This window comes from Diadema setosum, chromosome 1, assembly GCF_964275005.1.
Source record: "Diadema setosum chromosome 1, eeDiaSeto1, whole genome shotgun sequence".
Classification (NCBI taxonomy): Eukaryota; Metazoa; Echinodermata; class Echinoidea; order Diadematoida; family Diadematidae; genus Diadema; species Diadema setosum.
Genome location: NC_092685.1, coordinates 30,262,958 through 30,335,046, shown reverse-complemented (window position 1 = coordinate 30,335,046; position 72,089 = coordinate 30,262,958). Strand labels below are relative to the sequence as shown.

The following is a 72,089-nucleotide window of genomic DNA, read 5'->3' as shown; positions in this document are numbered from 1 at the left end:
ATTCCACTACGAGGCAGTGGTTCTCGGCTGTAGTCAAAGCTCTGGGTATTAGTAAGCCAGAGGACAACCAGTTCAAAAATAAGTCGTTCTATCTGGAAAGAAGGGACACGCAGAGTGACATAAACTTCAAATTCATTTTCCATCCCTTGTCACTGCATCCCCACGCAGTGTTTGTCAACCTCTCTGTCGTCAGGTTCGAAGCCGATGTTCTTCTAGGCCTTCCCCGAGATTCCTGCAACCACGTGGTGGTATTCAGCCCGTGGGCTCACTTCCCGAATTACCCCTGGAGGTCCTACTTGGAGTGGCTGGTAGGTGTGCGGGACGCTCTCCTGGTTGCGCGAAAGAGGTGTCCAGATCTGAAGTTTGTGGTGAAGACCCCACATCCAGTCAACATGCAGCAAGAGATGAAGGCGCGGGACTGGATGTTTTACCAGATGAGAGCGGCGATGTGGGATGCCTTTTCTGGTGTTGGTGCCCTCTTTGTCGATACATGGGACATGAACCTTTCCTACCCGTCAGCACCCAGCAACATGCATATGCCAGACAAAGTGATATCGGAAGAGATCAGCCTGTTCTTGTCCCATCTCTGTTCGAGATGATGAATGACTGTGCAATTGATTTTCGCAATCTTGTTTACTTGTTTATGCGTGTGTGTGTGTATGTGTGTGTGTGTGTGTGTACATGTGTGCATGTATCCGTGCATGCATGTGTGTATATGAACTACCATGGTGCAATAGTGTGACCATAAGACTGTACAATCAAACACATTTTGTCCATTCATGGCAATACTGGGTGCATATCAAAATTATGCCTTCCCTTCTCTTAAATGAAGTTGTTCAACTACAGTTTATCCAGTAATGTCTTCAGTAGTTGTGGATATGTACAATGCATGTGAGGGCAGTGACAGTAAAATAATGATATAGGAGTGATGACTGTGTAGTTCATGTAGAGCTATTGTTGGTAGTACCAGTGGTCATGCTAAGGAGGAGACAAGGAACATTTCAACTAAGATGCAGTCAGGAGAAGTTGAGAAATAAAGCTCAGAGTAGTCAACATTGCAATATTCTTCTCTCTTCATGGAGATGAAATGATGTCGACATTGTTGATATTGAAGATATTATCAATCTAAAGTGATAAAGATAATGATACTCATGAATTATTAGTGGTGCTTTTGCTATGCATAATGTGTTTTTTGTTCCCTTGCCAGTTCTTGCATATAATTGATTTAGTGTGTGTGTGTGTGTGGGTGTGTGTGTGTGTGTGTGTGTGTGTGTGTTTACATGATTACTTGAGTACAGATTATTGCTCTGTATGAAATAGAGTAGGCCCCTATAATCAAATCAAGTGGTAGGAAGTTTCATCAAAATCAGACATAGGATTAGGCTTAAGACAAAGCTGGCATGTTTTCACGCATAAAATTAGCATTAGCCGTAATATGTAGTGTAAGTGCAAGGTGGATGAAGTGATGATTTAATGGCCTCACCAGTTTCCCCACTGACCAGCGCACAGATCTCCTCAATATTTACCCTTTTTGATGTTAAATGAAAAAAGGAAAGTTGTTGTAAACATATCAATGTGTGTTGTTATGACTGAGCAGCAAAGATTTTGACGGAAGTTATGAAATTGAGAAGTTTTGCCGATGTTCACCAAACAGTCTTCAGCACCCGATACGAATATGCAAATGAGTTGATGGTATCATAGCCTCACAACTTGACATATAGTTTGAACATAAAATATTGAAATTTTCGTGGTTTTTTTTTTATATAGTCTTGTTCAAATGCAATCATGCCCAAGTCTCAAATTCTAATGTAAGTCTGTAGCTGATCATTAAATCAAAGTTCATCCTTTGTGAATACCATTGTTTTATGCCCTTACAGAAGAAGAATTGAAATTTTTGTCAGTTTTTTTTTTTTTTTTTTTTTTGTCCATGCATGATCAATGGAAAATTGTGATTATGATATCATCAGCTCACTCATTTGCACATCCATATCAACCATTTGGGGGATCGTTTTGCAGAAATTAGCTAATTTGTAAAATTTCATAATTTCTTTGTTTGTTTTTTTTAAAATCCAATTTTGATTCAAACTTCATTGCTGTGCTCGTACAGTTATTTTGATTTGCTGTGCCTTTTAGAAAGGTTGAGAGCACATGACAAGAACTCAGTGTCGCAGATAACTGAAATCGTTCAGCTTGAATGTTAAACTCCGCCTCTTAATGTCTCACTGGTAATAGGTAGGTCATGGTATTGTGGAAAAAGTTTTCATTCTTTAAATTGTTTGTGCAATAAATCATGAACGTGCACACAGTTTGTATTCGATACTTGCATAAAAATGTAACGAACCCTATTTCATTTTCGGATAAACGAGCCTTCGGAACAGCGAACCCTAATTCATTTTCGAATTAACGAACCTTCGGAATATAGAACCTTCGGAATAATGCCACAAATGTTCGGATTAACGAACCCTTTTTCATTTTCGGATTAACGAACATCTAGGTATATAGGGAATTTGTGTGTTTCGGATTAACGAACCTTCGGAATAACGAACCTTCGGAATAACGAACAGCACCCGCAATGGTGGCCACAGGCAGATAAATATGTTCATAATGGTCACTTGTGCAATGAAGTTCTTGCCCTTGGTATTATACTGTACATAATGTTCATTGTACTGTGTTGTGTGAAAGATTATTATTTTGAAATCTGTAATATATGTACCTCCATAAAGTAGATTTTGCTTATTTTTTTTTAGCAAGTTTCTTATGTGCGGGTATTATCATGCAAGAATATTTTTGTTATCTGAAGTAACTTTACTCTGAAATACAGGTGTACATGCATCAGAAAACATGTAAATGCTGTTTATTAAAACATTAAAAAGAAATCACTCGACACTTTGTAATTCATGTTCATTTTAATGCAAATTAATTCTGATTCAAAAAAATGATAGATGTTGGTATAATGTCCTATACACACACTTAAGGAAAACAAATCGTCATTTCTGTGATCAATTAGTACTGAGCTCCAAAGAGTGGTGTAACAACAGTGTTATCAAACACTACATCCCCCCCCCCCCAAGATTTGTATCACAATCTGGCCACAGAAAAGGTGCTGGTAGTAGTGTTTTGCAATCAGATCAGTGGAAAAAGAAAAAATGTTTCATAAAAAGTGTACAATGTGCTGCTCTTCATGGTTTACATGAAACCTTGCCCCTCCGACGTGATACAAATCTGGGGGGGGGGGGGGGGGGAGGGGTCCTGTAATGTCACAATCTGACCACAGAAAAGGTGCTGGTAGTATAGTGTTTTGCAATCAGATCAGTGGAAAAAGAAAAAAAAATGTTTCATAAAAAGTGTACAATGTGCTGCTCTTCATGGTTTAAATGAAACCTTGCCCCTCCGGCGTGAAACAAATAGAACGTTCATGTGATGAAATAAACTTTTTTTTTTTTTTGGCCATTCCGTCATTGTCAGCGACGTCCACATGAAGGTGCCGGAACGGGAACAAGGGAATATTTGAGAGGTTGACTGACAGACAAAAGCACATCGTAGATCACTTCTTCGTGGCCCTTTTGAAGTATCGTTTGGTCGAGACGCTTCCTTTAGTCAGCGTGAGGACCAGGAACTCGCCGTCCAGTTCTCTCCTCTCCGTAGGATCATTATCATCGCTCACCGGCAGCGTCAACAGAGCCGTTCCCTCCCATCTGGCGTTGGAAGAAAAACAAAACAAAACAAAACAAATCAATACAGCTACAACCGGAAATAAGGACAGGATGATTATAACTATGACACAGGGTTTAAGTTCAGGCATCAAATGGGATTAGAAGGAAAAATAAAGTCCATGATAATGAGTCTACATCGTTGTTCAAGGAAAATTCCATAACTATATCCAATGCAACTGACTGACAAATTGCCCTACATCGACGTAAATAAGCACCAAATTAATTGATCAGTGTTTTAGTAGTAGCTATGATAAAATATCCAAGTTGAGGAGAAATTGTGCTTAATTGGAACATTGACATTTCATTGGCCAACAGGAAAAACAGGTGTTCAGCCATTTTATTTTCTCAGCTTTAAAAGTTCCAATCAAGATTCAGTAACATTGGTAACTACAGTCACCTATCATAGCGCGTGTAGATACAGGAATAAGGAAATAATTCTATTGTTTATCGTCTTTCGAATCTTCTTTTGTATACGCTTGTGTACACATAGACATATTTGCCGCAATAAACGTATGTTGATACGAATGAATTATGTACAAAAAGGTGGCAATGACTAATGAGGTGAAATTATCATGTTATGCAACACATCTTATACTTGTATGCTGGAAATACAGCATTCGAAATGTCGCATACTGCTTCAATACTTAATTTACTCATCCGATCCTGGCTAAAACTTCTGCGGGTAATGTTGCTTCGATATTACAGTTTAGACTTTTTTCATGTTTCTCCAGCAATAACAAAACCAACAGCAACAATCAGTTAAATAACAACAGCAACAGGTATAAAAACAAATAAACACCGTTTAGTTCATGAACATAATCATACGGGTGAGCTTCTTTCCCTTGCTTAGCTGCCAACAGTATTCATAGTCCATTTTCTAACTTCAAGTGACACCATGCATGATCGCAAGAACGACCGGATGAAGTGAACAACTCGCTCCTTACTTGGCAATACGTCGAATGGTCATCTTCCGAAAAGAGTGGTAAAACTCGAACTCCTCGCCCACTGTAAAGGCCAGTTCCTGGGTCGCAACAGGCATTCTGTCGAGAGTCAGCAGCCACACCGATCAGAAAAAGATTTAAGAGGCATTAAAAAAAAAGAAATTATATCGAGACTGCGATAAACACAGCAAGGTGATTCGAATTGGTATAAGATACTGGGATCATACCAGGGAGGCGTTCCCTGGATACTCTCACGGAGCTACGTGATACTACAGGTTTTCCCGGCCAATTTCGCACTTTTGTAAGTCTATTTGATAAAAGGTTCATTCAATTTAGCGAAAATCCTCGTCACTGCACATTCTGTCATTCAAAATTGCAACTTGTTCATTCAATTTAGCATTTCGATCAATGAAATTCGCACATGTGCCTTTCGAATTCGTAAAACGGGCATTCAAATTGGCACGTGATCTCCAGTCATTCAAATTCGCCAGCACTGGCGGAAAATGGTATTTCAGTCATTCAATTTCGCGTATGGGCAGTCAAATTCCAAATATGTTCATTCAAATTGGCGTAATGTTAATTCTATTTTGAAAAGGTGAGAACCGTGGTTTATACGTATTTAAAGGTGAATTTTTGTTTCATCCACACACTGTTAAGTATATAGCAAAGGTATCTTTGACCCTAAATAATTCAAGTTTGTTGTTCTGTAACGCCCCTCTTCTTTTATACATGTTATCAGAAATATATATGCACCAGTACCATAGATCACTTCACTTTCGTATGTCCAGTCATGGCAGTACGAGTAAGATACAGGCGTATTTCTCAAGAAGAAAGGGAAACAATCATAGAAGCATTTGAGGGTAACAACCTTGACAAATTGATGGCTAGAGCCGATCCAAGAACTTTATTCTTAATGATGATTAACGCAATATAGCACCCACCAGATGAAAATAATGAAACATGCGGATGAAAGAAATAATCAAGATGTAAGAAACCTTCTCCCAATTAATGTCAAAACAAAACAAGATTAATGTATCTGTGAATGAAATAATGCTATCCAACATTTTAAACGCATACACATATTTTGAAAGTACTGTTGCAAAGGTGACATTAGAATAAAGAATAAATACGAAAAATGAAATGTTAAGATGCTTGCAAACACTACCTATGATGAATGAAAATGGAAAAAAAAGGAATAAATGCTTAACGTGTCTGCTAAATTGACTGCAGTAAATGCGAAATTGGATGCCCGAGAATGAATTCGAATGAACGAGCGCAGCGTATACGTGATCACGTGACTATATCATGCTAAATTGAATGAACGATTTGCGAATTGGTGCTTGTCTTACGAATTTGAACTGAAAAAGTACTGATTCGAATGATGTTAAATGTAATTTGAATGCTCCAAAATGAATTTGAATGAAAAGATTATAAAATTGAAATACCGAACATGCCATCTAGGCTAAATTCTGCTAAATTGAATGCACAAATTAGGAATTGGACTGAAAAAAGTGCGAAATTGGCCGGGAAAACCTATATATATCTAACCAAACATTGCATATATACAGGGGGCGTGGAATGTCTTTGGTCAACTGGTCAATGACACCCCTTTCCTTCCATCGGAAGAATCTCCGGAAGGAACCCTCGAGACATCATAAATTTTATGATGATTTCCTGTTACCATTATCATTATCAATTCGTTGTTGTTGTTGTTGTTGTTTTTGGAGAAGCCAAAAGTGTGTGCGTATGTGCGTGTGTGTGTTTGTGTGTGTGTGTGTGGGGGGGGGGGGAGACTTCTGGTGACCCTGGAGTACATAACAAAATGAGCAATACTTGCAGAGAGGGAGACTTTATGCTTATACAATAGTCATAATAATTGTGTTTGTTTAGGCACGACTGAGAGTGATCATGACGTTATAAATTATGTCGAGTAGAGCTTTCTGTGGCGGGAACGACAAACGGAAAATTGGGTCTGCGCAATACTTTCTCATTCTGCCGGCCCCATTGTGATTATGTGTCCTATTTCCTGCATGGATCCCTCCATATTTTCTCTACTTGTGTATACATATTCGCCTGACTAACAAGTTATGAAATTGTTACCTTCTCCACACTAATTGTGCCTTTTCAATGGAGAGATTTAAGCTTGTCAAAGAGCTTTGAATTTGCAATGGATATAAGCCCACTGAAAAAAAATGAAGTAAATTGGCTAACTTAATTTCTCCAGTGCAAGTACACTGTAGTGATGAACTTTTCATGGTATAATGTCCCAAATTCATGTCGCCATCAATTTCATAATCATTATTGTGTTTTGTTTTTCTCTTATGACATACAAAGATGCATACAAAGGTGCCCCCCCCCCCCCAAAAAAAAAAAATGGCATGCAAAGTTACGTATAGGCCTATAAATAGGCCTATACTAAATCAAATGTGGGTTATTAAACCGGTTTTTTTTTTCCATTGGTATATTCTTTTCAAAGTAACCTCTTCCCCCTCTTATATCGACATATCTGTTTGCATGAGCCATATCATATTGATTATGCCCGTACTTTGCTCTTAGTTCAACTTTATTCATTTTTCTTCATGACAGAAGTAAAGCCAGAAGCAATAGCTAAATCAAAACCTTTATCTTCCAATTAAATACACAGTAACAAAAGGGCACTCTATGCATACATGCACACTCAGCTATAAAATAAACAAAACTCACGAACGTCCTCCAACTAATAGGTGTAACCACAACACACAAACTATATCGATGTATGTCGTATTATGTGCATAATACATGCATAATATGTTCATGTAAGCATATTGTGTGAAGAGTTTGCTTGCACAACGAGCTAACTCCATTCTTTTTGATTTGAGATATTTGCAATTAAAGTGGTAAAAAACAAAGAAAATAATGTGAAAATATATGATATCTTTAATCATGTCTACAAGAACATTCCTTGATTGTTGTAATGTTACAAGTGATATATCACTGGGAAGGTTCTATCTTGCTCTGGACTTCCTGGTACTTCACGATGTAATAAAATTGCGCTTAACCCGTTATAAAACTCAAATATATGATAATAAAATAAGTAACAATCACGAAAGAGTGTCATTCTTACGTTTGACTACTGGTAAATAGAAATGGCAGATAAATTATGAACCTTACATGACTTTAAGCTTGAAGTTGTTGCCGTCTTGTTCAATGTCCTGATACATGGAGGCATTCTTGATCACTTTTCTCATGACAAAGTTGACCCCGACCTCCTGTAGGTATTTATCGAAATTTTCGTCATTCCGCTCCAATTTCCAGTAGCCGGTAAAGTTGGGTACCTGCGCCTCGCCTTCAGCGGCCATGACGGCACCGCCAGTGAAGATTGTACGAAAGAACTATGGGGAGTACAACCAGAAATGCCTACACAGTGAGCTGCAATCAGTACGCGAAAGGAGAGAAAGACGTTTACTCCGTGTTATGCATATTGATAATAGAGGGTGCGTTACTTGAGGTGCTTACGTCATGTCGGTCTAAATTTGTGTTAACACATTTTGAGCTCGCTTTTCCCATGATAGTGCGTATTCAATTTTGGTACGCTAGATAGTAAACATAAGAGGTTCATCAAGGGTTATTTCCAATGATTCAAACTCGACGGTCGAAAGATTTCCAGACCAGACGTTCGATTTCCTGTACCTCCCATTCACTGCAAAACTTGCAGGTTGGATTTCCATGTGTGCAGTTTTGTTGGTACGGACAAAATCATTGTAATTCGTGGAGTAACTAACAAACTGTATACACAGTTTCTGAGATTTGTTCGTGGGTGTCTGAAGGTCGCACAGCCCTTTTGTGTCCTCAAGCGTGGAAAGCATTGTCATTGGATTCGTTAAGGCAGCGCCACAAAGTAGCCTAGATTATGCTATCAGCAGTGGTGACGAATGTTGTGCATTAGATACGTATTAATTCTTATCAGATATGTTAAGACCTAGTAAGATTTTTAAGTTCCCTGATCTTTGCGGGCGGATCATGGTGCTGATGCAGCGACAAGTTTGCTATATGAAACGCGGTATACATGTTTAAGTGATTGGCGTCATTGCTGATTTCTTCTTCCCCTTCCCTCTACAAGCCCTTCTCACAATTTTTTATACTTTCATAAACTATTATTGAACTACATGTATTTCAAAATCAGTCTGGTTCCTAATGGACTATCAAAGCATAACTTGCGGACTCGCCTGTCTTCAACCACTACCTTATTATCATAATCATAATTTTATTTATTTTAAAGTTATTATATTATCATATCATAATTTCTCCGGGAGCTGATGTCTGCACGGCGCCATCTACGGTATACAGTGTCCACGATTAAAATACTACGATTCCGCGATGCTCCATTGAGATTGCCACCAGAATGCGGGACAGAACGACAATTACCTCAACGCATGTAATTTTAGTTGCCTCCTGTTTGTTCTCGATATGCGGGCAAATAATTACATATATATCTAAGGTAGATATTTCCCGTATTTCATGCGAACAAGCAGGGGGTAACGATTTTGTCTTTAAGGGAAATATCCAGGGTGCATTAAGGGCATACACACACCACCAACAACGCAAAACATAATAACAACAACAAAAGTAACACTGACACAAACAAACAGGCAAAACTATAAGAGACTACACAAGACTTGGTTTGCAACAAAGCGAGGATCACATATTGTCGAGGACAAAGCGACGCCGTCTCTCTCTCTCTTTCTCTCTTTGCATTCACTGTTTATATCTTTTTCTCTGCAGATCCTCTTCATAATGTTTTCTCGTACCTGGATGGCCTTTTTTGACCTTCTACAACAAAGTAAGCTTGTTTTGTTTCTTCCTATACCACTATTTCTATGCCGAAGGTCAGATAGACTAAAGATCCAACAGACCAATTATTACAAAAGATCCGACAGACAGAAGATTTCATAAAATTACTATAATAGAATATTTAACTTAATTTGTGACAAATACACACGAAGACACACACACACACACACACTCATCACACATACACACACACATAGTAGGCCTATGTGGGTTAAAAAAAAAGACATTTAGTGTATGTCTTCCATAACGAATATATAAGAATTATGCAAGTAAATTGTAGTTCGCCAAATTGCACTATTTCTAATTCCAATACCAATACCCCCAAGTAAATTAAGCAGATAGGCACAGCTTTAATGTCGAAGAGACGTGATATAAGGTTAGCTCTATTACTAACAGACGGACTGAAGCTATGCCTATTAATCCCAAAGTACGTGTTTGCTTGTTTTGTTTTTGCTTTGTATTTTTTTTTTCAGTACAGAGAAGGCAGTTCGGTATAATTGTACACAGGACTTCACGTTTGACGTGAAAAACCATTACGATATTGTTGATTTTCTACCACCATAGAGCACAAATCATAAATGATACTCCAGCACTGCGCTAATATATACAATGTACCAGAAAAGAAAACGATGATCATACCAGGCTTAATGGCTGGCATTCTCTTCAGTAGAAATTGAAGGTATGTGTAAAGCAAGTCTCGGTATGATGTCTGCTTTTCTCCTTTTACGGGCGCCAAAGTTTCTTGACACTCTGGTGAGCGTTTTACACATGGCTCATAATTAATCATCGTCGCATTTGCCACATAGGAGCCCGAGGCAACAGCCAACATACGAGTTATCTGTTACCAGGCACCCGGTTGTGTTCCTACAACAAAAGTTCATGGTGCCTTTGAGTTGGAAATAAATATTTCACGTGAGCAGCACAATAATTCTTGGCAATGACTGCATGTACTTTACGTTTACCTGTTTACAAGGCCAGTGAACTCCTTTTCAACCGTGATAATGTGTAGTCCTACCTATATCCTGTAAAATTAATGTTTCACTGAAATTGAAACTGTGTGAATTTGGAATAATTCCTTTCTCTTCGCATCAAAACATTTCTGGAGGATCCTCAAAGAAGTTCCAATTTAAAAAAAAAAAAGTTTTCAAAGATTGATGAAAACCGTAAAACGGGGTGACTAGGGACAAATTTAAAGTTATTATGATTGTATTTTTTTCATGCAGCCCAGAGACTCAATCTTATGTGGGGATTTTATGTCCACCTAAAATACCTTTAATTTGGTATTGTGAAAAAGAATAAATATTTGGGGGAAAATTATGTTTTTTTATAAAATGATGCTGTCCCTATTGACCCCAAATTTGGGGTCAACAGGGACAACACTATTTTTGATCCAAAAAGAGCTGTTTGGAGGCATTTTTTTTTCAATCCATCCTATGAATTGGATTAAGGGAACAACTACAGAGTTTAAAAATGATATACAAACATTTAAGAGCAATCTATTCCATTGATAAATCAATCTTTAACAAAAATTGCCACAGCCCAACAATATGAGCTGATATAAAAAAAAATGTGACCCATCAGGTCAAAGGTTAAGATTGAAAAGTAGGTCAAAACTTTACTAATCCATTGAATTGCACTCAAATATTAACCCACTTCTTCTTGTAGTGGCAAATCATGATGTACAATCTTATCCATACACTCTAAATTCAGTGTAACTTGACTCTTATGATGTCGGGGATATTTTGGGAGTTCTTACAGCAATTATAAGCTGGCACCTAAAGTATGGGTCTGACCCAAACAGACGTGTTATTGGCATTAAAACATGCAGAAGACAGAGAAAAGGGTCATGAAATACAAGTGGAAAAGTCCTAGCCTGTCTTAGGCAGTGAAAAAAATTCCCAAGAGGGTGGGTGGGGCCGGGGTTCCCAGACCCTTCCTCCCCAAGTTAGGGTTACGACAGCAAAGTTCACTCTCATCTATGTATACAAAAGTGAAGCCACATATCCAAAGATCTTATTGCTCTCTTGTCAAGAGATTTAGAATAGAAATTCACACTTTTGGAAATAGCTGGACATAACAAACATTTCAGAGCAATTTATGACATTGTAATAGTTAATCACACAGAAAATCTAAAGGGCCAATCAAACGACACCATGGTGTCCCTATTCACCCCAGTCTAACTGATTTTTTGCCCAAGAGAAGAAAAAATGTGCTGTCACAAATTCCTGTAGGAATAATTATTTCATATTTAAAGGTGTGTTGTAGGACCTAATAGGCTAGATTCATGAACATTTTCAGCGAATTTCATTAATCAATGACCACAGGAGCAGAAAAGTTTTGACCGCCCTGATTTTTTTGTGATTTTTTGAAAAATTTTATTTGGACCTCCTGTACCCTTTAAAAATTTTTTTCACATCAGGTGGACCACTTACTGGACACTGTTGGATGGTCCTTCCATCCTGTGATAAAAGTAAGAAAAAAAGTTCAAGCAAATATGAAACATGCACATTCAAAAAACTTTTCTCGGTTTTGTCCCTATTCACCTCGCCGTCCCTATTCACCCCGTTTTACGGAACATGCAACCACTTTAGACGGTAGGATATACATGATTCTTGATTTTGATATAGCCCATTCTTTCCGTTTCATCGATTACCTTCGATATTTGGGAAGATATTTTGAAATCGATTAAAAGTATTGTTATGCTAATATGATATTACTGATTTACTGATTATTTGTAGAAAGATATTGGTCATGGGGCGATTTATAAAGGTCAAGTGAAAATGCTCAAATTCCTTTTGCTCTCTGTGTCATGTTAAATGAAATTTGGTCGAGGAATATGTGAACATTAACATAATGGGGGTTGTGCAATCAAACTTCCAAATAGTAATTATGTCAGTTTATTTTTTTTTTCTTTCATTGATCATGTGACACTGTCGTCTTTGATGTTTTGTGGTTTTATTTATTAGAAGAATAATGGCGGAGGCATATCTATTGCAACATCATTTTTGTTCTGTTTGTTTCTAAAGGTGCGCAATATATATACTGTATTTGTATAATCATGTAATTTCTCTCAGTCATACGTGTATATGCCCAATAGTAATTTTGTAACCGTATGAATGATGAAAGTCTGAATTTGTTCAAAAAAAAATAACGTATACAGAATTAACTTAATATGATTTTCATTTCGTTATTTCATGATATATTCATAATTGATTACTTTGTATTCATTTACTTTTTGTTACTGCATAGACCTCAGATCTCGTGCTCGATTATTTGTTGGTTAGTTTGCACTTCATATGTTACTGTGAGATTTAAAATATTGACGTATTTATAAAGTTATATGCAATTTAGCCCCTGGGCTACGATGTTTAACATGAAAAAAAAAACACCTCTCAATAATATAATATATTATTTTTCGTTTAAAGAAAATGGTCGGGACAGTTTAACAAGGAAAATTCTACAGCTTGGTTTATAAAGTGTTATAGGATGGAAAGGCTACCAGACTACACATATTAGTCTTAACCCCCCCCCCCCCCGCAAAAACAACAACAAGAAAAAACAAACAAACAAGATTTTGTTCGGAACAAAGACGAAAAACAGCGGACACTCCAGTATACGTGATTGCCGGAATATTTCAGTTGTCTGGGATTACAATCATTAATTTGTTGTAAATTCCTACATGTATATCTGTATCTTTTTGTAACAGAGACGTATAACGTATTTTATTGCCAGCCCAATGACATACACACACATCTTTCCAAATTCTGTTTCTATTCTCCTGTTCATTGTCTTTGTCACTGTGTTTTTGTAAGTTTGTTTTGTTTTTGTTTTGTCTTGCTTTTTTTTTCGTTTTATTCCGCCATGGCAACCTACGGACCAAGTACGAGAAACTATGAATTTTGCCGCGTTTCTGACGTAACGACATGCTTCTCAATATCAACGTGCAACGTGGACTAACACATGCGACTTCGGTGAGAGTTGTATATCAGCTACGCATATTTTCAGTTTGGTGTTTGTTTTTTTTAATGCTAAGTGTCTATTTCAACAATATATATATATATATATATATATATATATATATATATATATATATATATATAATTATGATGATAATAATGATGATGATGATGATTATCATTATTATTATTATCATTATTATCATCATTATTATTATCATTAAGTCGTTGGCGTTCCATGCCAAAGACCCAGGTTCGATTCCCGGCGGGGACCAACTGTGCAACTCTCGCACTTTTACCGAAAAGGAGGAACAGTAAGAGGAATAATGATGTCAAATCTACGCACCATTTTCTCCTTCCTTTCTCATATCTCATTATGTATATATATATATATATATATATATATATATATATATATATATATATTATATAAATTACATTCCTGGGCCCTGTTTTATGAAGAGTTAAAGTTGGTTATAAAGTTGATTTCAACTGTAAGTCTGTGGCAGCCTGTGTGGTAAGGAAAGTTAAAATCGATTTTATCTTTTGATAAAACGGGGCCCGAAATGAACTCTGTGCAAACAGTATAAAGAAATGTAGATTCGAGTGTTGTCTTCTCACGACACGAAAAACTTTGTTACACCTATTCATAAATCGTTGCGCTTTGTTATTTTTATCTTAAAACTGATAATTTGCACATAATTCTTCCCAAACAAAAAAAAAGAAGAAAGAATAAGGTAGGTCAGTATTCACATTTCACATTTATGGTTTAATGACATAATAAATCAGAGTTTTACAACAAGACGTTTAATAAAAAAAAAACAACTAAATAAGAACCATAATCTACATACATTGCAATAAATCATTATAGTCTACATGGGTCACGTCCAATGTCTGACAATGCCATTACGTTCGCATGTGTAAGCAGGATCAGACTGATATGCTGGAATACTGAAACAGTGCCTCTTATACGTGTAAATCTCAACTTTAATTGCACTTAATTTCTGGGCACTCTGAATTGAGACATCTACTATGTAATTTCCAACATCTCTAAAAAAAAAAGTCTATATTACATGTTGTTTGTATACAATGACATCGTGTGCATCTCGCTCGAGCTGATCAAAAATCATAATACGTGTTTCATTTTCCTATCCATGGCGCCAACTAAAGAGCCACACAAACGAGCAGTTCCAATTCAAGGAGATGGCAGGCTTTAATGGTAGAGGGCGCTTGGGTTGATTCCTCACCAGAGCCTTTAATAGAAGGCTCTGTTCCTCACGCTTTGATGAAGTGTCGCTTAGCAACGGTGTCTCCCTTCTGCTGAGTGATAGTCATGTGATCAGCATCTACGAGCTCCCTGGTGGCCAATACTCCATCCGGGTCAGTCATGTTCCTGATGCCAAAAAACAATCATTGAGATATCATAAGAAGAATCCATACATTACGTCAGAATTCAATTCAATTACACTGTATTTCCATCCATCGAAAGGTACTAAAATAATCATTCAAGGTATACAAAGTATATCATACATAATACAAAGTATGAATACAAAGGAGAAGTCGATCGTGGCGAGAAAGAGTTTAGTCCTTTTTCAGCAGGGAAGGGCATTGATATTGAATAAATTAGATGCCTTAGTGAAATCGAAGGTTAAAGAAATAGAATCAACAATGCTGCAAACATTATGTTAATGTGTGAGACTGTGTGCTCAAATTTATAAATATTTGCCACCTATATCGTGATGGAATGCCTCTGATGTGTCACTTTTTGAAAAGAAATGGATCTGTCTCAGAGCAAATCAATGTGCTATTCTTGTAACCCATACGACTCAGTCCGGGTTGTACATCCATTCCATTATCTGGTTCGTATCCTGGTTGTCGCAAGTGAAAAAGCCATCCCGAATACATGTTCCTAGTGTATACAATCACATCTTGTTAAAGACGGTGTTTCGCATAACAATACACTCATCAGATTCAATATTGGAGGACACACACCGCATTGATTCGCAACGCATGCCTTCAGAGACTGAGTATAGCATGCTCTACCTCTGGTAGAGCAGTGGCAACACTGTAGAGACAACCCTGGATAAAGAAGATGGTATGATAATGGGCCTACTAATTATCATTAGCATTGGTTCTTATACATAATTATGCTTGCGTCGTCATTAGGCCTACCCAACCGTTAATTTCCGCTGCAGCAGCACAAGGCGTGGGTTTAGAATGATGTTTGATAGGTAATAATCTCCTAATGTACGTGAAATGCGAAGGATATGACCTTTTCATTGTGATTTCATTTGAACACAGAATGTGTGTGTGTGTATTGTGTGTGCATGTGTGTGTATACGTCAATGGGAGACGAGTGATGTGGCGACAGCATCACCTCATCCTATCTGCATACATTGTGATCGATATCACTGGCACAAGATAAAAGGTGAAAACCCCTACATTATGTATGCAATTTCTTGGTAACTGATTAAGTTGATAAAGTGATAGAGAAGCCTCAGTTGTAGTGTTTTTTTGTTATGTTTGTTTGTTTGGGGGTTTTTTTTGAGGAAATTTGAAAGAAAGAGTGAACAATTGGAGATTGCACATGGTCACTGAAATGCCCATGGGCAAGCTGTCATGAAAATGATAGCTCGAAAGTTTCACATAGTGTATAGGCAATGAGGAAAGATTGTCTTGTTAATTACGCAACCTCTGATATGCCAGAGCACCACGAGATTGAGAGTTAGCAGCAAGTGTTCCATTTAAGAGACTCGTTTTTATTTAAAAAAAAAAATCATCTTGAAATTTTGAAAAGACACCACAAGCAGTAATATGGCGGTTGTGGTCAATTTATAAAATTAAGCACGTGTTGGCCAAATAGATCCGCCGCTTACCAGCAAGTATCTAAATGGCTAATTTAGCTACTCGGCTCATTCAAGCGTTAGCTTACTGCAGCACCTTTCAATGTTCCCCTTTCGTGGAGTCCTGTAACATCGTACGGCAATATGGTACGTCATTAACACAAGTAAAACTTCCACTTTGTATCCCAGATGAGAAAATACATACGAATGTTTGAAGACCGCCCATGGACAATACTGTGCTGTTGTCGTAGGCAAACACTTGACAGTGTGTCTACACAGAGGGTCTTCACAGAAAGAAATGCACCCCAGAAAGTGGGGATGGTGGGGAGTTTTATAATGCCAAGCATGTATCAGTGGTGACTGGTGGTGGTAGAGAACTGTCAGATGCTGCATAGAAGTAGGTGGTGGTTCAACCCCTAAACAGGAGATTTTAGGTTTGAACATAATTATTATGCTTGGTAAGATGTTGTACTCCCTACACGTATACCCGGTCACCTATACACGTAGGTGTACGAAGGGGGTATTGTCTGTACATCCATTCATAATTATAACAGTGTATAGGGCCCTCCGCAGTGCTAATACACCACATGTATGCTATACCAGTTAATTAGTAGCCCGCATGTCATCGTATTTTTCAGCAAATACCTTTCATGTTTGCACCTGTTTTCTCAAAACGTTTATCACCAATCCGAAACAAAAATAGCTATTTTGTTTTCCTCGTAAATTCAAGGTTCACTTACTTGATGACGAGTTTCTGGCCCTCCCAGACCGCCCGCATGGTTTCCTCCTTGCCCGAAATAACGTTGGTAAACTGGAAGTCCTGGCCCACCGTGAACTTGAGCGTTGTGGTCTTCAACGTGGTCTTGTTGGTGACGACAAACTCGTCGCCGTTCTGGGTGATCTCCTGCTGAGGGGACATCGATGTGATGGCTTTTCGCTTTAAGACACCCAGTCCTAGTTTCTGCAGCAGGGTATCGAACCCTTCATCCTTGCTGTGTTTCCACTTCCCGCTGAAATTTACCGTCGCCATCTTTCCCTAATGATCTACAGCGAAGGTATAATTATTTTTGGAGGCGAGGGGGAGGGGCTGATGATATGACAAGTGACCGATCAATACGTGGACGTAGATCTGCAGTAAGTTGTTCCTTTTTTAACCATATACGCCTACTGTAGAGGATCGCTTTATAATACACGGTATAACAGCGGAGTATTATAGCTGGTGAGGACAGATGAAGCAGCAAGCCTGGGGAATGCGAGACGTCAAAATAGGCCTGTTTATTATAATTTTCGACTTTTAAATTATGTCGCTAGCGGTATTGTCTCTCGGCAACATGAATCGATGGTCCAAAAAGCTCGGCTATTGAGTTGACGTTCACTCGAGACGCACAATGCTTGCTCCTATAGGTGCTTTCACAATTGCCATCGAATATTATACTCAAGGACTGTAAAATACCGAAGCATTTTATATTGACAGCATGCACAGCGTAGGGCGCTCTTATGTGGAGTGTACACAATGCACGCTTCTTTGACAAAAAGCAGCCAAGCGCGTAACACATTACATGTCTATTTGTCCTTGTCAAATACCCTTTTGTGTTTACCAGGGAACTCTTACGCAAGCTACAAGCTCGTCATGGTATAAAAGTATTGGTTGTTGAGTACAGTACAGTACAGTAGGACTATATCATCGACGCACAAGCCGACTAAAAAAAAAAAAAAAACAAAAAAAAAAAACGACTGCAAAACAGTCGATGCATCCGCTTCTCATGCAGTCCTTATGTTCCATTAAAATTCACTTATTTTGACCCCTGACCAAGGGTCCACCTGTGGCCCTCTCTGCACAAAGGAAATGTTTTCCAGTCTATTTCTCTCCATTACACAATGGCATTATAACTCGACTTACCATGCGGAATTATTGGCCAAAATGACATCTGGGCCCTGTTTCATAAAGAGTTAGGATTGATCTTACGCTCTATCTTTATGAAACAGGCCCCTGTTACTATGATGTTTGCGTTTGAAAAACATTTAACTTTGACTTTCATCCCCTTATTTCAGGTAACGAATTTCATATCCATTTTTCCAAGCCTGTATCAAGACCGTTCATCAGCTCGTTTTCAATGCGTAAAGGAATGGAGGGATACTGATCCTACCTCCCCAACTCCCATTCTTTTTTTCTGCCTCTGTCTCTTGGGGACGAGTTTGAAATAAATTTTCTTCATGATATGCCCAATATGACGTCATTACGTGCTGGTAAGTAAATCAGAGAAATGATATAAAAGGTTCCACTGAAACTTAGTACATGTACATTGAATGAATATGGTAGAAATGAATGAATATGGTAGAAATGATACCAGGTGGTATATAAATCAATACCTTCTATCCCTGCAGTATAAGATGAATAAAACAAAACGATTATATAAATATAACAAATAATCACAAAAGACATTAGTTTTTTTTAAGTGAAAAAGTTATGAAAATTTCAATTTTTATGGTCTTAAATCAAAAATTCTTCAGTTTCTGAAATATCTATACAAAGTAAGCAAATCATATTTTCAGGCTGATAATCGAGAGCAGTTAAACACATTGTAACACCCCCCCCCCCCTTGTAATAGTCATCCAATGCAATTGAAGCTATCAGTGTATTTTGTATTTGTTTACCACTAGCTTGGTTATATCAAAATGGGAAGACAGTCAAAATTTGTGGCTGGGTCAATGGGGAGAGACATCATTCATCTCATATGATTGCGAGTAACGTTATACTATCATAATTATATAGTATAAACATCTGGAAATTTTCCATAACTTTTAATTTGCCATTAGACTACAATTGAACTTCTACCATATTTATTCAAATATACTTTATATATATTCTTATCACTAAAGTCAAGCTGAGAAGTGAGTAGAATTGTCCTTTGATGATTGTGGTTATGTCGTGGATGGCTCGATAACTTGTGGTATTCTTCCTCTGAGCGTCGTATTTTGTGGCCCATGTGAACACAGTCACAAGTTAGTGTCAGTTTATGATTTAATTGCACTTTGAGACACTTCTCCTTATCTCACGAGGGAGGAGCGACATTGGTTAATGTGTCAATTTTTGCAGTTTTATAGGCCAAAAGCTCTCTGTGCTCTACAAAATGACGGTACTCTGCACAGATGGCTTTCAAAATCCGTAATTAATTACGACATCGTGACATTTTGTCAACAAAGCCCACAAAATCTCCGTAAAAGTTAGAAAAAAAAATACCCCGCAGTAACGTCCACTGTAATGTGCGGTACTTTAAAGAAAGTCTTCAATAAATACCAATACATAAAAGTAGTTTGTATCAAATCATAGCGAAGTAATTTAGTCTTGTACAGAGTAACATATCGAGCGATGGGTAAGGAGATTACAGTAAGCTAAATCATTGACTCAAAACACTTTGTTATTTCAATTCTTTGCACAAAATCATAGGGACTGATATCATTGCCTTTCCCAATTTTCTCGTACGTTGTATATTCCATGAAGGTATATGCGAAACTTAGAAATTCTATAAATTCTATTTCCGAGTTTGATGCAACATCTATCATACTGTTCATCCGAATATTCCTTATCTATTGAGAATGTGACTCACATTCAGCTTGTGATATATGAATATAATATATCCAATATTTCGCATATGTCCTACTACAATGTACATGTACTGAGTTTTATTTGATCTGGTCTGAACTCTTTTATCTGCTTTCCGTGTATGTGTGTGTGTGTGTGTGTGTGTGTGTGTGTGTGTGTGTGTGTGTGTGTGTGTGTGTGTGTTTTGTTATTTACAACCACTGATTATTCGGGGCTAGCATCCATACAAGTTTGATTTTTTTATATTATTTCATTGTAACCCGAAATGAGAAGTATGAAGTAAATTGAATGGAATTAGAATTGAGCATGGTGTAGAATTACATCTTAAAGAAGAAATCCACCCAAAGAAATAAATAAACTTCAAAAGAAAGAGAAATATATTCCCTACAGAATGATACAAAAATAGAAAAAAAAGACGGATGAGAAAGGAAGATATGGCATTTTGAAATTTCACATTTTTTAGGAAAATATTTCTTGACCAGTCCTTATGAGTATTCAAATGAGTGAGTTGATGATGTCATGCCCTCACAATTTTTCATGTATGTTATATGAAATTCATTAAAATTGTTATCTTTAGCTAATACAAGTAAAAGCATGTCATACCAATATATACCACAGTTAACATTTTGTTCTTCTTTATTTTGGGTGGTTTTAAGACAAGTTTTATATATATACAGCTAAAATATGAGATTTTTGTCATTTCTGTGTATGAAAGAAATAAGAAATTGTGAGAGCATGACATCGTCAACTTGCTGCTTTGAATATTCATAGGACTGGTCACGAAATGCTTCCGAAAATGTAAAATTTCAAAATTTATATCTTCCTTATTTCGTATCCGATATTTATCATTTTTGTATCGTTCTGTTGGGAATACAATGTATTTGTCTATTTTTTGAAGCTTATTTATTTTTGGGGCTGATTTCCTCTTTAAGATTGATTAGCAAAGCGTTCACATTGACACTTCATAGTGTATTAGTTGTGCTCTCTCCAGTCTCAGCACTCTAATAAAAAAAAGAAGGAAAACAAAAGAAAAACATCAATTTAAAAAGGGATCATTTCTAATAAGGACTTACGAGATATCTACTGAAAATCTGCTTAAATTTTAAGTAGATTCTATTCAAATATGATCAGAATCTAGTCAAATACTGTATAAACAAGAATCCATTCAAAATTTTAACAGATCAGGGAGGTGAATGGAAGCCTTGTCAGTTCCCATCTGAAATGATTCCTATTCAAAATTGATTTTTTTTTTTTTTTTTTTTTGGGGGGGGGGGGGTTAAGAGTGCTCCATCATTCAAGTTCGACACATTGAAATTAACTCATTGCAAACATTATTACTACGCTGTTTTATATGAAGACATCTGAGCATGCGGCCGAGAGGCGTGTAGGGACATTTGAGAGTGAAAATGGAAGATTGGGATACAGCTTGCGTCATCACTCTCACTCATCACCACATAATCATCGCAACCTTGAAGTTGATTTTGCCGAAAAAAATCAAAATGATGATAATAATCGACTCGTGGACGGGTATATTTTGAGGGAATGCTTTATTTTGGAAGCGTGGTGGTCGTTTAAGGACACGAACGTCGCAATATTTTGTGTGAGATGCATGCGGGAACATAATCAATAACTGTGTAACATATAATGACGATCATGAACATTTCAATATAATAACATATCCAGCGATAGCGCATCGTTTTACAGAGCCAGTGTGTACTGCATGCATAGCATTGATAAATAGCCACTGCCTTTACTCCAACTGTCCATATGCATCAGTATTTCACAATTTCATTTACATTTTTTTTTCATGCGTTAGCAGTAAGAGAGAGAAAGGGGAGGGGGATATTGTGCCTTAGAGGGAACTTTAGTGCCCTCAGTCTCGTAGTTGCTTAAAATGCCTTGATATACTTACAAGCATTTTACTTTCTCACGGTCATGATAATCTCGAAGTCCGAATCGTCTCATTCATTACACATTATCCTCACAATTCTCATTCTCTCCTAAACTATACATGAAGTAGTTGGCTTAGATACTACTTGCTTATCGTAGATGGCGGTCGGTTGCTATGGCTACGACATAATCATTAACATGCCAATCAGTTGTCTACTCCAAAGAGCCATTCAAACAAAACTCGACTGAAAGCGATCGAGCCATAATGACTTTCTCACATTTCTTGCTATTCATAGAAAGGTTTCCAAACTCCAGTGGCAGCATGTCACAGTGATAAGGATTAATCTGTTCAATCGGCATACACAAATTGCATAAACCGTTATCAAAAGTAGACTGCCTCTAAAGATTCTTGTCCAAGTCTCTTCACATTCACATCTTATCCCCCATTCCGCATATGTTCTGTGTTTGGTATCTATCAACGCATTTTACGACACGACGAGCATACAAAATTCGCTTGAAGCCTCGTACTTCGTCACTTTTGAATCTACCCTGGAAAAAGACAGCTGGGGCATCATGCAAAACAAATGTGATATCTGTGAGATCGCAAGGTAAAAAAAAATAATAATAAATCCGTGCAATGATGTCTAACTCTTTGTGATCAATAGTACGTAACTGCAGAAGCAGTGGAGTAGCATTGTTATCAATCGATCCATGAAAGGCATGCGCGCCAAAATCATAATACTCTTTATCACATTTCTTTGCAAATTCTAATCACTTCCATCATATTTCGAAGTTATTTTGCAAGCCCTACGCCAGCTTAATGCTAAGACTTGTTCTACATTTTCTATAAACACGAATTCGATATACATTGTACACAGAGATTTAACATTACTTTTGAACGCCTACACTACATATCGCTGACGTAAATACTTGTACATAGAGGCGTTCGCCGCGACGTTGCCATACGATATTCTGGCATGTACGTGCATCTGAAAAGAGACTCTCATACGCGTTTCTCCCGTTATCCTCCCACACCCCGTATCTTCCTGGATGCTGCGTTATCTGCATCAGTTTCCAGGTGAACGACACAAGTAAAGAATGATGACGCCCAACGAAAATATTTGTGGAGATGTCATAGCGTTTGATGCAGGCGGAGGAGATGGGTCACCTTAGCCTCCTGACGCCTTCTGGGAAGGCACAAGGTCACGGAGGTGGTGTTGTCAAGTATTTAGCAAATACTTTAGCGGGGAGATAACGAGAACACCATTAGACAGGTAATCTCGAAGAATTTATGACTCGACGTCACTTGAGGTTGGAGGCGGAAGAAGGCCATGGGCTGGTCTCCCTTCCCTCGACACACTGACATACCTACTTGTCTCTTTTTTGTGCTGTCACCACAGATATTTTTGGAAGAAAAAATATTCAGGCACAGGACGTTTATCGCCTCGGCTATCTCTCACCTCTGAGTTTGCAGCTGCAGCATGTAATATATAATTGGATCGGATGACATGAATCATGCATGATTTATACAGATTCCATAAATGTAAAACTAAAGTCATATCAAATTAATTTTCCCAAAATAGTTTTTAGCACTCACATCCAGCATCAAATTATCCTTACGATGCTGTTAGAATCACAATGTAATATGTGATAAAGAAAGTGACGAAAAAAGAAGCTCGAATGCTGGATATAATGATCTCGGGACAACAGGCCTATGCGGACGATGTGTCGATATGGACGCGAATCCAGATTTCGAAAATCTTACATTTCTCTCTTCTTAAAGAAGAAGAAATGTTTACGGAGACTTCAATACGCGTGACTCGGCGGAAACCACTGCCATCGTACGCGAAGTAAATAATTGTGGACATGCATTTGGGGGAGGGGCATTTAATGAAACGTTTTGTCAGATTTTTTTTTTTTTCATCTGACAACCTGTTAGGAGCTAATAAAATCTTTGCATCTGATTGACTGAGAGCAAATTTGTCAGAAAAAAAAAATCCGATCAAAACGTTTCATGAAATCATGCTCCCCAGGGTTGATGATCGACCGACCTAACATTGACAACCGCCCTCCTACGACGCATATCAGTTACTCTCGAATCTGGAGACTATAGCTAGAATAAGGCTAGAATAATCTACTTTGCGATTATGGAAGGGGGGGGGGGGGTCCTCACAATTACAACAGCACAGTTTCGAGTAGTAGTATAGTGGTCAACAGATAAATGTCAACCACATAGATTATATAATCAGTAACACACTTCAAAAGTTTCAAAGTCCAAATAATCACAGCTGACGATTGCAATGCTATCGCATGACATTCCCAACACCTAACAATGACGACATTTAACGAATGATGGCTAGATTTCTATCGCTCTGTCTCATTTCCTGTCACATTTCCACAAAAATGATGATTTAACAATTTACTGAGAGGTTTGCTCGTGAAAGCAGCCTTCGCTCACTTACAGCCTCGACATAAGTTGTAGAATGACCATGTTCCGAAAAAAAAAACAACAACCAACCGTTCACTATACAATAATGTAGTTGCATACAAAAATGTGATTACTTTTTTTTAAATGATTTCCTGATACCTCTGTCAGGGCACCAATTCTTCATACAATACAACATTGTTTGCATTCAAAACACATCATTTACATTATTTATATTCAATTTGAAAATCGCATAACTGCACAGCTATATCGGATATTTCGCCTTCAGATTGAGCGTTCACGTATAGCAATAAATGACGGGAGCAGATTCATCGCTAAATGTCTAAAAGAATGATGCAGAAGTCTTTAAAATCAACGGTATTATACGTTCAGGTGTGAAAAACAACATTAACCTTTGGTGAACTATAAATAGCGACACGGTTTTCAAAAAGCAAGTACAACGTCGAGATGAGTTGAGATGAGTTGAGTCGAATTATTTCCTAGGTCGAACAGGACAGTATGTACTTGGTGCATTTGATGTGTCGCTACCTAAACATTAATCCGGTATGTGTGATAATCCGGTAAATAATGTACACTAGATGCATTCATAATCATCCACGAACTTAACTCTACTTACGAACGTTACATCACATGCCACATGAGCAAGTTTAGGCAATTGCTGATCGCAACACCTTTTGCGATCAATAATGATCAGCTGACGGTTGAGAAAATACTAAACTGCATCAATGAAAATACAATACTGTACAATGATGTATACGGGCACGCACGTACCACTGCGTAACATGCAATCTTGATCGAGAATAATTATTCTCCCGATTCTTATTTTCGGGTGCCAGTGCAAGATGATAGAGAGCGCGCCCTCAACGAGCTGGTCAACGGCACCATCTTTTGAGAACATAATGTCCTCACTATTAACTAACAAACAGAATTATCAATTAAACATAATAACTTGAAATGAAATCCTGCCGTCCATCCCTCTAAAAGACTGAAGTACTATACAAAACATGGAAAGACGACAGATCATAACTGTTCTGAATCTGTGGTTGTCTTGTCCGGGGAAGAGGCCGATAAAAGCCTCTATTCATGCATTCAACTTCATGATTTTTTTTTTTTAATGCACCTGGTCTTATTAGCAAATTAGATACTTTTAAGTACATGCAATGTGGAGTCCAGGATGCATGTATTAGTTGTTGCTATGTTTCGCAAACGTCGGGAAAGTTTTCTGGTCAGGAGAAAAATGGCAGTAACCCGGCCTATGTGGACTAACACAGAGGCGTCATCTATATACGCGATTCTGAATTTCACCACATCAGAGTTTGTACTGAACTTATTATGTTCCCGTAGGCGATTGTATAACACTTAATGCCACTGTTTACTTTTGGTAGCAGTGATTTTAAAATGTGCAAGTTATCACATTTGATGCAAAAGTATTGTTCAGTTGTATTACAAAACATCCTGCCATATAAAAATTTCGCAATAAAGCCACAAATACGAGGAGATATCACCAATTTTCTCAGTAAACCATATTGTAGATGGTTTATTCTAGAAACGATTTAATAAAACTACTGTTCAAATTTTATACACTGAACAATACTTAACATTGAAGATTTTACTCTCTTTTTTTTTTACATTGGTTGTTCCTGTCCCTTACTCATATTCTAGAGCTAATTTGAAGCAGTAAAGGTGTGTTTTGTTTTGTTTTGTTTTGTTTGTTTTTTTCATCTGCAAAATAACGGAAAATGGTGGCTTTAAGCGGTTATCTCATTGGCTTGAAGACTACTTGGTGACATCTCCGCGACGCCTCCATGACGTCTCCTGCCAGGGGAGACTGGTCGGGTGTACGGGAGAATCGAACAAATTTGATTTTTTGTTTAGGAGACTTTTTCCAGTCTCCAGCTGCGCTCGGGACGTCTCCGCGACGTCTCCTTAGTTGCGGTCTGACTGGTTTTGTCTGCGACGTCTCCGAGACGTCTCTGCGACCTTGCGGAGACCCATGGCGACAGTGTGGAGACGTTGCGGAGACGTCTCCGCAACTGAAAAGACTTCTTGAAGAAGACAGTCAACAAGGCATTCCGCATAAGTAGGGAATGAGGCATACATTTTCATGAAGGTTCACTGGGTGATCTAACGCGCTTGTATCGCATCTCGTTAGATAGTTGTACACGTCATTGATATGGACACCTATTCAGTAATCAGTTTTGCGTCAGTTGTCTGCTGTTTTCTTTTCTTTTCTTTTGTCTCGGGCATTAATGTAGTTCTCTTTCTGTATTGCAGACTTTTGCTTCTCAGAAGGACCCTACTTTAAAAATTATAACTCGTATTTTATTCCGCCAAGACAAGACAAGGTTGCAACCAACAAGATCAAAAATGCAAGTCAACGCGTCGCCCTATAATTGCACATTCTAAAAGTAAAGTCCGCTTTTGCATAGAATTATTATTCTAGGATTGGCATTAGGATTATTTGATTTAAAGGGGCAAAGCTTTCTCGCAAAGACAGTCCCTTCGAATTTCTCTACAGAAGTCTACGGTCTACATGTCAGAATTCATCTCTACAAAACTACTAGTAATGATAGTAGATTTCTCAGTGATAAAATAGTAATCGTTGGTGATAACGATCTAACTTTTTTCTGCTAGAATCTATGGTAAGAAAAATAGCGAGTAAGTGATCTACAATTCAAACGTCTTTACCTAGGAAATTAGAAAGAATCATGGTAAAAAAAAAAAAAACCAAAACATGTGCAGCGTCATTTCAATCAAATTACTATAACAAAGTAACAGGAAGATCCACGAGAACAAAGAATGCACATTTTACAAGCACTATCATTAGAAATCAGATACATAAATACCACGAAACATACATGCACTGCTTAACAAATTAGCGGCTTCTAACGCCATCTTTTAGTTAGAATAATTATGATAAATGCCGCCTGAAAATATGTTGCAACAATGTTTTCGCGTTTAAAGCTACGCTAAAGAGAGAGGGAGAGGGAGATTAAACTCTCCACTTCACACCGATTTCTTCACACGGCTCCATCATGCGCCTGTCGTCCCATCATCAGAGGTCAGTCTTTCTTTTCCGTGTTGTAGAAGGTCCTCGTGGCTGTCACGTCCCCCTTGGTCTGAGTCATCACGAGCTTTTCGCCAACCAGTGACCTGGTGGTCACCACGCCATCTTCTTGAGACAGCACCCTGATGGTGGACAGAAGAGAGACAGTGGGATATCATGTGTACTAAGACGTGAGACGATCCAAGCTTTTGCCATCTTTTAAGAACACATCACCAAAATAGTATCAATAGGACACCTTTCAAAATAATCAAATATATTATCATCACAATGGAGTGGCTGTAGATTTAGATTTAAATTGTCACACTGACTGCCATATTTGCACAAAAGTTTGGAGAGTTTGCACTAAGACTTCATACCGTTTGAATGAGTAGGCCTTTTGACACCATAATGCATTCACAAGTTGTGCTAGACTGCTGAAAAGTTACTGCATAGTGTCAATTTGACATGCTTTCGCTATTCCTCCAGGGATTTAGCCACTCGAAATAAGGAAAAAGTGACATTGATATGACTCAGAACTGCAAGCCAGTACAATGGTATATTAGCACAAGTTTATGAGATAATATTTTGACTTTTCTCCCATTTGTTGCCATGATAAATCATTTAACTTGAACTTGAACTTGAACTTGGTAGATGTGTCATGGAATCAAACGGTGCCAAAGTGCTTTCGATGACATTTTCTTTGACGAGTTGAAAATAATAACAGTATCAATAATAAAATCTGAGAACAGCATCACACATGAAGTTCAAAGAAAACTCTCTTTCAGCTCATTACCCATTTCTATATGAATTATCATATCGCTGGGGTGTAGATAACAACTGGCATTGCCTATATTTTGTTCCCTTGAAATCTGAATGACACCCCGGGGAGCCATTGTGTTCCATTAAAAAACAGAAAATTAGGCCATGATCAAACTCTGCGCCAGGAAGCCTCAACGACAAGGAAAGTTTTATTGCCCAATGAGGAATTACCCAACTTTTTTTTTTTCGTTTCTATGCGAGACCAAAGGGGAAAAAAAAGGGTCAAAAGAACACAACACAGCTGCCTAACTTCAAGCCCGAGACGGAAAAGTATAAAGGAAACTAGCGACACCTCACTGCTCTCCTAAAGGGCAAAGGTCAAGGGGACCTACAAGCACTTCCGCTGGAGGCATATTAATTTTTCTACGAACAGTCTTTTCAGTCATTTTTTTTTTGTCGCCTGCGATGCTTCGTCAGTGAGTTGTGTGTGTGTGTGTGCGTGTGTGTGTGTGTGTGTGTGTGTGTGGGTGGGTGGGTGGGTAGGTGGGTGTGAGTGTGTATGACCCTATTTCATTGAAACGATGCAGGTAGTATGCCACAATCTGTCACTCTGCTTACTTTTGCCTATTTGGACCAATGCCTTGCAAAATTACAATATCACAGGTACCTAATAAAGATTTTTCCCTGATAATTTTGTGGATCATCAATGCAGCACTAGTAAGACACATCAGTGAATTTTGAGAATATCGGATAATGTAATTCATTCAAAAGCGGTGAATTATTGTTATATCAAAATTTTGGCAGTTCGAAGACTACATCAGTTCGAGTAGTACTGTGTAGAGAATTCATTACTTTCATTTTTAAGCATAATGAAAGGGCGCTTAACTCACCCATTTTAGAAGGTAGGGTAACATAATGTAAGTAATAAGTTGAGGGAATATGTATACTTCTTTAAAAATTATCGTTATAGCATTGTTTACACTGTCCCGCTATACTGTGACAAAAAGGTTGCTGTAGCCTTTTTACAATATCATCAGAGATGTGAGCACGTAAAGTATATAAAACTGTAAAAAAAAATAAAATAAAAAAGAATCTTTACTTTGGAAAGGACTGTCTGATTTTCTCTTAAAACTATCTTTGCATTCACCGAATCCACAAATCATAATCATGCGGTGTGGGTGGACTGCTACAAACCTTTCTTAGCATTTGTTCGTAATAGGAAAGAGATGATACCTTAATCAATAATTCTAATTCTTGTAAAGATAGTCAAACTTGAACAAATTAACTAGAAAAGACAAAAAAAAAATGTTAGCAATACAATTCATTGCCGTTTGAAATTAAATAATAGAGCTTTCTTTGCTTCACTATACTCCTTTCTTTTAAATGAGTCGAGGTGATCGAGCTATGTGTCTATTGGGTATGCAGAAATATGTGTAGGCCCTAAATGTGCGTCCGTAGAAATTAAATAGAATTGTAGACATGTCGTGCATGCATACAAGATTATTTTACTATTTTACTTTTATACAGTGTTGTAGGCCTATAAACGTGTTATAATGAAAAGTAAAAGGAGCGAAATGTAATAGTATGTAATAATCAAATTGTGATAATCATGGAAATTAATGTAAGAATGCTGTATCTTATTTTGTAAAATTTTGTATCATTGAGGAAGAAGAAAACATTCTTTAGAACAAAAACAAAAACTAAACCTAAAAATGAATGAAAAGTTTTATCACAAGACGAGCTATAATTGAGATATGCGACTAATGATGCAAAATAAGAAAAGAATAAGAACATGCGGGATATTTTTAATCACAACTTCAAGAGTACTCCCTGATAATCATGATACAAATATGAGGTGACACTGGAAAGGTTTTATTTTCCTCTTTCTTTCAAATGTTTAAGAATAGCGCTTAGCCCATTTTGCGACCAAACTATTCAATTATAGACCAAGCGGAAACGCATGGTAAACTCATGGGGCAAAATAACGCATGGTTAGTCCATAAGGAAAATCTAATCGAAACAACGCGCGACGAAGGAAAACACTCACACATAGCTGGTGGTGTGCTGACATGCAAGTGACAGTCACAAACTGCCTGCCGTCGAGCGGGAAAGAAAACGACCTTGTCACTCAACTGACCTACTTTCTAAAAGGTTGCTAAAGAGCTAGGCTACTGTCATCACAGGGGCCAGTGTTACTGCAGGGATCACCGCGCCTTTATCCCTCCCATTAATGTGGAATTCATGTCAGCATAATATTGTCATAAGCTACGGGTCAGGAACATGTCAACTGTAGTGGGCTAGCCTGCAAGAAAACACTTTGCCGCGACGATTTCTGTCGGTTTGCTTTCCCTGGTTTATACTTTGTGGCTTTTGCCGAGAAAATGCATACATTGATATGTTATGTACAGGTAATTTTGTGTACAGATACCAAAGAGTCTCGCACAAAATAATCTTTCTGTATTCGTCAAATTAAAGGTATGTGTCCATGGAATGTGCCTATATAGAGCAGGTGCCTAGAGAATCAAGACTTCACCATATATTTGACTGACTGCACATTATCATTATCCAAGGGCTTTTCCCCCTATAATGTGTGTGTGTGTTTTGTGTTTTCATTTAATTCATATTCACTTTTTTTTATTACTTTCTTGATAAACGACGAATTTACATTCCTTGATATAAAAATGATCCGACATTATTGAATAAGGTTTGCTATTCCGAAGATTCGAAAGTCCGAACGTGAAACGAGGTTCGGCTGTTTAATGAACCTCATTTCACTTTCGAATTAACGAACCTTCGAAATAGCGAACCTTATTTCGTTTTCGGATAAACGACCCTTCGGGGAAATAATAATAATAACAAAAAAAAAAAAAAAAACAGCAATCCGAACCTATGCACACGTTCGGAATAAATGAACATAGGCCTACAGAATAACGAACCATATGTCACTTGCGGACTACTGAACCTTCGGAAGAATGAACCTTCCGAATGACGAACCTTCGGACTCGGGCATCGGAGGTGACGTCATCACCTGACGAGTCTCCCACAGCGCCATCCACAAATCTTTTTACAATATTCCATTCCCTTTTCTTATACATGAAATCAATACGAATGAGTATATCCTGATCAAATTATCACAGTCTTGCACTATAACCTAGCTTTGATGACGTTTATGAGGTAAGAAGTTCCTGATCAAATTATAACAGCCTCGTAGGCCTACTAATCTAGAGCAGATTACTTCATTGTGAGGATATAGGAACTGCAGTTGCCAACTTATTTTAAATCTTATGTTTATTGTTAATAATATATATATTTTTTTTTTTTTGGGGGGGGGGGCGTGCACAATGTCCTGTGAGAATTATGAGGTCATTCATATCCCTTGTTTACATTTGCACGTATTCGGGGGATTGTAAAATTCCATAACATTCTTATCTTAAATACGAGTATTAATTTTGATTAAAAATTGAAGGTTTTTTTTTTCATAATATAACATCAACATATAACATTATTTTCTTTTCTTCTTTTTTTATTTCACTCTATATTATTATCAAAACCAGTGTGATAACTGGGTGGTAGTTCATCTTTAAATTTCATACATGAATTTCAAGTCTGAATTTGGATACACACGACGCTACAATTTATTTGGTTTAGTAAGCTAATCATGGATGCAGCTTGAAGCATGGTCTTTTTTTTTTGGGGGGGGGGGACATTGTTCTTATTCAGTGTCTAAGTTTGATGAACACTACATAACTTCGTTTGGGATTGTTTATTGTACTCAATTGATATCACAGAGACGACTGAAAGTGGAGCGGCATTTTACTTCAAATTCCATCATTGTTCCATGAAACTTCTATACCGTTATTTGAACTTGTTCCACTCAACCGTATTTCACTCAAAGAATCCATAAACTTATCTTTAGTGGCTGTAAATAGATATTCTATAAACTGTCTGGATGATTATACACTATATATCTAAAGTCAATCTTTAGGTCGGCGGTATTTCATAAATTTTCAGATGCCTATATAGGATGGATTAATTTGTTTTTGAATATTTTACTTAATAAAGGAGCAATATACTTTCTCTATACATTCTTGCATAATTTTTTTATATTTCTGAGTAAGGGATAAAGCTCAATACCTTATCTACATTAATTCCAAGGAGCGACATTGTAACATATGAGCGATACTGCGTATAATTTTGTATGGGTATGATGACTCCAAGTAGATTTCCCATTTCCGGGAAAAGGGAAATCTACTTTCTTTGTCAGTGCCGTATGCACATAAACAGGCATAGTACACAGAAGTTGATCATAATAACAATTCTAGTCTAGTATCATATACCTTCAAGTTGATATAAACAGTGTAGTTTGGCCAAGAGGGAAAAGGGTTAAAAATGAAGAAAGTAAAGAAAAATAATAATGATAATAATGATAATAATGATAATAATCATGATCATAATAACAATAACGACAATAATGATAATAATAATAATAATAATAATAATAATAATATAGGTTTTCCCGGCCAATTTCGCACTTTTTTCAGTCCAATTCCTAATTGCTGCATTCAATTTAGCAAAATTTAGCCTAGATGGCATGTTCGGTATTTCAATTTTATAATCTTTTCATTCAAATTCATTTTGGAGCATTCAAATTACCTTTAACATCATTCGAATCAGCACTTTTTCAGTTCAAATTCGTAAGACAAGCACCATTTCGCAAATCGTTCATTCAATTTAGCATGATATCGTCACGTGATCACGTATACGCTGCGCTCGTTCATTCGAATTCATTCTTGGGCATCCAATTTCGCATTTACTGCAGTCAATTTAGCAGACACGTTTATGCTTTGATTCCTTTTTCTTCATTTTCATTCATCATAGGTATTGTTTGCAAGCATCTTGACATTTCATATTTTCGGATTAATTCTTTATTCTGATATCATCTTTGCAATAGTACTTTCAAAATATGTGTATGTGTTTATAATGTTCGATAACATTATTTCATCCACAGATGCATTAATCTTAAGTTTGTTTTGACATTGATTAGGAGAAGGAGGTTTCAATTTACATCGTGATCATTTCCTTCATCTGCATGTTTCATTATTTTCATTTTCTTGGGTGCTATATTGCATTAATCATCACTAGAAATAAAGTTCTTGGATCAGCTCTAGAGATCAATTTGTCAATGCGTATATGATTCTTTCCCTGTCTTCTCGAGAGATACGCCTGTATCTAATTTGTGCTGCCATGACTGGACATAAAAAAGTGAAGCGAAGCTATGGTACTGGTGCATGTATAACATGTATGAAAGAAGAGGGGCGTTACAGAACAATAAACTTGAGTTATTAAGGATCAAAGATACCTTTACTATATACTTAACAGTGTGTGGATGAAACAAAAATTCACACTTAAATACGTATAAATCACGGTTCTCACCTTTTCAAAACAGAAATAACACTACGCCAATTTGAATGAACATGTTTGGAATTTGACTGCCCATACGCGAAATTGAATGACTGAAATACCATTTGCCGCCAGTGCTGGCGAATTTGAATGACTGAAGAGCACGTGCCAATTTGAATGCCCGTTTTACGAATTCGAAAGGCACATGTGCGAATTTCATTGATCAAAATGCTAAATTGAACGAACAAGTTGCAATTTTGAATGACAGAATGTGCAGCGACGAGGATTTTCGCTAAATTGAATGAACCTTTTATCAAATGGACTGACAAAAGTGCGAAATTGGCCGGGAAAACCTATAATAATAATAATAATAATAATAATAATAATAATAATCGGAAGTTCAGTTCTTAAGATGAACGTTTAGGCATTTAGGTACCTGACTGCAACAAAAAAAAAAAAAAAAAGAAAAATAACCCAACCAACCAACCAAAAAAAAAAAAAAAAAAAAAAAAAAAACGCTGGGAAAAGGAACCTGCCTTTATATGGACTGGAATAAAAAACAAACAAACAAAAAACTACCGAATTGTATAGTAAACCGTTCCATAGGGATTGCTTGCATTGTTATGACTCCTCCCCGACGAGAATGAATAATTCACCTTTAATACAAATGATAATATTATTTCTCATTGCCTGTTTGTTGTGCTACTACAAAGTATTTAATTTGGACAAAAAAACAACAACTAACGACATGCACACAATCGTTAATTACATTTCATTGTATCAGTCATTAATATAATGAATTAATATTGCTCACTTCTTAAACACATTATAGTCTTGAATAATAAAATGATAATGTTGATCCTATAAAGGAGAGGACAATAAGGTTTCTACATCATCGACGAAAACCATTTCCTTTTGTTTTCTTTGTTCATTATAACTTTTTATATGTAAAATAGTGGAGGGAAATGTGAGGCAATTACGCCATATTTGTGAATAGTTTATTATCGTAAATTTCTCGTCCTTGGCTTTCAATATCACTCCTTGTTCGATATGACTTTCATAACTTGCGTAAAATCAAGCAAAAACTGTGAACGTTTGGTTACGAAGAATGTTTGTGAATCCTGAAAGTGTCACGTGTGTTTCCAAATGGGTTAACTGAAACTGAGCGGATAAAAAAACAAGAGACCCGCGGGTCTAGCGCTCACCTGAGTATCGCAAGTTCACCTTTCACGCAGTCACTAATCTAAATTATTCACAGCTCTACCAAAATTTGACCAGGCATTCTCAAGTAGAAGATGAAAATGTACAATAAGGGCCCAAATTTTTTAAGATTCCTTAATTTGGGGGGAGTGGGGCCCCTGGGGCCCTCTGGGTGGGGCATGGTGCTCATTTTGATAAATTGAGATCCTGACCCCCTAGGGATGCTACTTGCCAAGTTTGAAGAAAATCCATCATGAGGTTTTCAGGAAGAAGATGAAAATATACATTTCAGGCCCCCCTTTGGACCTTCCCAACCACCCCCTACCCCTGCCCCCAAGAGGGGCACCCCTGGATCTCCTATGAACAAACTTGAAACTACAGTCATTAATGTACTCACTCATAGTATTATCTTAGCTCTATAACTTCTGATTCTAGAGAAGACTTTTAAAGATTCCTTCATTTTGGGGGTGTGGGCCCCCCTGGGGGCCCCTGGGTGGGGCATGGTGCCCATTTTGTCAAATTGAGATCCTAACCCCTTAGGGATGCTACCTGCCAAGTTTGGTGAAAATGGGTCATGGGGTTCTCAAGAAGAAGATAAAAATGTACAATTTAGGCCCCATTAGGACCCCTCCTCACCCCCCCCCCCTCCCCTGGGTCCCAAGAGGGGCACCCCTGATTCTGCCATGAACAAACTTGAAACTACAGTCATTTATGTACTAACTCATAGTATTAACTTAGCTCTATCACTTCTGGTTCTAGAGAAGAAGATTTTTACAGATTCCTTAATTTTGGGGGGTTTGGGCCCCCTGGGGGCCCCCTGGGTGGGGCATGGTGCCCATTTTAACAAATTGAGTTCCTAACCCCCTAGGGATGCTACCTGCCAAGTTTGGTGAAAATGGGTCATGGGGTTCTTAAGAAGAAGATGAAAATGTACAATTTAGGCCCCATTAGAACCCCTCCCCACCCCCTCCCCTGGGTCCCAAGGGGGGCACCCCTGATTCTGCCATGAACAAACTTGAAACTGCAGTCATCAATGTACTAACTCATAGTATTAACTTAGCTCTATCACTTCTGGTTCTAGAGAAGAAGATTTTTACAGATTCCTTAATTTTGGGGGGTTTGGGCCCCCCTGGGGGCCCCCTGGGTGGGGCATGGTGCCCATTTTAACAAATTGAGTTCCTAACCCCCTAGGGATGCTACCTGCCAAGTTTGATGAAAATCGGTCCTGGGGTTTTCAAGAAGAAGATGAAAATGTAAAAAGTTTACGCACGACGCACGACGCACGACGCACGACGCACGACGGACGACGCACGACGCACGACGGACGCCAGACGAAGGGCGATCGCAATAGCTCACTTGAGCCTTTGGCTCAGGTGAGCTAAAAAATCAAAGCATCAAAAGTCTCTCATTTACTTCTACACGTACTTCTCTCATTTACTTCTACACGTACTTCTCTCATTTACTTCTACACGTACTTCTCTCATTTACTTCTACACGTACTTCTCTCATTTACTTCTACGCGTACTTGAAATTAGATTTTTATCTAATCTTCTTCTTTGACATGACTTTCAAAAAAGAATATGTATATGATTCATATAATATAATTGTAACAATTTAGCAATGACTTGGTACAGCAAAGGGGATCAACGCGGATATCTAAAGTACAATATTGTATTTGCTTATTATCATGTTAAAAATCATGTTACGAGACAAGGACATTATCTCTTTGTCCTAGCTGCATACAAATTCTGACAATTAAAAACATGCTAAACTTGTAATATGTTAAACATGTAAACATTATATTGCCTTAAACACACAAACAAGAATAGGCAGCGTTTGGCATATAAATTCTGTCCCTCCCCATTTACACTGAGATCTCTTTCTCGGGCATTATCATTGTGCTTTGTCAGTTTCCTCTTTCATACATGAGTAAAACGGAGTTATTCATGTTTACATAATAATTCCTGACAATAAAGCGTTTATCCGCTGTTACATATGTATGTTGAATAGTAACATCTGCCTGACAATGTGATCAAATCCAAAATGTGTGGTAAAGGTGGAACATTTATTATGCCCGATTTCCCCCCCCCCTTTTTTTTTGTGATCAAACCCACGATATAATATAGTTTGTGAAGGTGGTTTGCTACACACAGTCAGTTGTATCATGGTGCTAAATGAAGCTCCGTGGTTGCATACGCTACTCTGCATTTCACCAACCACCAAACCACAAGTTCACCACTCTAAGCGTTTATTCAAAAAAGGATAATGCACAATGGATTGTACTATTTTTCTTTTTCTTTTGATTTCAGAGAGAAAGCAGTTTCTCTCGCCCACCACGCAAGCGTCCGACCTCTGGCCGCCCCTCGACCGCGGACACCCCATGTTGTGCAGCGCGATGCCCGCGGGGTGCTGGGGGTCATTGCATTCCTAGTGCCCCAGCTGCACATGGAGCCTGCTGTACTCGTTCAGGGGTAAGCGGCACGGCAGCACAGGGGCATCAGCGGGCGGCCGATTAAAAAAGATGGGGGCATGCATTTTACGAATGTGTCATTACTTTCCCCTGAACTGCTCAATCTCACTAACGAGCAAAGTTCTTGATGGTTATCGTAGGGAACTAACGAGGAATTCGCTACGTCGAAGATCTCAGTCAGTTTAATGAACCCGCTCGTCAGATATTGCTTTTCAATCACTTGTGTGGGAAAATGCAAATAACAGTCCACCTGAAAGTAATGTTTTGGTAAGAAAATAAAGGCAAGTAATGTGTATAGCGTGATTCGACTCCACTTTCAAGTTACCTATAGCAAATAGAGTGAAAAGGTGACATACAAAACTAATGGAGTGATGGGATTTCTTCAATCTTAGCAAGACAAATGTCAAGTGAAAAAGAAGGGATATACATTGCATAAAAGAGCCACAAACACATAGGCAAAACTCTATGCAAAGTCGCAATTTGTAATCAATTTCATCTTTTTTTCTTTTTTTTTACATGAATCGCTAAAAGAAAATTGGTTCTATATCTTTATTTACTCCATTGGTATAGGCCTATCTCTCTACCTAATTCGCCTTTTTTTCAATTAGATTAAATTCAATTTATTTTCATATTTCTCAATGAAGGAATGTACATCAAATATAATAAAATGAAGTGAATCATATCCGGCTTGGATGCACAGTATAAATTCATGTAGACATATAAAACATAGCGGTCAATCTTCGTAACGGTTTGGCTCTATGTATAACGCTAAAGAAATATGATGGAACCTACTTGAAAGCGAGTTTGTTAAGCGTAGGTCCCAAATTCTGAACAGAGTGTACGATACAGATGAGGAGCACGGATGCAACGTAGAACCAAAATAAAGAAAAACAAAAATGAAAGGAAAATACCTGGGGCAATAACAGAATCTTCTCAATACAAATAGTGATAAACAGACAACCACATTCTGCAGACTTAAGAACAGTTGATTTAGCAATGTTGACAATATGGTGTAATAATACGATTTGAATAATGCTGAAAAAAAAAAAGAACAACTCGACATGCGAGTCCTCGGAAGAGACAGGGGAAGCCTAAAGAGTGAACATACAAGTACTAACATTCAAAAAAGATTTAGAATTACCAGCCAGTATAGCGCCGACATGAATACAACAAAGCCAGCATTTTGTAGACCTACGTTGATAATCATAACAATAATTTAAGATGTGATTTCATTTCTTCAAAATGAATAGATTCATGGATGTGGGTCACCTTACTATGTTTTTAAATTGAAATTTGAAATACATACGTGTAATTTCAAATTACAATCAACTTCTGCCTTTGTCAGCATAATAGGAGATGTCCTACTAGTTTTCAAGGTGCAAACTGCTACACTCCATCAGAGCATGCAATGGCCCGCACGCTGTGATGCGCTTTCTTTTCGTCGTCATAAATTGAGCGTAACATAAGCTATCATCATAATCCTTGATCAGAGATATTCAATGTCAGCACGAACCTCTGTTTGCATGTGTAAGAGATGTTCCAGGAGGGAATGAAGAGACCACGTTTTGCGGTTTGATCTTCTGTTCTAGACGTTGTCTGTGCCAGGAGATCCTCTTATATGTTTTTGTGTTCATTCTTGTCATAATACCGTACAAAGCATTTGAAAGCTGAATTATTGCCAGACGCGCATTGAATGCCATTCAATTCTCAACTCATTCCAATTCAATAAATGGAGGGTAATAACCCGATTTTGTGAATAGACTCAAGGTAGACAGACGGACACACCACCATTGACTCTATTTTAAGATGAAGGAAAGCAGCTGTTGCAGCCATTCACGGTCATTTGTGTTTGAGTCCCATTTTGGCCTTTGAAATGTGCAGCCTTATTGGGCCTGACCAACAAGGTTATGTGTCTGGTCAGATAGTAATAATTTAAAGGGAAGCACCATTCCACGTTTTGGTGGGCTTGGTAACAAAACTAAGAGCAAATAAACTGAAATGGTCATTAAAAACAGACCAAGAGTCAAAAGAGTGTTACAGAGATTGAGGTTTAACACTTTTTCGCAAAAAAAAAGTAAATGTTAATCCCAATCACGATGCAAATACTAGTAAGGCATTGCTATTATCTTCTCTTCTTATAGCTTCATTAAATAAAATGAAATATGGTGAAGATTTGCGTGCAAGTCAATGCTAAACTTGTGTAAAATGAATGATCTCAACACCTTACTCATGCAAAATGTATATGCATATACTTATATTATATATACATACATACATATATATATGTATATATATATGTATATATATATGTGTGTGTGTGTGTGTGTGTGTGTGTGTGTATGGTTACCTATATATATATATATATGTATATATATATATATATATATATATACATTATTATTTTATATACATATTATATTCATATATATATACATATATATATATATAGAGAGAGAGAGAGAGAGAAAGAGAGAGAAAGGCAGTGTGATTATGATAAACATTATTCAGAAAAAAAAAACAACCTTCAAAACTTTTCATCATATTGTATTTTGTCAAATTTCAATCTAATTTCCAATCTATCATCTGCCGGTTTTGGTTTGATTACACATCAAATTTTCAGGTATGAGAGTCATCCTGATCCACGTACGTATTATGGATACCAGCACTGGATTGTGATTTGTAGGCCATTATAATGGATTATCAAAAGACATAAACACACAGCACACAAGTCATAGGGCCTACACGTTACATGCTGCACACACACACACACATGCACACGCGCAAATGATAATTCGAATTACAGATCATACACATTGATCTTGTCGTTATCATTGTTTTACATTAATTTTATATACTCACAGTTATCACCTCTATCAAATATTAGTGATAATATGAATTTTATAGACTATCATTAGAACTCATCTGTATCACCATTCTTAGTATTGTTACCAATATGATCTTCGCCATTACCAACACCATTGTTATCATCACTATCGTCAGCATGATTTATTAACATACAAAACAACAACAAACACTACATACTTCATGTATAATATAAATGATTATGCTTCCATTATCCCTCGCACCATTTCCTGTATGTGTGTGTGTGTGTGTGGGGGGGGGGGGGGGGTGTTTCCTTGTCTTTTTTTACGTCGGTCGAATCGTCATTTTGTGCGGAGCTCCAAAAATATTCCATCTCAGTTCATGCAGAGAATTCAAGACTGTTTTTGAAGCATTTAACATGAGCGGTGTCTTTTTCTCTCTCTCTCTTTTTTTTTTTTTTTTTGAATTGCAGCCTCGCTACCCTTCAAAGCAATTACGGTGAATATCGTGCGTTGTATTAAAGTTGACATTTACGTCGCCGCAAAAACCATACTTCCATTTCGTGTTCCCCACTCTACCTCTCGCGGACTGCTGCAAGCTTCTCTTCTCAATGGCCTGCGCGGAAATCCAGATGTATAGTTTGTTCATGTACACGGGGGACAAAAAACAACAACAATACATACGCACACACAAAGACCCATCCTTCATGTATCCTCTGCGTTAGCAGAGCAAGTGATTTAAAAAGAACACTACAGTGTACTTTGCATAATATGCACACTATGTATACTGCAATTACGGTCATACAGCCAAGGTCAAAACGCGGAATATTGATTTATGGATCATCCAACTGAGGATCTACCCCCGTCTATGAATAACCAGACTATATTCATACTTGGTTGATGTAGCGACATTATCCAAAGGTGTCTGAAGCTATATACGGTGATTTTTTTTTTCAACCCGAAAACCAAAGTAGACGAGCTAAAATATTACCAGAGTGCGGTCGGTTAATATCTGTTAACCACGTGGCATTAGGATGCACGACATTGTTTAGAGAAAAAGAGGTTCCGTTGCCCCAAGGTAAAAATTGAATTGTCGCAGTGATAACGCGGTGGGTTCTGCATTGTCCTCTCACTCCTTGCCACAATCGGACACGCCAGACAAAACAGTGTGGTTAGACACTGCAAGCAACAACATTGGTTAGACCAAGGATACCTCCTTGGTTAGACTCTTATCAACGTAAATTGTATATCACAGGGTTGTGCCGAAGAGGTGGGTTACACCGGTTAAACCATGGAGCGCGTAGCACCATGAAGAAACACTCCTCTGGATTATTCTCCATGTTAAAAACCCACCAAGTTATATTACAGCTGATCAAAATGAAACTTTGACGCAAATGTTCCCGTCACAGTTGTGTGCAGAGGCTCTGATTTCAGAAACTTGCCTTATTTATGATAACCAAGACAATGAACCAATAAGGTCAAAGTTTTGCATTTGTTTACGAATTCTGTCTCGGAAGAAAACTCGGAGACACTTGTTCTTGTCAGAAGACCAAATGATAAACTTGTTCACATTCAATGCATACCAACATGCAAGAACCTGATTATCATTTCGAGGTTCCCTGGGCGGATGCAGCAGCGTTGTAAATTTGGTTTAGCTGTGCCTGTCTCGCTCACCTTATATCATATACCAGAGATGAATTGGAGACGCGAGTGGGCAAATAAACTTATTTTCCGACTGTCCGCCAGTTAGGCCTATACATTTACTTTTCTCTCCACTTGAATCAGGGAGTTTCGTCTTACCTCCCTGCTTGAATATAGGGCCTAAATCCTTCTGAAGTAGATAAAGTGTAGTTTGACGACATGTTCCAGTTGACGTTTAAAGATCGAGTTAAAAAAAATGAGGTAAACAGAATGCTGAAGCCGAAGGTTTTCACACTCGACTTGAAGAAATTGTAAGAAAGTTATAGAATTGTAGTTTCACACTTTTTCGACCTCCTGCTATTATGATATTGATCGCAACCACATTACTCCTGTGCCATTGAGCCAAGTGCACACATTAATTTTCACACACAGTCCCACGGATAGGAAATAAACATGGCAAACCAAGGGTTAATGAGCAAATTAGCTGTGACGATGCCGTTTATCAACTCGCAGCCGTCCCTTCGGTTCGTATACACACAGAAAAAATACAAATAATAGTTTTGATGGATGATTTAACAATTGCCCCCACCCCCTTCCCTCATCATTGTCATCATTGCAGCATTGGTTAATGCAGCATGACAAAATGTGATATGCAGATGACAAGTTATTTCTTTTCTTCTTCTTTTTTCTGGTTGATATTATGACAAAAGACCAGAGGGAGATTCTCACGCCGCCACGGCATCATCTCGAAATGATTCACAACACGAAGTTGATACTGGATCTGGATCTGGATGAATACGCTGAAAAACTCTGAATAAAGTATCACTCAGCACTGAGGTCGTTAGGTAGGCCATACCTACTACTGAGGTAGGTACTGATATCAGCTTAATTCATTAAACTTGTGAAAATTAAGAATTAGGATGTCATAACTTTCTTCTATTACGTCATTTTGTTTTGTTTGGTCTGAAATCTTTGACAGTGTGTTTGTTTAATTTTACTTCATTCGTTAAGGACATTTGGCCATGTTTTCGAATCGCACGTTATTTGTTGCAAGCAGAAGCCAGTTTGGCTTGTCAATTACGAAATAGTCCTACTCGGTGACGATATGAAAATAAACAAACATAACAAATTCGATTTTTGCTGAAATTGTACTAACTTGGTCACGAGTTTGTCCTGGTCCCACGTGGAAATCAGTGTATGGTCGTCCTTGAAGTCGGGCGGTAGCTTGTGCGTGAACTCTACGCCGACCTTGAACTCGACTTTGTCGGTAATCATCGGCATCTTTGTTGTGATGACGAAGTCATCGCCGTCCTGCACGATCTCCATCTCGGGCGTGAACATCCACATAAGTTTCCGGATGACGATCCCGACGCCGGCGGCCTTCAGGAATTCATCCATGTTCTCCACTTTCTCCGACCTCCATTTCCCGCTGAGGTTGACGACTGCCATGTTTGCTCGAGCTTAGCGATTTGTCCACGCGAAGAAGAAGGGGTTATGGCTAAAAACACAAGAGTCCGTAAGCCAACGCAGCTGTGCGACGAGTGCTTACTGGTCTGCGCCGTCTTCTCCAACCCGTTTGTATGCGATCGCGCGCTGACGAAGTCCAATGTGTGGATGGACGACAATATGAAAGTGAAGTCCAATTTCAGAAACACAATTGATGCTTTGTCACAACACTTAATAATGTGACTCTCAAATATCACTCGTCCAGTACCACGTCGATACGTGAAATTCCCAGATGGGACGAGAAGCATGCACTTTTGAACCCACTAGACAAAATGTGGTGGAAGAGAAAACTAGCTATCATCCTTTTATTGGGGTCACGGGAAACCGGAAAACGGATGACATCAAAAATTGCAGATTATTTTTAGAATGTGAATAGATAATGCTTCGCAAGGAAGGTGTTAGTATGTGGTGACATCCGGTAAGTGATGACTGCCCGCCGACTGGCCGTCTGACTAGCGACAACATGCATGCGCGGCCGTCTGCTCGTCAGGGGCTCTCTGCTAATTTATGTCAACTGGCAAGCGAGTATCGACAGCACAATCGCACTGACTTCAGCTTCCCACCGGGTCCCGGAGAAAGTCACGCTGTCTGCTTCGATATCGCTTGCAATAAAGCCATCCCCTCTTCTACAAGATCACTCACCTCTTCTCTTCCCTTACGCATTCAAAATGCAGAGGCGTACCCGCTTTGGAGGGTGGGGATATTTGGCCTGTGGAGTGTTCCGCAAACGGAAAGCTGTCGATATGTCTAGACTACGCTCGGCTTTTATTTCGTAGAAGTAAAGTTTGTTAGTGACTGCACGATCAAATTGCAGCTGTTTTATTGATTTTTTTTTCTTTTTTAAACCGTAATGCCCTTCCGTTTGCACTGCTCCTCAAATACAGCCCATTCAACTGGTGCGGTTTCACGGTCATACTGTCTTTAACTATCCACTATTATTGCTCCCCCCCCCCTCCCGCTCTCTCTCTCTCTCTCTCTCTCTCTCCCTCTATCTCTCACGGACTCGTGTCTGTTTTACATATCCAAAACCACCCTTTTGTTTCTATTGATTCTCCAGGTTTAAACATAAAAGTTGTTTTTTTTTCTTGTACGTTTTTAACGTCTTGTGACAATTGGGAAATATCATTCAGTATAGGCCTAATTGTTTTCATGGATGCCGTGATGAAAATATTGGTTTTGATCTTTCATCGTGAGCATAGGATCAACTGGGGAAGTGTTTCATCACAATGTGTACGAGTGAGTTGAGTTTGATTGTTTGTTTGTATGTTTTATGCATCAAATGGTGACCCAGAAGCACATCTCATTGTGTAGGCCTACGTGCTCTGCGAAAAGGTTGCTGTGTATGAGGTGAAGAGAAGGTCGTTGCTCGCAACAATCTCTCACCTTTTTCACTAGGAGACGCAGTACAATGAAATGGCAGTAGTGGACAGCCTATAGAATTTAATATGGGGACACAGGCTATTCATGGTTAGACCATGGAGCTACCATGGAGCTACTAATAGTAGCTCCATGGTTAGACTCTGCGCTGTTTGTCGAAGTTTCGTCACTTTTCAACTCGCCCTGCCTCCTCTCCTCTCTCCCCCTCTCTTATGTTAGCTGTTTACCCGTATTTCTATAATTTTCCCCATTCAATTTGCAAAGAGACATAAATACATTTTTGTGATATGTGCTACATAATCATGGTAATGGTGATGATGATGATGATCATTATTATTATTATCATTATTATTATTATTATTATTATTATTATTATTATTATTATTATTATTATTATTATTATTATCATTATTATTATTATTATTATTGTTATTATTATCATTATTCTTATTATTATCAATATTATTATCATCATCATCGTCGTCGTCGTCGTCATCATCAACATCATCATTATCATCACCATCATCACCACCACCATCATCGTCATCATCATCATCGTCACCATCATCATCATCAACATCAACATCATCATCATCATCATCATCATCAACATCATCATCATCATCGCCATCATCGCCATCGTCACCAACATCATCATCATCATCATCACCTTCTAGTGTGTGCTCCCATTACTGATTATTGAACAACATTTACAAACAATGCTAGAGTATACGGCCATAAAGCTGATCGGAAGGAAGTATGTACCAAGAGTTTGATCCGAGAATGAGTCAGGTCAATGTTAAATCTTGGAAGTTGGAGCATGGAGGTGAAAATCTCTTCGACCTCTCTGCTTGGAGTGAGCAAAAGGGAAAAGTTTGGAGTGCCACAAATCTCTGAGCGGCACGAGAAGAAAGAACAACTTGATCATTCACACGGTACTTTAGGTAAGCATTGCTTTGTTGAATGAGCGAGCCACGCTGTTAGGAAATTTGCTTGGTGTACACAATGCCTACACATAAGTGAGCTAATGATATAATGGATGTCTTTTTTTTCCTCCAAAGGAGAGAATTGAGTCGCACTTACCAGTGGATGATGTTGCTATGGCCGGCGGGTTTCCCACTGGTCACGTGACTGAAATCCCATAGGCGTGATGTTTACAGTATAAATCCACGCCGTCTGGGATGCGGAGACCCAGGGTTCAGCTACGAGGGCGTATCTGGGGAAGATAAGATAGACCATAGAGGGAGTAACTCCTTATGAGGGCGACATTGAAGAGCGAGGAGAATGAAGATGATAACCTATACCAAAGAATGAATCAAAACTCGAACAGTCATAATTCATTTAAGGAAGCATACTCAAGTTCAGGACAATCTGGAGACGCAAGTGAGAGAGAATTAAATGTGGGCTTTGAGTCAGAAAAAAAAAACCCTCACAGCGTGGCACAGAAAGGGTTACTGTAGTATATATACGTGTGTATAGAGAGGGTATAAGGCGATTATTCGCCAACCAAAATGCATTAGTGAATGAAATGTTCCAAGGTTTTGTGCTGGGCAGAGTAAGAAAAAATGGGGGTAAAATATGGATAAGTTACATTGGACCTAAATGCATATATAGAGTACGATGTAATTACAGAACACTATAACGTGGAGAGAACTGATGTGTTATAAACTAGCCCCTTCTCCCCAGCCCCACCTCAAATATGACTTGCGACCATTCTCACAAACGCTCACACCCCTGTTCGAGACGCATAATGTAAGCACCAAACCTCGATATTCCTCCTTACAGAGTGGAGTACCAACCTTCTGAATACTGGATAATTCTGGATACTGAAAACCGAAGAACCTTACATCTATCAACCCGTATGAGGTGAAACTTCGCAAGAAAATGCGGTGGGAATTAAGGCGCGAAGAATAATTCAATACCACCGAGCGCCTTTGAAGTAGAAATTATGAAAATGATACACAACGCCTTAAGGCACATGCGCAATATTCTTCAACATTCTAGCTCCTGTTGCGATGAATTGAGCCTAAATATTGTACCAAAAAGCCATTCATTGGTGAAAGATTCAAGTCGACAGCTAATTACTTCTTTCTCTGTGCATTCAAACACGACTTGGTATACCCAAGAGGAGAGGTCTCTAAAAATACAGATTCAAATCGACAACATCGCCATTATTTGTGACGTGACAAAAAAAAAGAAGGGGGGGGGAGGTTTGGTCTTCTTATTTTTCCTTCATTGAATAAACAACGACGTCTACCAAGAGAACACGAGTAACACACAATTTTACACACATTGATTTGCGCTGTACTTCTCTGTTCGAGTTTCGTATTGTTCTGTGTAGCCTAATTTCTCACACAGACTTATTATAACAATTCGAATACAACATCAACAACAAACATCATACTTCATCTTTGATCAGTCAGCCACTTAAGTCGAATTCCCTAAGACATCATCACTGCCTTGTCATCACTACTCTACGATAATTTCGTTTGATGATGGGTGCAGTATTTATCATTGTTGGTTGTTTCTCCCCCTCTCCCTCCCTCTCTCCCTCTCTCTCTCTCTCTCTCTCTCTCTATCTCTCTCTCTTCCCTGCAATGATTTCTGGAAGAGGTATAGTCAAGACATTTTTCGTTTATAAACAAATTAAAATATTAAGTTTCAATGAAAATTGAATTCTCTTTATATTTTCTTTCTGTATCATGTCCTGCCCTGCCGTCACGGACCGTTGGAGTTTTCTCTTCCGAAAATGGCGGTATACATTTACCGAAAGATGTCATAATGCAGATATTTCATTGGAGCATTTGTAGCAGCAAATGTCATGGAACCATGATGTATCATTCTATTTTGTAATATCTTATGCAATCTTTTTTTTTTTATTGAGAAATATGACAATAAACTGAATTACGCAATCCACATTTTGGGCATATCATTTCCCCTTTAAATGAAGATGTGTATTCCCTGGTTGATGTGAGGCTTATTATTGTGACACGATGAAGTATGGGGTAGGCTAAAGTTTGATTGTGACAGATACTAAACGTGGTCGTGACAGCTTGTGAAACTCTGAAAGATATTAACGCAATGTTGTTATTGTTGTTGTTTGTTGATGTTGTTGCCGTTATTGGTGATGATGATGTTGTTAAAGTTGTTGTGATGATGTTGTTGTTGCTGTTGTTTGGGGGATCAAATATCAATGAAAATGTGTCTGCTTGTTTGATTTCGGTTTATCTTTTTTTTCTCTCAAGTCAATTTATTTGAACACGGATAAGAACCGTCATCTCATCTTTGTCTTTCCAGTCAAATACAGCTTATCACATAAAATGCTGTGCCAATGACAAAAACATGACAGGCAGACATATAGCCATGGGACTATCCCACGCAGACTGTGTCATTCTTGAGACGATAACGTCGATGACACTTCTGACATTGGCAAGGTGATAAAGTCTCAAAAGAAGACAGGAAATCTAAGAAAACAAAATATCGTATGACACATGATGGAAACTGATAAAACGTTGCACCGTAGCCAAGTATTCCCGCCGCTAACAATGTACACGTACACATCATCGCCAGCCGCACGTTAAATATCTGGCGTCGACAGATCGGCCTACTTTTCGGTCTAATTCAACGTCAGAAACTAATGAGTCCGGCCTATTTATTTGCATGAATTTGGCATAAAATAATACCAGATAGCAGGAACCTGTTGGGGATCTGCCTCTCCCCCTCCCCCCCCCCCCGTACCCACCCACACACAAAACCCTTCTAGGAGATGCACAAAATGTTTTGCCAGGCGCACATGGATGATCACAATGCACGCACACACGTCCAAGCGTGAGTGTCGGTATAATAAATCGTTGATCATGCAACATATTCGTAGTTATTATCTACAGGTTGCTGTTATGTTTTGTTTTTCTGTTTATCTTCTTGGTTAACTACCTCCCCCCCCCCCCCCCCGCGGTCTCAACCATGCACATATGATTGTTCCAGATTCTTATAGAGACATCCCTCTTTAAAGGACAAGTTCATCACATACGTGTGGGTTGCGTGAATACAGTAATTTAATGAAAGACATAAGTGAAAGTTCGAGAAAATCGGACAATCCGTTCAAAAGTTATGAATTTTTGGTGTTTCAGTGCTGCCATCGCTGGTTGAGAAGACTACTATAGTTTGTGATGTCATATGCGTAAAAACAATTATATAGAAAATATAAAGAAAATTCAATATAATCATTTCCATATTTCTTATATACGATAAAAGAGCACTTGACTTCCCTCTTTCAGAAGCCATGTAGCAAGTCAAGAGAAAGGGCTCTTAGGAAAAAAAAATTGTTTCCGTTGTCCGTTTCTTTTTATCTTACTTTGTTTATTAAAGTCAACTTGCTCTGCGATATGATTTTACTTTAAGATTCTGAAACAGTCAACTTGAGAGCTGCAGATTGGCTATGCATGGTCGTCTTATTGACAGGTAAGAGCCTTCGGATCACGACCTCACACGACGCTCTATAAATTATGACACTGATATTTATTTCAAACGGGACGAGGAAATTACCTATTACGAACAGTGAAATTTGCCGATGGGAGCGCAGTCTGCGATCTATAAGGTTACAACTTACATTTTGGAGAAAAAAAAAAACCATGATAAGTGATATACATCTAGCAAAACTACCCTGTATTTTCATAAATTTGTCATGTTCGAATTTGTACACTTGAACGCCCGGGACAAGAGCGGATATTCGACTTCCCCTTTTCACCAATCACTACCCACGTCTTCCTGCTTTGAATAAATGTTTAAGGCACGTAAGATTCGTTAAAGGTAACTATATTTTATTCAGCTTCCAACATTTTTCTTTCAACATCTTAATCGGAATTGTGAGCGTCTATATCCTTCCATTGATTTGGATTTACTATGTAGAAATCTCTGAGTTTTCTGAAATAAATCTAGGTAGCAATAAACAAACAAACAAATAAACAAACAAACAAAAATAAACAATGTCAGAAGCTCAGAGGTGGGCTTATAACGTTCAATATCGTAATCATTTTATCACACTTTGGGGGACTTTCGTGGAAACAAGCGATCTGATCTGCAAAGTAAATCAGTTAGTTGAAATACCCTAAAGAAAGCAGTGAATAATAAAAAGATTGTCTACAATCTAGATGTCCATCATTTTAATCAAGAAGCCAACTGAGAATTGAATCTTGAAATCTTGAAATTTTCAGATTGATGTTGTTGTTGCTGTTATTGCTCAAAAGCAGTTATGCCCATGTCTCAAATCCTATACCGATCGTTATTTCAAAGTTATTCAGCCAGGAATTGTTTTACGCTATGAAAACATAATATTAATCCTTGTAAGTTGTTTTTTTTTTTAATTCTATACGATCAATGGAAAATTGTGACGTAATGACATCATCAGCTCATTCATGCGCATATTTCAACTGATCGAGGACTGTTTTGCAAAAATATGTGAAACTTCACATTTTCATAACTCTCCTAATGTTTATCCGATTTTGATCAAATTTCCACTGTTGTGCTAATAGCTTTTATTCTTTCCTTCCAGGCTTATTATTGACCTGTTCGGAATTTACCTTTGAAATTAATAAATCTCTGAAGGTGATAAAGTCTTTTAAGTTTGTCATGTAACATTTAAAGGAATATTTGCCATCGTGAAATTGATCACCACAAATCTGCACAGTCCCTGAAAATGTTGTGTAGGGCTGTTTTCCTTCTTCTTCTTCTTCTTTTTTTTTCTCTCTCTCTCTCCTTTTTTTTTTTTTTTTTTTTTTTTGGGGGGGGGGGGTTCTTTATAGGATCGAAACTCACGAATGAATTACATTTTGAGTTGTGTACCATTAGTAAGAACGACTTTTCTAAATGATGCTGTGACTATACTCACTGTGAAGGTTGTCTAAATGTTCCAGCATCTGTAGCTGCAGCAAGAGCCCTTCATGTATGCTTTATGAGATACTTGTCAGACTCTCACTTACATAATACTCCTTCGTTAAGAAACTGCACAATTTCGTTCATTCTCCAAACCAGAGAATTTCTCAGTCGACTCTTTCGACCACACCAATATTGTAACGTCTTACAACGTGCAGTGTTTTCTCTGGTGGGGAAAATTTAATTTGCTTCTAATATCGACGCTCCCACATACGTGAAAACAAACTGGAAGAGTCAGGACCGTTCAGAGAGCTGTAGTCGAAGAGCAGTAGAAGCCGTAGAGGGCGCTCCACAACATTTGGCATCGTGGCTAGCGATACACAAAGCTCGAGTTGAAGCCAAGTCTCTTTCCTCTTGTAACACGATTCAATTGATTGATTGATTGATTGATTGATTGATTGATTGATTGATTGATTGATTGATTGATTGATTGATTGATTGATTGATTGTTGTTGTTGTTGTTTTATCGCTTTTCCTTCTGAGATATATAGTTTAATCGTTCCCTTGGCCTATGTAAGTGAGTTTGACTTACGCTAGCACATTAAACCAATTGATGACGAATAAAGGTATGCAGTGAATTATTTCAGCCTGTCAATGCAACGACGAACATTATACAGTCTCTTACAGAAACGTAGTTGGACGCGTCAACATTGAAAAAAAACAACAACAACCAACAACACTGTTTTCTCTTAGCAGAAACAGTAGTATATCGTACAAAACTTGAACTGTTAGTAATTTGAATGACTATCCCATAAAATTTTACTGGCAAACATCTGCCTTCATCCCAATCACAATAAAGAGCGGTATTCCGGTATACAAAATTCCTCTCAACACTCCTTCTTTTGTAAGATAATTATAGTTATCGTGTGTACCACTATGGAATATGGAACCTTCCGAATCTCCCATCTGGTTTATCTATTCATGTAAATCTGAGAGAAAAATTGCATAAATGAAAGTTAACTGCTCTTCCATCCCTTTTAATTACAAAACGACTGAACAAACTCATTTAAGTTGGAAAGCTTATACTATTTTGGAGTGCAAAACCAACTTAATTCCAATGATAGGATTAAAGGAGCCGTGGAACCACACTTTTGGCTTTTAGAAAAGAAGAAGAAAAGAAAAACAACCTGAAAAAGGCATACACACACATTCAGAAGAAAACTCATGAGAATCACTTTTCGAGACTCTTCCCATGGAAGTGAGGGGTAGGAGGGTTGACATTTGACACACCCCACCATGAGGAATACCCCCTCCCCCACGCACACACACGTTGCCAAACCTTCCGCGACATCTGAGGGATGATTATGAACATGGCCTTTGACAGCAATCTACGCAAAAAGCTAACGCAGTGCAGCGCCACCTCGCGGTAACTATTAGAGCAAAAGGGGGGGGGGATGGTGCAAGAATACTCAGTGTTAAAATAGTATGGAAACAGCAAATGGATCGAACCACGGAGTTGAGGTTGAACAACATTATTTATATGCATGTACTTTATCGAAACAAGAAGTGATTTACGTCACAGACAAAAGTTCTAGGCCCACATAAGCATAATGACAGCGTTAATCTGCTTCTCGTTGATGCATTATTTCCCATCTTTAGTGTCATCAATCATCCCCAAGCGGGTGTCGAAGACAGTCAGCCTTCTTGTACTCAACAATATTGGTATTTTCAGGTCATTGCGATCGTGATCCTTACGTGATTCGCCGATATTGTGTGTATTGTAACCATGGTAACAAAGTCGAAGTCAACGAGTTTTATGCACAAAATAATGTCGCTGAATGTGCAACTCAGCAAGTATAATAATCATTCTCAGGAGTGCTTCATAAAGAACAGACTTTTGTAATGTTCCCCCTGAAATTAAGAATGTCACTTTCATAGCGAGATAATGTTTAATTGACAAACTTTTGCTCATGGACATGGAGGGGGGGGGGGGGCTGAAAAAGGTCATACGTGTATTATTGTGTGTCTACGAGCAAAGGATTTTTATCCATGTAAAATTGCATGTGTCAACTGAAAAGAGATGAGAGGAATATTACGGGACCGAGTTAAAATAGTGAATTTACCTCCTGAGTGTAACTCCGCGCTGGGATGAAAAAATCAACTTCGAGTTTGTTTGTTTGTTTGTTTGTTTGTTTTAATAGTTCTATTCTCTCACAGTGCCTCTACCTCATAGTATCAATGACGTTGTGTAGATGCAGGTTGTCATGGTAATTACGGGGTAGTTAGTGATGCAAGGTAATGAGTTAATCAGGATCGGGACATGTAGGCTATTTCTTCTGTCTCACCGCTTATGACTGGCAACTTATCATAAAGGCTCTAAGACAACCCAATTCTGTCATGTTTAAGTCCCAGCTTCATGCTAAGATGAATTAACTTTCATTCGTTTGTGCTAATCAGCAAACCGCACATGACGTCATGAATGACGAAATGGCTGAGTGATATATCCAGCACTACTCACAATGACACAACAGGCGTCACATTTCACCTGCATGGGCGATGGAGTGCTACTTTTAGCGCACATGATTAAGAAATCAAGTAATCAATGCTCGATTTTTCCCCACTGCGTTTGAGCTATCTTTGAGGCTAACTATTACCTGATGTCTATAGGCCTATCAGTGTAAATATAAGTGTAAAGTGTAAATCGCAAACTTCCTACTCTGCTCCTGTTTTTGCTTTGTTTTATATTAATTATTAATCTTTGTCCTACTGTCATAACCATGATATATAGATGATGACTGGCGGGGGGGGGGGGGGGGAACATACCGAATGTTCCACCCGAAGGGTTTGAAATGCTATTGAGGGAGGTTATAAGTCCCGAGAGGAAGTCGAGGGACTTCCCGAAATAGCATTTCAAACCCTGAGGGTGGGACGTTTGGTACATGTTCCCGACAACAAAAGTCATCATCTGTTATATTATATGGGTTAGTCAAATACCAAGCCATGTTCGCAACGTCAACCACCAGCACAACGCACTCGATCGTTCGCGCAGAGCCAAATTCACTGTGCGCGGGTCCTTCAAATCACACTTTCGTACGCATTACAATAACCGGTCATCTGCTTTTTCACATTGTATGGAATAGGCAAATTTATCCTATTGATTGCGTGAAAAATATGATCGTTCACTCGTTTGGTATCGTTTGTCATTTGTTACGTGAAAATGTTTTCCATGGGAAAACATTACAAAAATGTTCTCCCATTGGAGAACATTACAAAAATGTTCTGCCCATGGGCGAACATAACCAATGTGCCTCCATCACGCGACTGTGTTTAGCCAATCACTAACCGGTATTTGACTAACCCATTTAATATTGCAAGATGTTTTCCCCCACTGCGTTTTAACTATATTTCAGGCTAACAACAATTACCTGGGGACCCCAATGCCACGCCAACTCAGTGTACGTAATCTTACTTGTAGGCGTTCGGAGACGTGAGGAAGGACAGCGCTATACTAAGGCTGGAGCCTTCATCCTCTCCTGTCTCTATTCCTGATGCCATCTGTTACCTTGGAAACGCTAACGCACGTAACACCCGATTCTGAATTCTTTATACCAGTACAATGGAAATCTCTGTGCCTTTTTAAAAGAAACGTTATATACTCGCATCTTAAATTTAGGCGAGCTTACGCGATCGCATTGTGGTCAACTAGAGTGTGTGATCTCCAGCTGGTGAAATTTTCAGTATTAGTTTCCGACTTATGGCTGTTATATTTTCTCTCCATCCCTTACACACACACACACACACACACACACACACACTCTCTCTCTCTCTCTCTCTCTCTCTTCAATATAGAGAGAAAATAATGTGAAAATAAAAGAAAAAAAAACGTGGCAGCTGATCACTTACACTTTGTGCCTCTTTAAGTTGCGTTTAAGTGGGGGAGTTAATAGTTAACACAAATGAGACAGCATGCATTATTTGGCTGCTGAAGAGTGAATAATAATGATAAAGTGGATGTTTTATTCATAGTTCACATTCAAAGGAGCCGGAGGTAAAGTAAAGTGTAGTTCGGTTGTAACCCCCAAAAGAAAAAAACATCCATGCAGAACAGAATTATTATGTTGCTGACTGGTCTGTACGTAATAAACATGTACTAAGAACACGCTGAACTATACTTTATCCGGCAAAAACTCAATATTCTACGAACTCAAAAGAAATAACTCGACGATGAAATGAAACTAAAATGACGAATTCTAGCTCTTAAAAAAGAAAAAAAGCTCCTTCAACACTCTAAAAACACAAATGTTGAATTAGCATTAAAAGGGCCGAGGAGTGACAACATTTTCAAAGTGTTGGTTTTCCTGCTAGATTCAACATTTAAAATGTTATTTTAAAAGTTGGATGCAACACTTCAAAAATGCTGTCACTCCTCGGCCCTTTTAAATGTTGATTCTTTGCGTTTTTAGAGTGTTGTTTTGTTGTTAATGTGGTAAGATGGTTCGATATGACTTCCGGCAGTGAACGATCTCAAAGCTTATAAAAGGTAAATCTTAAAGGTAATTAAGGCATTATCAAAATTGATTTTAAAAAGTCAAAAAATCAAGCAACAAATGAGCAGCAGTATGCGGGAGAGACGGACGGATGGATGGATGGATAGATAGATAGATAGATAGATAGATTGATTGATAGGGCAACAAAGTAATAGAACGTATCACTGATGAATAATTAAAGAGTGCATGTTGAATATTGTCCAGTGGATGTTGCTCATGCGAAATATGAATTTGAGATGATAAAATTGCTGTCTTATTCATTGAGCCACTATATTATGTACTATTCTTTAAAGAACAACCAAAAAACAAAATAAAACAAAACAAAACAAAAAGCAACATACCTAATATCCGTTTCGATTGTGGTATACAGACAATTGAGATGGAATCAATAATTCAGAAGCATGGATACACGAGTTCCTGATATCGGAAAGGAAAATAATTTATAAAAAAGTGAATTTGAATTTTGTCAATTATCATCTTGTCCGAGTCCGCGAGAGTTAATGGGTGTAGTGCATTCGTAGCGCAGCTCTCTGTCGTTGTATTGCAAACTCTGAGAGATTCGCGGTTCACTGTGCATAATTCAAACTTTTTATCAAGGTTAGTCATTCAAATTTTCATCTCGTGTATTATGATGAGCACTTACACTGATTGAATCCAAAGACTAAATGTATCACACACACACACACACACACACACACACACACACACACACACACACACACACACACACACACACACACACACACACACACACACATACACACACACACACACACACACACACACACACACACACACACACACACACACACATACACGCACATACACACCCGAGAGAGAAAGAGAAGCAGAAACTCGACAAGCAATCTCACATAATGTACAGTCATGATTACTCAATTGCGATCCCGTCACAATTTACAGAAGTGATACTAATACTTCTGTAACCATTCGTTGTAATCTTAGGGATGGTATATAAAGTATTGGTTGAGGTAAGGATTCGGCCTTTAACTTTTTTTTTTTTCTGCAAGACACTTTTAGAAACCACTTTATGAAATTCTAAAGAGCATACAATTCTAAGAGGATTTAAAAGTTTATTTGATGAAAATTGGTTTTGGAATGGCTCAGATATCCAAAAAACAAGGTAAAACAAAGAGATCTTAATGAAAGGTGGTCCCCACCTTTTATTAGGATTGGTTTGATAATGTACAGCAGTGAACGGAATATGACAAAAGCAATGTTATAATACGAAAAGTTAATAAAGATGACCATATGGATATACGTGCTGAAATCTTTTTGGTCCACAAACAAACAGCGGTTGATCGTTCTGTGTTGTGATGTTTATGTCACTGATTAACCCTAAGGCAAACAATCACGGGCATGTAATGAAGAAACACAACTCGTTAGGCAGGTCTAAAACGTCTCCGCATGTGCCCTAGTTTCAACCTTTCCCCCATGAATCCTTTGGTTGAGTACATTGGCTCGACATGGTGCTTCACTTGGCGTCTGTTTACTAAGCAATCTGAACATGATGTATTATCAGCGGTCCAAGTGTCAGACTACATGATCTTGTGTTTTGGGGGGCTTGTTGTTGTTCTTATATCAATGCCTATATTACGTGGACATCGAAGTCGCCTGATACCCATCTATTCGGTAAACAAAATGAATCATTGTCGACACTAACGGTAAGATCCAAACAGAGGTGGGGGGGGGAGGGAGCGAGGAAGATATTTTCTGTCATAATGACTTGAAGAAAAAAAAAACACCACACACTTGTCTTGAACATGCTTCTGCTTGTTTCTGTTGCTGTATTTGTGTTTGTACTGTTTGCCACTGTTGTAGCAAATTATAATGCATATGATATCTCTATTTTTCTCTCACGATGATTTCCTTACCTTTCATGTGCAAAGTCAGTCATGATCAATGATGAATCAATGTGTATGTTTTCGAAAGTGATTCGTTGATTAATTGTAGCATGAAGAAACAATGAAATGAAATGAAATGAAATGAAATTCATTCGACTTCGAGTTGACTGTTTCCTCCCGCCACATTTTAATCGTGAAATTGACGCGTGTTTGTTCACTGAATCTTTTTAAAGGCAGCTTGCCTACAGGTGGAAAATTTTCTGCGGCATAAAGTAAGTCTGCTCTGCGATATAACCTCAGTACTGGTATTGCAAATTTGAACCATTATTATTAGTACATGCACACGGACACACATTACATAAATACATTCATAATGTGCATTTGTAAGTATCCACTGAATTCGTAAAAAAAAAGAAACAAAGAAGCTATCCTTGGAAAGATTGTCAGTTATACTCTCATGACAATGAACCCCCAGAAAGCCAAGTAGGCCCTGATAGATACGACAAACTTGATGTATTTCTTGCAGATACGCGCCAGCGAAAAATCGCAATTTTACTAAATTATTTATATTTTGTGGAAGCAATTGCGTCAAACGTCAATTACAAATCGCATCAAATAAACGCACCACTGACATCAGGCATTAAAAATGTATATATTATAATTCTATCACAAAGACACTTGTGGTGGCGCTTGGCAGATTTCGGCAGAGTAAACGCACGTAACGCTCCTAAAGTATCGGTGCTGCTATTCACCCATTTCTAAACAGCAGTTTGACGATTCGAAACGAGCGATTTTGCCATGATAATGAGAATAACAACGTTAATAAGGAACCAATGCTATACATTGTATTCCGTCATCAGCAGTATCAACTGTAACAGCCGCATTTAGGCTTTGCAATGCACGATTGGTAAATTGATACCGTTGCCGATCTGTTCAGCACGCAACTAATTCCTTCGCTTGATTTGGCAAGTTAAGAACTGTACTCTGTACAAATAAATAAATGCACTTGCAGAAAAAAATACACCAACGCTCATAAACTATCTAAGTCGTAAATTCCAATGTACCTGAACTGCCCTCGATACTTCTGACATAAGAAAAAACGACTAAAGCGACAATCAATTTGATCAAAAAAGAAAAAAAGAAAAAAAAAAGGAGAGATATTCACTTTATAATGAGGCTGTATTCGTCAATCATGGAAATTGCAATCCAATGTCACGAGATTTTGTGTATGTGTGTGTGTGTGTGTGTGTGTTATTATCAGACCATGCAACCTTGGATAATTCAAATTGAACATTAAAGATTATTATCCGACAGCTTTTCAGCCATACGGAAATTATTCCTGAGAGGAAATAATTGAGTAAAGTGCGATTTCTTCCACGATGGAGTTCTGCTCACCAGCATTAGTTATTTTTTTTATTATTTGTTTTTATGGCTACGTTATTATGGCTATGTTATCAAAGAATCAAAATATGTATAACGTACATGCTGGTGTTAAATGTTATGAAATTCCTCACACCGTCAAATGATCCAAAATGCGATTCTGAAGAGTGTTATATCATTACAATGCTTTTAGATTTTAATCAAATTGCCGGATAATTTGCATTATGACGCTACACCAACTCCACTGTTCCAGCGTGCAGACATGCGTGAACATTATCGAGCACGTTATCCTCGATTACTTTTTACAGCGTTAAAAGTACGTTGGCCCCCCAATCTGTTTTTTCCACAAAAGGCTTAAAAATGACATTCACAGCGATTACAAAATACATTTTTACTGAACAAATTACTTTTTTGTTGCAGATTTCTCACTTTTTGATGCAAAATATCTTCCTGTACCCTTTCAACTGAAAACAGGATAGATATTTCAAAATCTATATAGAAAGACAGAGAGCACATTACATTATCAATCATAAGTCTTCGTTCTTACATACCTTCGATATGCAAACATTACTTACTGTCAGATACTTGAACGCTGCGCTATCACAAAAGCCTCGATTATGTCAGTAAAGGGCAGTTGTGTTGGCAATCTCATGACATTTTCATTGACAGAAACGGAAGAAGCATGTGAAAATTCACAAATAAAGCGATCCCACGTTCAAAGAAAACTTGGGTTCATAGGTTCATTGTCAAAACTCTTAGATGTACATCACACGGTAACCTTTAAGTCACAAGCCCGCAGAAACATTACTATCTTTCACATTGCTATTAATATTATCAATATCATCGCTATTTATATATCTACCAATCTTATTTTTTATGATATCCAAATTTAATATCTGAGGGGAACAATTTTTGTTGTTGTTGTTGTTGTCGTTTTCTTAACAAAACTTACCCAGATAGACAGGCTAAATATTTTGTTGAAGGTCATTTACAGATAAATGTCCATACCTTGTTGATTTGTTGTTCACAGCATGAATGAACACAATGAGTGTCTCGAGTCACCGAGTGTGGAATCAAATCACAAATCACAAGAAGACCACGCGTCGGTTGAGAATAATAAGGGCGTTAAGTTGCCACTAAATCCATGGTGTTCGAGGCACCTATATGCCCTTATCATTCTTACCAATTTTGTCCCCGAATTTTTGTGATGTATACGTATACACGATACATGCCATGCTGTATATTCAATGGTTTTCTCAACTAGATAACAACTAGATGTTTTCAAGTCTATATGGCAATCATCCATCACAATACGGTCATTGTCAACAACCGTAAAGTTTGTCGAGGTAAATACTTGAAGTAGCAAAGGGTTTTTACATTTTGATTTTTCTTGAACTGTGAATGCTCTGTAATGATAATGTATTTCTACTCTGTATGCATGCAGCATGGCACTATAAGTCTACGGACTTACTGTTCTGTTCTCTTTTGATTTGCAATGAAACTTGATTGCAATATAAATTGATTTGATTTGATTTGAATGGATTTGATTTGAAAAGAAGAAAAGACATAATGTTGTGTGAGTGAAGTGTGCAGTAGCTGAGCAGCACCTGCTAAGAACAGTGTGTTACCAGAATTCACACACTAGAATAACAATCCATTCATATCCACTCCTCCGTAATACTCGCCAATGACAACACAGTAGGCCTACGTGTGAATGTATCAAGAAAATAATATATGTACACTTGTATTTGAAAAGCCTCTGGGCAACTGTCAATGTTTCCATCCGTCTGACTTATATCAAGAACATATATATATATACATATTCAATTCGCTATACCGCGCGTCGAGCAAACTTGAAAATTGTATCTTTTGATACAGGGCCCATGTTAAAGATGTGATGGTGTAAGTAAATAAATGAATGAATAAATAAATAAATATATAAATAAAATAAATACATATACATATATTAACATATTGTATATTATACACATAATTATGTATTATATATGTATTATATCTACATTGATAATGACATGAAACAGAAATACAGTTGTTAATCATAATTTATTGCCCTCTAGACAAACTCACATTAAGAAATTCATTTTGATCTAAAACATTAAGTCATCAACCGTCGAGTGCAAATTAACTTTTGACTTTCCTCGTTTAACAGGGCTGTCACATCAGAACAAAAGGAAATACTTGTGTGTTGTACATGTACTACATGCATCTCAATGGGCGAAAGCATTAATATGGAATCAAGGAGGTATCTCTTTTCTCTAATACAGGAAATGGAGAGATTTTAAAGCTTTCAAGAAGCCTTCCTGCGGAATCAAATGACTTGGCAGATCTGCACAAAACAATGGAAGATTATACAGGCAACAAAGCAGTAATAATGACTGTAAATGAACGACCCCATGCCGCTCTCCCAACATTATTTGATCAATATACAGTATCAATAAATTCAGTGAACCCTGCGATACAGCAACTTTAAAGGAAGCGTATCTCAGTACATTCCCATCAAATAATGACGCTAATATCACTTCCCATGACATAACAAAGCGGTTGCATTCAGGGTCAAGTACTGCGTCATAATACAACACACGTATCGGTTTTTATTATGTAAAACCAGAGGGGTGGTGATGGGAAATACTTATACTTATTACTTATATGTATAACTGCACCATGGAGATCGTTTACTTGGACGGTAAATCCCGAGTTTCTGTTTAGCACCGATTCCGAATGCACACCTGTTTTTGTTTTTGTTCTTTGTTTGGTTTTTTTTTTGTTTGTTTGTTTGTTGTTGTTTTTTAGTACCGAGTACTTACAAGATTTTCCGTTTTGCTCCCTTACAACGCAACGTGATTCCATCTTCACTTGAAGCTTCCTATTGTTACAAGGCATACACAATATATTCCATAATCAAAATATTGCAACGCACTTCATCGAGAGATGTATATTGAACTGTCATAACCATTTCCTCAGAAAAGGGCGGCTAAGAATGCTTGTTAAAAAAAAAAAAAAAAAAATGAACAGAACTGAAGACCGGTCCTTACTTCCCTTACAACCAGCTACTAACACGAAACGGCGGCGATTTCGACGCCAAGAACACTTGTCTGACGATATCTGTCTGACATATCAACAACTACTTTACATAGAAAGTAAAGCACTGAAATATATTCATTGGAGGCAGATGTATTCTGATTCATATGGTTGTTGCTAGATTTCCAGGGAAATGTAATCATAAATATTAATACATTAATGAACTCGCCTATCTTTGCACAATTCTTATTTTATCGTCCACTTCTCTGTACCTTGTTTTTCCTACTAACACCGCTTCTCAGCGAGAAGTAAACACAAAGTGGATAAAAACATTTTTTTTTTTTTTTGTTGTTGACAGGCTTTAACTCTGTTCCATATAGAAAAGCACGAATCAGGAAAGGTGTGTGCAAAAATCATGAATCAAACATTCGAAATCAACCGGAATACACTACCCAGCAACGCACTTGAGGAATCAAGAACGCACATTAAAAGAAGTTACCCTGTCTCTGTCAGTGAGTAACCTATAGATACCTTAGCCCGTTCGATGACAGGAAATGTACAAGGAATTTAGTCAATTCCAAATATTTCAGAAGAGGTAAAAAGGAGGGCAACAAAATGTTGTCACAATTTGATGTACAATTAAATATGTACTTAGAATGTAAGATCATGAACTGTGCTATGACAATGCATTACGTATTGCTGTTGATTTCCTCTACAAAGAACATTTCACATAAAAATCACGAACAACCCTAGCAGCAGATAGTGAACTGTCGGAAATCATATTTTCCTATACTATTACAATACAGAGTATAATTCATAGAACTCTGCTCAATAATAATTCAAATAACAATATCAGCATACTAATTATAAAATTACTGACTTTTTAATACATACAGAACATTAGTGTATTTAAGCAAAACCAATGAAAAATATACAATGTTTGCCTGCAAAACATGAGATAACTATAACAAAGCACTTCATGGTAACCGAGATGAAGACTGCTGTCCTTATGACTTAATAAGACTCAATATTGAGCAAAAATGTTAAATTAAAGGTTTTCCCCTTGTTTGCTTGATTCTGTCAAATATTCCCCCTGATCTGCTCGTTTTGTCTCAGTGTCTGTACATATGTCTTTCAAGCCGCATTTTGTGCTAATTACACTTTTAATCAATTCACATGAAGTCCTTCAATTCAACGCTAATACATACAATAATACATAATATGCTGATACGAAAAAGTGCATAAACATCTGAACTTGTTAATAATGTACATTATATACGATGTAACGTTTCATATAACTTTCAACTTAAAAGGTATGAATAAACATATGTACAGAGAGTATAAACATCTGGGTATAAAGTATAATACACGTGTAGTTGTCCCTCGCAAGGACAAAACCCTCCAACTTTCTAAACGTCATCATCGACAGTAAGTAACAAAACAAAACAAAAAATGTGCATCCGAATATAGTTAACAATACATAGTGTATTATAATTTACATTCTGTGTCAGTTCAATTGGCTCCCATGGAACACTGAGTGTGTTTTAAAGGCAAAAACATTTAATTCTGTTTTAACACCGCTGTAATTTATTTGACTATACATGTAAGTTAAATAATGTACGCAAGTCATATGAAATATCTGCCATATTTTGGTGTCTGCACATTCACACTTATTCAACAAATGTTTTCCTAATTGAATACATGCAGTTGAAGTTGTAGAGCACAGAAGTTTGAATGCACATGTATATCATTCAGTTGCTTACCGTATGTATGCACAATTCATCATGCAAATGAAAGTTGTACATCACCTTAATTCAGACATGTTTCATGTCCAACAGAATACTGCAGTAATGCCAATATCTTAAACCTGAAAAATAAACAACAAATACATGTAATCCCATTTGCATATTGCACCATCATTATATTACATGGAAAACATCAGACACGATCATTCTCCAAAATTAAAGATAGCGTCCTGAAAAAAAAAAAAGTCATAAAGCAGAGACATTCTGTTGAAATTTTGAAGAAATGATGACAAGTTCTAATTCTGCCCGTTTAAGGAATGATAAAAAGAATGCTTAATTCAGTCTCTTTTTTTTTTTCTTTTGTGCATTAGCTTGAGATGTTTGAATGAATACTGTAATTATACATGAGCGTTTTTTTCAAAGGAAATCTGATATGCTGGATGAGAAACAAAAGAGAAATATATGTACAGTGCACTCCCATTATAATGAACATGGTTATAATGAAATTCTGGTTACAACAAAATAAAAATTCAGGCCATAACATTTGTTCGGTTATAAAAAAATGAAAAAAAATGATATAACAAAAGAAAACTGCTGGTGCGGAAGGTCTTTGTTATAATGGGAGTCCACTGAACATGTACAATGTATGAGTTTGACAAAAACCTAGTAACATGTAACAATGGAATAACTGTAGACAGCTACTAAATATCCACATGTTCACTAACAGTCAATAGTACTTGAAACATTTGTGCAAGAAATTCATTGTATTACTAAATGTGTGATAGAGAACATACATTACCTCATAGCCTGACTACAGCTAGGATCACATGGAATGTTGGAGTAGCCTGTGTTCAAATTCTCACTTATCACAACCTTTTAACAGGACCGCGTGGCAACTTTCCTTGTTTTGACATAGTTTAAATATGCAGTGTTTATGGCTAGCTATGCAATGCATAACATCAACACCTTTCAGAAGTTGGGTTAGAATATGAATACCATCCTGTAGTTTCCTAAACAACATTTTCCATAGAATTCCAAAGCACAGACCTTGTATACTTAGGGCATGGGATCACTTTATTGTAGAATTGCTTTGAACTCAAAGAAGGCTTGTTCATTCAATATGTTACAAATTAAAACATAAGTCCACCTTCATATACTTGTGGATTGAGTGAATTCAACAATATTAGCAGAACACATCGGGGAAAGTTGGGGGAAATCGCATAAATCCGTTTAAAAGTTATGAATTTTTAAAATATCTGCGCAGTTACTGCTGGATGAGAAGACTACTAAAGTGTATGATGTCACATGCGTAGAACAATATAAGGAAAATATAAAGAGAATTTCACCAAATTTTACTTATTGAAAAAAGGTGCAAATTTCCTCGACTTGTCACTGACATATGTTAAGGGTTAAAAGATATGTTGAATTTTCTTTATATTTACTTCACATTGTTGTACACATGTGACATCTTCAGCGGTAGTAGTCTTCTCATCCAGCAGTGACTGAGCAGAAAATTCAAAAATTCATAACTTTTCAACTGAATGTCCAATTTTCCTCAAAATTTCACTAATGTGTTCTACTATTGTTGCTGCATTCACTCAATCCACATGTCTGTGAAGGTGAACTTGTCCTTTAAACGTAATTCTCTAACAAAAAACAAAAAATTGAATTGGAGAAATTATTTTAAGAGCACAATACACAATCTCAACATAATATTCAAACATCATTGACCTTGTGCACACAATAACAATGTTTGCATCAAATTTGATGCAATGTTTGACATACAAGTAAGAACAAAGGGAAAGTCAAAACATATGTGACCCGCTACAACAAAAAGGTCCTAAAGTCGCGCACGGTCGAAGCCGTGAAAATCGAGTTTGAAGTCAGAGCATTAAAATTGGTCAAAACTTACGATTTTCTGATTTTGATATATTATTGGAGTCGAACATGTCTTCTATCATCTGTCGAAATTTTGAAGCAAAATGGTGAAAGGAAAGACCAAAAAATAGCGTTTTTCTGAGCCATGTTTTTTGGCGTTTCAACGAAGCAGAAACTGGTTCGAAAATTTGGATTGAGCGCCACAGATAGGTTCCGCCCCTAACAACGACCGGAGTGATCTCATTGGTCAGTTTGCTGCTTGCTGCTAACCGAAGCGTGAAGCTCGCACACTGCCAGTCGACTGGTGCGTGCGGGCGGGGTGCGCTATGCTCAGCCGCTTCTCACATCCTGGTCACTGATTGGTTGGTGAGGAGACCGCCGACGCTGATGTGCTTGAATGAACTCTTCGGGGGTTGCTAGGGCTTACCTTCTATTGTCCAGAGGTGAAAACTGACTTGCGTGTGTTGATCGCGATTGCTTCGAAAGGAAGACTTTTAGGGCGCTTTTCTCGAAACAGTGATTTTCCAGACGTCTCGACATGCTCTCTTTTAAACATCGATATCTCCGCAGCCGATTATTTGTATAAAATGTGTTATATATCAATTTAAAGCAGAAAGATTAGGGGATTATACCATGCAATTTTCAAATAATCGACCTCTCCCGACTTTAGGATCATTTTGTTGTAGCGGGTCACATATATTCTTTCTTATTTAAACAGGGACTGAGAGAGAGGGAGAGAGAGTGAGAGAGACTAACAGACAAAGAAAGAGGGAGACACTAAAGAGGAGATGTCATAAAATTCAATTCAGGCTTACGAAAATGAAGAGGTCTTGATGGCAAGCTAGCAGAAGGCTCCTGGAGTATGAGCTGGACTAGTACTGCTGAGTTATTGATCGATTATTGCTATTGCGACAGTCCCATCTGTTCGGCTGTGGTACTGCGGGCGGCTTACTTGGCACACATGTTGCTCCAAAAGCAGGTTTTTTCTATTTACCAGAAGAAAAAAAAAAAAAATCACCATCTGTGACAGAGATGAGAAGGGAATCAAAAGAAGGTGTCAAGTACAAATCTGCTCTTCATGACAAACAGTGTATTCAGGTGGTGGTTACAATGAATGAGTCCTACAAAGTTGATGCAAACCATAAATTGCCATGCATTATCCATGACAAATTGAAAAAATTGAATTTGAAGCATTGGACTTCTCTTGGAATGATTGGTACCAATACAGGATTTGAAACTCCATAGCAACCACCATAAAACAATAATCAGATTACTATGAAATTTTGTTAACTCATTAGGTACATTCTGTTCATCATCCTATAAAAAAATAAAAAATATTAGTGTTAAATGTGAAGAGTGTCCAAAAGGCTTTGAAGAAGTAAAAATGGACCTCTACAGGCATACACCCATTCACACTATTGGGGAAAAAACAAAACAAAAATAATTTCCCATTGTTTTTATGTCCCTGATTTTAGAGTCATATTAAAAAACTGAATTAAATAGGTTGACCCACTTTACCCCTTTTTGCATCCTCACATAAAATCTAGTTGTGCAACTTACCATTACCTTTGCAATGCACAGAAACATTGAAAGATTTAAGTTGAAATTGAATAATTAGCTAATCACATACTGTAAAACCAGAAATTTTTGCATCATGCATTTCAATTTTGCTAATCTTGTAAGAGCCAAGATTTAAGCCACGAAATTAAAATGCACACAAAAATTCTTGTCTATGCTACATGTAAAACACCTTGGATGCCAGTGGCGATTTGCGAAAATTTCAAGGTGGGAAAAAGGTCATCGGCTCCAATTCATGAAAATTTCACACCGCGGATAACTGTTGTTTTACAGTAGTGACCAAGCATGTATCAAATGCAACTCTGAAGAGCTCTGGGCACAATCTTCCTTTGCAAATACACTGTACATGTAGGCCTATATCCTTTCTTGAGAAGGCATCACAAGAACAGACAAAAACCAACCCTCGTACCTTGCAGTTGCACTGAAACCACGAGTGCTGCTGTCACAGCTTTCGTGGTGGGTTAGGCGATGGCTTAGGACTTGGCTGTCCAGTGGTCTTTGGGGAGAACAGCATGTGAGTCCTAATCTTACTCTGGCCACCTGATGACTGCCCACTAGAACCTCCTCCAGACAGACAGTTTCCCATGTTTCTGTTGTCTGAGAGACACAAATTCAATTTCATATTAAAATATGGATCCATACAGCATCATTCTCTACTATCACAACAAAGAGAATACTATATATCAATGATAGAATTTGTTTCTACTGGTATTAGCCCCGGAGACCCGCCTGCGGCGGGGTCCTGGCGGCTACCCCGCAGTTTCGTTCAAGTGAGAATCACGAACAACTCCCTATTGCCACATATACGGCAACTTCACAAATAAACCATGGCTAAATGTCCATCATAAACACAGTGACAATATAAAATGAAATATACACTACCCCACTGCCTTGGTCCTTCTCACCAATTTATCTGGAAACTGCATAATTTTCCACATTTTTTAGGAGTAGGCGGTCTGCCCTAGTGGAGGGCTTTGCTGCTATTTTGAACGTGTATATCCATCAGTACGCATCTACGCATGCGTAAATAATGACGTCAACGTTACGGACGCAAAAGGATATGAATAATGCATCATCGCACGGTGAATATGCATCATGTAGCGAGTAATACAGCTATACGTCAATGCACTGCACTGAATGCGTTGTGTGCGCATGTGCAAGTGATTGTGAGTTTTAGTGAGCATCGGTGAGCTGAAGATATTTGCCTTATAAGACAGCATTTTCTGCATCATAAGCAATGAAATGCATCAAACAGTCGCCGATGTGAATCATTTAGGTTTAGTCCACCCATGTAAGTATTCCCAGTAGTTTTTGTTGAAAAATTAAGGAAATACAGCGCCGGAACGGCACCCGTTTGGTACAACATTAAAATATCGAGGCCAAAACGGCGCAGCCCCAACACTGTACGTTGTACGTTGGGGCTGCTGGTCGCAGTTATACTGGTATGTACTTCCAATGAAAGCAGCGGCGGCAGAACACCATAAAATATTACTCCCAAGGTCTGTAACCATGCGATTGTGAGAAGGCACTAAGAAGATTGCAGCCAATTACACAAACCTAGTCAAGTGTCCAGTTTTACAACCGTGACAGTGCAGTAGGGTCTATTTTAACCTCTTGAACTAAAGACAGGGTTGTTGTCATTTTAAGAATCAAATCAATATCTATAGATCTCTACTCTTAGAACAATTCGAGATCCTAAATGATTCGGGGGGGGGGACATTCATTATATCTTAGGGCTAACATCGTCATCGCACCAAAACAACACCGAAAACTCAAACACACACAGATTAGCACGCGAGGGACTGGTTCTTTACGATTAGGAGTCTTATAAACTAGCTAGTGATTACCCCTAGCCCCCTCTCTTCCCTTCTAACGTTACATGTAACTTAGTTTACCACAAAGACATATTTTTCGAGATACTTACAACGTGACGTTTATTTGGTGAAATGATTGGGGTCGCGTTGACAGAGTCTGATCAAATGCATGCAAAATAACAGCTCGTCCTGACACTGTTTAGAGCGCTGCAAGCACAGAATGATCGGCAGTGCAGCAGCAGCAGCTAGGCTGATAAGCGCTGCAACACGCAGGCTGCTGTTCCACAGGGTGATCCTGATATCGAGGAACCACCCGAATACTACGCTGGCTGGTAATCTACAGCTGATGACAAGCTCCGCGTTGCAATGCAATAGCTTGTCGTGTGTATAAATGGTACACAGTATAATATTTTCCTACGATGCAGGCCGTAGAGGGAGCGAGGGAAGCAGTGTCATCGATCATGCAGTGTGCTGAGGACTTGTCCCCTTTACTATTTTGACGTTCTCTAAAATAAATTTTAAATACTGTATGACGCACGAAACTGTACTTCAATAATATTACTGCGTAATAGTACTGCGCAGTGGCCTTTCTACAGGATAAGTTATGTGTGTAATTCTGTATTTTGTTTCATCTTACTATTTGCATTTGTACTTCATGATTGAATTTCTCCTTTCTAATTTTCTCCATTGAGAGATGCTCAGTGCTTAGAAGCTTAAGCAATAAGCGCTTTATAAATGATATTTACTATTATTACTATCATTAAAGTTGAAACAAAAATCAAAAAGCGTTCTTCATATACATTTGGGTAGAGAAGGGTCTTCACCCAAAATACAAATGTAGGGGGTAAAATGGGGTAAGTGGAACACTGGGGCAAATGGAACACTTGAAGGATTACGGGTAAGTTCATTGTTTAGGAGAAGGCATTAGTGGAGTAAAAGTTTTGTACGAACAAACAATTAGGTAGAAACAAAATGGATGCCTTCGCTGTGAAAAAAATCGTCAACAATCCTGAACACCCCACAGCCTCACTCTAAGATTTTGCGTCGTAGCTATTTTATGAACAACAGTGGATAAGACGTGGTAGTGTAACGCTGCTTGGTGTCCTATTTGATTAAAAAAAAGCGTATTTTAGTGTCGTGATTGAAAGATTGTACAACTGATAACTAGATGACTGATGACGTTCAACAAAACGTAATATAAGTGAATTTTTACCTTCTTTATCTAATAATTTAATTTCAGGCATTTTCTCCTAAGATGAAATATTGATCGACGGCGTGTTGAGAGTGACGTCATCATCGAGATGGTATCTTCCTGTCAGTCCTTTGTTTTATTCAGATTCATTTCAATTTCAATTTCAATTTTATTTCCATTTCCATTGAATAAACAGGAAAAAATCATATACAATACATTTACAGAACATATTTGTAACAATTTCAAAGAAAACGTACAAGTGGTCACGAGTAACAACATAAATTCCTTTCTAAGATATACATAATACAAAGATTAGAATGGAAATGGAGGGTCCCACTAAAATGCAAAGCTTGTAGGGTATGGGACCCTCGGAAATATGTGCACAAAATCAAAGAAACCAATGTCATTCTAGGCTTATATTCTTCAAAATATTTCATTGACAAGTTCACAGGTCCGAAAACTCCTGAAAAGACTCGTTTTAGTCTTTTAAAAATTTTTTTAAAGTATGAAATGATAATTTTGTGGACTAAATTACTCATAGAAATGGCATCATGTTGTCTCTATGAGACCATAACGTGAGAGCGGTAAATTTAAAAATCTAAATAATGCACGCGCGATTAACAAAGGTTTATGGTGCTACTTTTTTCACCATAACTTCTTGTAGGGAACTATTTAGGCCTATTCAATCAAATATCAAAATAGTGAGGGGAGAAAATGTCACATTCCATCAATTTCGGCATTAAAGCATTTCCTGTCTCACTAACCCAATGGGGTTGGGGACGGGTAAGTGGGGACGCACGTAAATTGAATGGACACTGGTGACTTTTAAATTCTCACTTCCGCGTACTTCACCTTTCTCATTTTGTGTAGACAATCCTATGGGTCCACAGTTACGTCGGGGCACGTGGGACAATGGAGTAGTCATGACTAAAGTGTAATCTTGAACTTAATTACGAATGATAATTACCCAAAACAATATCACATGTTTGTATTGAGTTAATGGTCAAACTATGATGCTTGAATACTTCTTGGCGCGTTTTATTTTTGCTTGATTTACAAAAAGACTTATAAGCCTTTTTGTAAATTTTTACCCCAAGTTACCTAGGCCCTATAGGCCTACATATGCGTAAATATTGGTGAATGTTAAATGTCCATGATGGGGTATACTTCTTTAACCAAACGGGGTCGACGATTTCCCCGAAGAGGGGATTTGTTTTTCTTTCCACTGCTATTAACGGGTCCTATTTCGCTCTGAAAAAAAAAAAGAGACAACCCCCTCAAAAAAAAAAACAACAACAAACAAACAAAACAAAACAAAAACGAAACAAAACCTTCCTAGAGTTCAGAACGGAGATTTAGTCATGCAATGGTAACAAAGGCCATCTAAGGTGTTGTAAGCCTAGGGGTGCCTACTTGGTGCCGTATTAAAAGAAAAACAGGCCTATACGACATTTAGGGTAGACCCATAGACCTGTGTTTGGCAGGTTTGACGCCACTTATGGCCTACGGTGCAAATCAGGGCCCCCTTTCTTTAAAAAAAAAAAAAAAACAGAAACCTAAAAACAACCCCCCCCCCCCAAAAAAAAAAAATGATTATGATAGCAACTCTTGCTGGAATTCCATTGTCATGCATGATAACAACAAAAATTCAGTTTCCTGATTGGCTGTTTTGCCAATCATTGTTGCCATTTCAGCAAGAGTTGCCATCATAATATTTTTTATCATTTTTTTTTTTTTTTTTATGAAATGGGGCCCTGTGATGTGCCGTAAGTCCACATTTAGGGTAAAGTGTTTGGACGGGGGAGGACAGCATTTGTTAAAGAGCGACCCCCCCCCCCCGTAATTACGAATGCATACTAAGTCTATGTACCTATAATGTACTAGTATGTTACATTTTGCATGAATACACGGATCGAAAGCGAGAGCGGAAACACACCAATTACGATCTTGAATGCACTGTTGGCTCCTACTAAATAACGCCGTGCACGATTTTAAATGCATATCAATTACCCCAATATTTATCTACAGTTTTGTTTCACCCGAGACCGGACACGTCAAGAAGATATTTCTGAACAAGAGATTCCCCATCTTAAAAGAATAAAAACAAGTATTGTTCACGAACGGGAATTAGGCCTGCAACTAAATCAATGAACGACACGTGGTATACCAAGCAATAATTGACCAGTCACATTAGTAACGGGTATCTTACCATTATACTTTGTGTCATGTATAACTATACGGTTCCTTTGGGGGTATAGGCCCTCTGTCTGAGCCGTTTTCTTTTTTTATTATAATGATTGTTTCTTTTATGTTTTATGCTATTTGAGCAGGTGTTGTCGGCATTATCCCTTGTTGAGTGTTTTTGCTTTTTATAATTTTGTCTTCACCTTTGCTTTTGCTTTTGTTTTTGTTTTATTGGTTGCTTTGCTTTTGTTTGCTTGGTTGTTGTTATTGTTGCGGTGCAATGTTAAACACCAATTTATTGGGCCAGTGGCCCAACTATACCACTAACCACTAAGCCCACTAAGCAAACGAGTATGTGCGATTATTGACCTTCGAATTTAGACCTTATTCTGACCTTCCCTGAAAATCCTTTCTATCTCTTCAAAGCTTTTTGTAACGAGCAGACAGGAAAAAAAATCACGGAAAACATCAACGCAAAAATGACAACAACATAACCTCCTTGGCGTACATAACTGAAGAAACTCGAAAACCTGAGCCTTCACCCCTCTGAATAAT

The 72,089-nt window shown here is 37.8% G+C and overlaps 4 protein-coding genes across 4 annotated transcripts in view; 1 reads left to right on the top strand and 3 right to left on the bottom strand.

Moving 5' to 3' along the window:
• The window catches only part of LOC140231017 (NXPE family member 1-like), a 34,602-nt gene extending 34,003 nt beyond the window's left edge, over positions 1-599 (top strand). The window contains exon 6 of the mRNA XM_072311207.1: positions 1-599. This exon is cut by the window's left edge and continues 198 nt beyond it. Within this exon, the coding sequence (XP_072167308.1) occupies positions 1-599 (599 nt within the window).
• Positions 600-3,544: 2,945 nt separating this feature from the next.
• Positions 3,545-7,992, bottom strand: LOC140229574 (fatty acid-binding protein-like). Its single transcript, XM_072309824.1, has 3 exons — positions 7,805-7,992; positions 4,658-4,753; positions 3,545-3,695 (listed from the first exon to the last, which is right to left on the bottom strand). Exons 1-3 carry the CDS (start codon positions 7,990-7,992, stop codon positions 3,545-3,547), a joined length of 435 nt encoding a protein of 144 aa, XP_072165925.1.
• A 6,264-nt stretch (positions 7,993-14,256) lies between these two features.
• Positions 14,257-17,706, bottom strand: LOC140229565 (cellular retinoic acid-binding protein 1-like). Its single transcript, XM_072309816.1, has 2 exons — positions 17,024-17,706; positions 14,257-14,833 (listed from the first exon to the last, which is right to left on the bottom strand). The coding sequence occupies exons 1-2, from the start codon at positions 17,311-17,313 to the stop codon at positions 14,716-14,718; spliced, it is 408 nt and encodes a 135-aa protein (XP_072165917.1). The 5' UTR covers positions 17,314-17,706; the 3' UTR covers positions 14,257-14,715.
• A 9,245-nt stretch (positions 17,707-26,951) lies between these two features.
• Positions 26,952-43,567, bottom strand: LOC140229557 (fatty acid-binding protein-like). The gene is made up of 2 exons (XM_072309808.1): positions 42,718-43,567; positions 26,952-27,412 (listed from the first exon to the last, which is right to left on the bottom strand). Exons 1-2 carry the CDS (start codon positions 43,008-43,010, stop codon positions 27,286-27,288), a joined length of 420 nt encoding a protein of 139 aa, XP_072165909.1. The 5' UTR covers positions 43,011-43,567; the 3' UTR covers positions 26,952-27,285.
• Between the last annotated feature and the right edge of the window lie 28,522 nt (positions 43,568-72,089).

Bases quoted from the DNA above. Each gene is read 5' to 3' on its own strand.
- LOC140229557 (XM_072309808.1), bottom strand. From the start codon at position 43,010: ATGGCAGTCGTCAACCTCAGCGGGAAATGGAGGTCGGAGAAAGTGGAG. The intron at 27,413-42,717 runs GTTAGTACAATT...GTCCACCATCAG, and splicing joins CAGGACAAACTCGTGACCAA to GGTGCTGTCTCAAGAAGATG.
- LOC140229565 (XM_072309816.1), bottom strand. From the start codon at position 17,313: ATGGCGACGGTAAATTTCAGCGGGAAGTGGAAACACAGCAAGGATGAA. The intron at 14,834-17,023 runs GTAAGTGAACCT...TTTTGGCATCAG, and splicing joins GGCCAGAAACTCGTCATCAA to GAACATGACTGACCCGGATG.
- LOC140229574 (XM_072309824.1), bottom strand. From the start codon at position 7,992: ATGGCCGCTGAAGGCGAGGCGCAGGTACCCAACTTTACCGGCTACTGG. The intron at 4,754-7,804 runs GTAAGGTTCATA...GACTCTCGACAG, and splicing joins AACTTCAAGCTTAAAGTCAT to AATGCCTGTTGCGACCCAGG. The intron at 3,696-4,657 runs GTAAGGAGCGAG...TTCCAACGCCAG, and splicing joins ACCATTCGACGTATTGCCAA to ATGGGAGGGAACGGCTCTGT.